General features: G+C 35.3%; 10 protein-coding genes across 27 annotated transcripts in view; 7 read left to right on the forward strand and 3 right to left on the reverse strand.

The window, feature by feature from the left end:
- Positions 1-3,254: 3,254 nt before the first annotated feature.
- LOC142623731 (uncharacterized) lies at positions 3,255-7,506 on the forward strand. 14 transcript variants are annotated; one of them, XR_012842205.1, is made up of 6 exons: positions 3,256-3,429; positions 3,529-3,661; positions 3,824-3,888; positions 4,452-4,500; positions 4,905-4,977; positions 7,200-7,506. XR_012842205.1 is itself a non-coding variant. In XM_075797183.1 (5 exons), the coding sequence occupies exons 1-4, from the start codon at positions 3,308-3,310 to the stop codon at positions 4,963-4,965; spliced, it is 348 nt and encodes a 115-aa protein (XP_075653298.1). In that variant the 5' UTR covers positions 3,255-3,307; the 3' UTR covers positions 4,966-4,978; positions 6,919-7,506. The 14 variants fall into 14 exon arrangements, 6 of the variants coding, with proteins under 6 accessions (XP_075653298.1, XP_075653299.1, XP_075653300.1 ...); XR_012842208.1 differs by lacking the exon at positions 4,452-4,500 and having other exon boundaries at positions 3,255-3,429; positions 3,549-3,661; XM_075797183.1 differs by lacking the exon at positions 3,824-3,888 and having other exon boundaries at positions 3,255-3,429; positions 3,549-3,661; positions 4,449-4,500; positions 4,905-4,978; positions 6,919-7,506.
- Positions 7,507-11,253: 3,747 nt separating this feature from the next.
- On the forward strand, positions 11,254-13,510 carry LOC142623733 (large ribosomal subunit protein eL19y). Its single transcript, XM_075797189.1, has 5 exons — positions 11,254-11,494; positions 12,125-12,247; positions 12,391-12,704; positions 12,950-13,005; positions 13,238-13,510. Exons 1-5 carry the CDS (start codon positions 11,383-11,385, stop codon positions 13,260-13,262), a joined length of 630 nt encoding a protein of 209 aa, XP_075653304.1. The 5' UTR covers positions 11,254-11,382; the 3' UTR covers positions 13,263-13,510.
- Positions 13,511-16,094: 2,584 nt separating this feature from the next.
- Positions 16,095-30,340, forward strand: LOC142624705 (phospholipase D zeta 1). 2 transcript variants are annotated; one of them, XM_075798417.1, is made up of 20 exons: positions 16,095-16,627; positions 16,970-17,071; positions 17,189-17,304; positions 17,428-17,569; positions 18,362-18,535; positions 19,794-19,967; positions 21,031-21,273; positions 21,374-21,490; positions 21,656-21,795; positions 21,934-22,083; positions 22,531-22,687; positions 22,772-23,305; positions 23,749-23,859; positions 25,289-25,435; positions 25,515-25,712; positions 25,866-25,967; positions 29,229-29,360; positions 29,466-29,531; positions 29,718-29,779; positions 29,862-30,340. In XM_075798417.1, exons 1-20 carry the CDS (start codon positions 16,364-16,366, stop codon positions 30,109-30,111), a joined length of 3,381 nt encoding a protein of 1,126 aa, XP_075654532.1. In that variant the 5' UTR covers positions 16,095-16,363; the 3' UTR covers positions 30,112-30,340. The 2 variants fall into 2 exon arrangements, with proteins under 2 accessions (XP_075654532.1, XP_075654533.1); XM_075798418.1 differs by lacking the exon at positions 16,095-16,627 and having other exon boundaries at positions 17,214-17,304.
- A 1,494-nt stretch (positions 30,341-31,834) lies between these two features.
- Positions 31,835-32,849, forward strand: LOC142625984 (uncharacterized). Its single transcript, XM_075799741.1, has one exon. It carries the CDS (start codon positions 31,863-31,865, stop codon positions 32,679-32,681), a length of 819 nt encoding a protein of 272 aa, XP_075655856.1. The 5' UTR covers positions 31,835-31,862; the 3' UTR covers positions 32,682-32,849.
- A 1,954-nt stretch (positions 32,850-34,803) lies between these two features.
- On the forward strand, positions 34,804-38,376 carry LOC142625914 (putative protein phosphatase 2C 73). Of its 2 annotated transcripts, XM_075799667.1 has the most exons (6): positions 34,804-34,934; positions 35,735-36,010; positions 36,158-36,466; positions 36,948-37,065; positions 37,156-37,379; positions 37,848-38,376. In XM_075799667.1, exons 2-6 carry the CDS (start codon positions 35,768-35,770, stop codon positions 38,064-38,066), a joined length of 1,113 nt encoding a protein of 370 aa, XP_075655782.1. In that variant the 5' UTR covers positions 34,804-34,934; positions 35,735-35,767; the 3' UTR covers positions 38,067-38,376. The 2 variants fall into 2 exon arrangements, with proteins under 2 accessions (XP_075655782.1, XP_075655783.1); XM_075799668.1 differs by lacking the exon at positions 34,804-34,934 and having other exon boundaries at positions 35,875-36,010; positions 36,141-36,466; positions 37,848-38,248.
- A 453-nt stretch (positions 38,377-38,829) lies between these two features.
- LOC142624882 (antimicrobial ginkbilobin-2-like protein) lies at positions 38,830-40,806 on the reverse strand. Its single transcript, XM_075798614.1, has 3 exons — positions 40,425-40,806; positions 39,055-39,417; positions 38,830-38,906 (listed from the first exon to the last, which is right to left on the reverse strand). The coding sequence occupies exons 1-3, from the start codon at positions 40,804-40,806 to the stop codon at positions 38,830-38,832; spliced, it is 822 nt and encodes a 273-aa protein (XP_075654729.1).
- Positions 40,807-42,373: 1,567 nt separating this feature from the next.
- Positions 42,374-45,857, forward strand: LOC142623794 (uncharacterized). 2 transcript variants are annotated; one of them, XM_075797251.1, is made up of 9 exons: positions 42,374-42,679; positions 42,779-42,909; positions 43,664-43,741; positions 43,865-43,909; positions 44,007-44,051; positions 44,196-44,247; positions 44,867-44,963; positions 45,404-45,574; positions 45,607-45,857. In XM_075797251.1, exons 1-8 carry the CDS (start codon positions 42,388-42,390, stop codon positions 45,567-45,569), a joined length of 906 nt encoding a protein of 301 aa, XP_075653366.1. In that variant the 5' UTR covers positions 42,374-42,387; the 3' UTR covers positions 45,570-45,574; positions 45,607-45,857. The 2 variants fall into 2 exon arrangements, with proteins under 2 accessions (XP_075653366.1, XP_075653365.1); XM_075797250.1 differs by having other exon boundaries at positions 45,404-45,857.
- Positions 45,858-48,454: 2,597 nt separating this feature from the next.
- On the reverse strand, positions 48,455-54,988 carry LOC142625607 (uncharacterized). Its single transcript, XM_075799261.1, has 7 exons — positions 54,500-54,988; positions 53,098-53,295; positions 52,170-52,442; positions 51,118-51,220; positions 49,955-50,073; positions 49,661-49,837; positions 48,455-49,273 (listed from the first exon to the last, which is right to left on the reverse strand). Exons 1-7 carry the CDS (start codon positions 54,809-54,811, stop codon positions 48,524-48,526), a joined length of 1,932 nt encoding a protein of 643 aa, XP_075655376.1. The 5' UTR covers positions 54,812-54,988; the 3' UTR covers positions 48,455-48,523.
- An 8,232-nt stretch (positions 54,989-63,220) lies between these two features.
- LOC142625845 (uncharacterized) lies at positions 63,221-65,292 on the forward strand. The gene is made up of 4 exons (XM_075799580.1): positions 63,221-63,491; positions 63,616-63,667; positions 63,753-63,820; positions 64,559-65,292. Exons 1-4 carry the CDS (start codon positions 63,345-63,347, stop codon positions 65,087-65,089), a joined length of 798 nt encoding a protein of 265 aa, XP_075655695.1. The 5' UTR covers positions 63,221-63,344; the 3' UTR covers positions 65,090-65,292.
- The window catches only part of LOC142625844 (pumilio homolog 24), a 7,186-nt gene continuing 4,649 nt past the window's right edge, over positions 65,286-67,822 (reverse strand). The window contains exons 11-17 of one of the 2 annotated variants that reach the window (XM_075799578.1): positions 67,650-67,700; positions 67,505-67,555; positions 67,041-67,148; positions 66,753-66,947; positions 66,427-66,501; positions 65,891-66,135; positions 65,286-65,793 (exon numbers count right to left, since the gene is read on the reverse strand). In XM_075799578.1, the coding sequence (XP_075655693.1) occupies positions 65,658-65,793; positions 65,891-66,135; positions 66,427-66,501; positions 66,753-66,947; positions 67,041-67,148; positions 67,505-67,555; positions 67,650-67,700 (861 nt within the window). In that variant the 3' untranslated portion in view covers positions 65,286-65,657. Of the gene's footprint in view, positions 65,794-65,890; positions 66,321-66,426; positions 66,502-66,752; positions 66,948-67,040; positions 67,149-67,504; positions 67,556-67,649; positions 67,701-67,822 lie in introns of those variants that run through there. The other variant, XM_075799579.1, reaches the window with a different exon arrangement.

The raw sequence follows: 67,822 nt of genomic DNA on the forward strand, positions 1-67,822 counted from the left end.
ATTACAGTTAGAGGATCTCACCTTAACCGGAACATGAATCTCCTGCTCTGTGCTGGCCAAATTGGAAATTTCCACCACATTAGAATCCTAGAGAAGCCAAAGACCTCCAGCATAGCCTATGGTGTCTGTGTGGATCGCTCCTTGGAAGGGGAGCTTGTCAGTAATTTCCCTAGCTTTGTCACCTCCAATACGGGTTTCCATGACCACGAAAATGGTTGGGTCATGCACTGCAATCAAATCTCGAACATGACTTTGCAAGGAAGGCTTTAGAGCTCCCCTCAGTTCCAAATGATGATATTTATGATGATAGATTGTTGAGAGGACGGGCACTCTTCAATGCACAGGGAAAGTCTCTCCTCCTCTCTCAAATTCCATCTGGTAAGGGTACCTGTTAACATGACCCATAAATAATATACTTGTTTTTCCTCTCCCAGAGATCTTGTCTAAAACTCTACAAAATTAATTAAACATTATTACACAGTTTATTAAAATTACCACTTGAGTAAACACCCTTTAACCTTTTTTTTTAGTATATGAGAAAACGTTGGTCTACTCTAGAATGATTATAATTTATAAAATACAACTCAACCTAATAAACATTCAATAATGTAGGACTTAGCACGTGTCTGTGCAACATATATAGAGGTAGCTATGCGTACCTAAAATATGGTTGTTGGGCTTAACATCTACTTAGGCTCACAATCTATTTGTATTGTAGGCCTCAGATTTCATACTATGGATGGTTATGTGCTCGGTAACCCAATATTCTTCTGTTTTTGCAATCCCTTCTTTCGTAAAGTTGTTCTCCTTTTTCTCTTAGTTTTATCGCTCTTTTCTATCGGTTCCCTCTCCAGAGTTTTCCAACCCCCTCACTTCTCATCCTAGTCTCTTATTTATAGTGTAAGGTCAATGGGAATGCCATGATTATTCCTGATTACAAGTGGAGATAGGGGTCTAATTCCATTGTTTTGAAGTGGATGTTTCGTTGGGAGTGGTAGTAGTGGTATTGGAACTGGTTCCCACCTCCTATAGGCTGTTCGACAGCAATATTCCCCAAGGCCCTACAGCCAAGACGTGTACCCCCGAGCAATCACGTTCCCATCTAAGACGCAGTTGACCGTGATCACAAGCCTAATGTGCCTTGGGCCAAGCATCATGGCACGGGGCTCGAGCCCACGGCTTTGTGGGCCTGGGGCCTTACCCCGTTCAAGGGGTTGAGTCAGAGACCGCACCATTGGGCGCCAGAGTCAAAGGCCCAAAGGGCTCTGGGATCCCACACCGTACATTAGCCCCCACTTGATTAGTTCCCGGCTACTGAGAACGAATCAAGGATGCCAAGAGCCAAAAACTCCTTGGGGATTTTAATAGTCAATCGCTGAACGGATGGGACGTTCATTAATGTGCTCTTAAAAGGCGCATTGTGTCAGACCGTCAGTTCCAGATAACCTAACGGTTCGTGAACTGAGGCGGCGCACGTGGCAGTTACCAAAAGAATTTGTAAAGTTTTTCCACCCTCCGTTTTTATTAATTGCTCTTAACCCCCTCTAAACCCTCTAAATAGCTTCCTCTAATTTTGCCCATCACTTTTTACATCCTCTCTTCCTCAGATTCCTTCTCTGCCGAGCATACTTCTCCCATGAACATATTCTCCAGCCTAAATCATTGTTTTCTAGAGCCCCTAGTAAGTTTTCTTTACTCTTGCCTATTCTTTCAGTTTTTCCTCACTTCATAGTTTAGGAATGAGTTATTCTCATCTTCTTGCACCTGGGGTTGCCCTTCTTCTTCATACTCCCTATCTTCGCATCCCTTCTGCCTTCTTTCCAGCCAGGTGGATCCCCGAGAAGACCTCTCAAAGCCACTCTCAACATAACTCCCAGATTGACCTCCAGACATTTTCCTGTTCACGTCCTGGTAGAACCACAACTTTGTAGGAGGGCCCCATGGTGGCGCCAATTGTGCGTACCTAAAATATGGTTGTTGGGCTCAACCTCTACTTAGGCTCACAATCTATTTGTATTGTGGGCCTAGGATTTTCTACTATGGGTGGTCCCGTGCTCGGTGACCTAAATATTCTTCTATTTCTACAATCCCTTCTTTCACAAAGTTGCTCCCCTTTTTCTCTTAGTTTTGTCGCTTTTTTCTATCGGTTCACTCTCTAGAGTTTTCCAACCCCCTCACTTCTCATCCTAGTCTCTTATTTATAGTGTAAGGTCAGTGGGAATGTCATGATTATTCCTAATTACAAGTGGAGATGGGGGTCCAATTCCATTGTTTCGAAATGGATGTTTCATTGGGAGTTGTAGTAGTGGCATTGGTACTGGTTCCCACCTCTTATAGGCTGTTCGACAGCGATATTCCCCAAGGCCCGACCGGACAGCCAAGACGTGCACCCCCGAGTAATCACGTTCCCATCTGAGACGCATTTGACTGTGATCACAGGCCCAATGTGTCTTGGGCCAAGCACCGTGGCACAGGGCTCAGGCCCACGGCTTTGTGGGCCTGGGGCCTTACCCCATACAAGGGGTTGAGCTAGGGACCGCACCATAGGGCTAGAGTTAAAGGCCCAAAGGGCTTTGGGATCCCATACCGTACAGTAACAATTCATATTCAAACTCATTAATATCTGTTAGGGTACTTTTTTTTTTTTTTTGTTCACCTAATTTTATTTGAGTACCACCTATTTATTTTCAAATACCACTAATAAGTCATTAGGTTTTTCCAAATATTTTTTGCTCTATTATTATGTTAATCACAAATGTTTTATATCTCATTATCTAAATTGGGTCATGATATAAACTATCACAAAAGCCCAAAAACTCATATTTTATCCAATTTTATTATCATTATTTAGCTAAACCTAGAACCGGCCCTATGAACCCAAAACACACATCATATTCTATTTAAAGCCCAAGAATACTTATTCTTGGCAATATTTGAAAAGCCTATGATTCAAGTCCAAGACAAAACAATCTATATATATATAATAGACGAAGCTGAGAGAAAGTTGGTTCCTACATTTAAGGACGTGTTAACAAATAGGATAACTGCCTATTTAAAATTCAGACACGTGTACAATTTTTTTAAAAATAATCGTACGTTACAATGCTTGACTTTTTAGACTTCAGACACGTCTTACTTTAAAAAGTGATATATTACATTTTTTGGTAATGCTACAGCACCGTTTAAAAGCTACAAATTATAATTTTTCGCTGCGTTAAAACACTTTTTGGGAGCCCGGTATAAAAGGAAACTAACCGCTTAAAAAAAAAAAACAAATTTGCTCTACGGTGATAGAAATAGAGAGGCGATGAGACCTGGAGAAAGAAATAGAGAAAGAGGCAGAGTTAGAGACCTCTCAGGCCAGTACCACCGTCGGACTTTGACCACCAAAATTCTTGCTTCCCTCGACTGGCGATGCACTGTTACAGAGTGAGTTTTCTTTTTTTGCTTTCTTTGTTTTTCGATTTTTTTTATAAATTTTTATAAGTAAAAACCTAAATCTGCGATAACTATAATCTATGTTTACAGCAATTTGGGTCGCTCACCAGACTTAGACCGCCGGAACTGCAAGCACACAGAAAGAAACCGTTAAGCCATACATCCGCCACCCAGATCGTCGAAACCGGCTCCGGTCTTTTTTCTTTCCATTTTTTAGATTTGGGTATGAAATGTTACTTTAATTGATTTTTTTTTTTTGTTGAATGGGTTTAGATTTGATTCGTTTTTGTTTTGGGATTTTGGGTATGAAATGTTATCAAAATGTTTGTTTCCTCAATTTTAGATATTTGCTTTTGTTTTGTTTTTTGTTTTCTGTTTCATTGAGACTACTGAAACTCTTCCCTTGTTCTTTCTCTGGCCGTTTCGTTTCTGCAACTCCATACACACAAGGTCAGTATAGCTTTGTTAATTTTACTGTTTTGGATACTAAATCTGTGTAGTTTACCAAATTTGGCCCACTTTAGTTCCATTTGTGTTTTCCGTTTCAAAACAACAGACATAGGGAATAGAAAATCCAAAATCGCAAACCAATTTTGCCTCTTCAAAAATTGAAAAGAACCCTTTTCTTTTATCAAGGAACAATAGCATCTCTTACAATCTGACCCATTTTGTAACTGTCAAATTCTCCCATTTGATCAGACACACATGGATAAACCCTTTTCTCCATCAAATTCCTTACGCATATTTATTCCTTATTAATTGTTGTTGCTCTCTATCAATTGGTAAGCCCTATATCTTCTCTAAATTTCATTGACTTCCTATGCATTTCATGCATCAAAGTAAGGTATTTCCATGCTCATGCATAATGATTAATTTAGCATTAGTCGAAAACTTGGGTTAGCAGATTTTCATATGAATGTTAGGATTGTGAAAGGGAAGTTTGTCCTACCCATTGCATTTGGGTGTAAAAATTTGACAGAATCACAATATGCTGTTGTTTTTTGCAATAGCAGGTTTAATTATGCACTTGAAGTGTTCGATAAAATGCCTAAAAGATGCAAGGTTGGTTTTTATTGGGATGCTTTGGTCTCAAATTAACGTCTCTACTTTTTTGTTTTGAGAATTTTTCCAAAGTGAAATTTTGAGTAGAAACAAACAAATAAATAGTAAATAGTTTGTTAAATAAATGTGTTACTGCATATTAAGGGATTATTTACTTAATATGGTTGTGTGATTATTTACTTTTTGATAGTTTGTTTGGCGTGTTTCTATCTTTCATCTCTCCTGTCATTTTAAAAAACCTTCTTACCCTTTCATTTTTTGTTGCAATTCAGATTCGCTGAGTTTTTCCTGTCAAGTACTAATAATTCATTAATATGCCAAATTTTCGAGGGCCTCAATTACATTTTCACTTATCAGTAATTTTGTATATTCAATGACATTTTTTTCCTCACGTGCTAATGTAGATCTATCATCTCAGCTCTGGCTTATAAGACAGTTGGTAGCTATTCAAGAAGAGCTACTTGATTAAATAGAAAGGTCAGGCCAACCTAATTTTCCTTCGTTGCTTTCATTTAAATTTGTATCTCTTTATCATTTGTTAATATTTGATTAAAAAAAACTTTAAACAAAAGCAGTTTAAAAAAGATGGGTTTAGTATTTTTCTTTGAATTCTTTGGTCTCAAAATATCATCATTAGTATTTTTTTTTTTTTTTTTAAAGCACTGGGAGTATCGTCCTATTGAAAATAGATGTGTTTAGGAAAGGCCTAGGAGAAGATAGAACTATGAGAAATTTAGAAAATACAGCTACTGATGGAAGAGAAAACTAATTGCCATTAACACGTTACCATCAAATCGTCGGAACTACCATCGGTAAAGGTTTTCTTTTCTTTCTTTCTTAGATCTGGGTATGAGATTGGTTGGATTGAAATTATTTAGGTATTTGGATTACACTAGGTTTTGTTTTGTTTTTTTTTGTTTTTTTTTGTTTTTTCACCGTAAAGAAATAGGATTTTTTTTTTTTAGATTACAGAAATCACTAAAAAATATTGGTTTTAGTTTGGGTACTTCTGTTTCTAATCTTAACCAAATCGTTGGGATTAAATAACTATAGGAAAGGCCTACAATTGATGTTTTTTGTTTTCCTTTTTTGATTTCCCAAAAATTGATCAACAACTTGCTGAGATGGGGGAGACTCCAGTGTAATTTGTTCATGTAATCGTGTATAGTGAATTGTGGATATAAATCGAACTTTTACTTCCTATATTAAATTTTAATTGAAATAGCTTTATAGTCTCAATAAGGATCAAGAACGCCCTGACTCTCTTGAGGCTCAAATATCCACACATTTCCTTTTTCTTGATTTTATCAATTTGAGTACTCATTGACCAACTAAAAACCTTAATAATTTAAGTATATGAATTGTGGCATTAAACCATGTGCTATCTTTGTCATATCCTGGAAAAGAAACCAAGCATACCCAATCTTCAATGACCTGTGAAGCTTAATCCTGTGTTTTCCTGCCAAGTAGAAGCAAGTTAAGGTGGAAAATTAAATTTTATGATGCATACATTGATGTAAACATTTTTGTTATTGTCAACCCTTTAATTTCCTGGACCTGTTTGGGCTTATAGTTGTCAATCGGACTCAAATTAGAGTTGTGAATGGGATTTACACTACTTTGATTCAAAAGAACAAAATCAAGCCCTCTCTCAAAACTCTTTTTAAAAAACGAGACTGCCAAGAAGAAACCTGCACTTGACCATAAATTAGTACTCAAAATAGCTAAATTGAAATTCGGTGACTGATAGAAGTCGGTTCTTTACATGGCGGGGAAGAAAAAGAGATAGAAAGTCATGCTGTCGGACATCCAATTTATCTACTTTTTTCCTTTCTCTCGCATTTTACAAATCCTTTGGAGATTGGTACCCCTCTCCCGGCTTATCGAGATATTTCTTCGAATAACCTTTCACGGTGAGCTGAAGAAAGCATATTGGAACGCCAAATGTTTGTTGAAAATGAGTGATAAATGAGTGATAGAAAATCTAATAGCCTATGTGCAAATAAATATTAGCTACAACACATTGCCAAACCATTTAGACCAACTTTATAGCAATTCATTATTATTGTCTCTTTTACTTTCCACAAAGTTTTATGCTTAGAGCTTTAACATAATATGTAATTCATATCTATGAGAAATACCTAATTCGAGGCAACTGGCCTCCAAGAATGAGAAATAAGATTTAGAGAGAATAGAGAAGATTAGGAGAGAACCGTTGCTTATTTCATTCAATGGTCCTTACAATCACCACTCAAGCAAACCACTAATATCCAGTTTTCTTGAGTATTCAAAGCTATTCCAAGTAAAGCCATATATGTTGCATTCTAACAACCTATATATCTAACTAATCGCAAGCAACTTACGGACGTTAACGGCTTTTATGGTAAAAGACTAACAACTCCCTAACTCTAATGCGGCGGCTTAGGACAAGTGTACATTAGGCAACATCAACAATAACGGCTATAGCGGCAAGTCAACTTTAGCGGCAACATCACAGGTGTTGCTTGATGACTCTTAACATATACTATATTGTTAAGTAATAAAATAGTTTACTATATTTTAATATACAAGTTACAAGGAAAGTTTTGATGCATCGGTTAAATATGATCTGTCATGATTTATTATTGCATATTATTTTCCTTGAGTTTGGCAATGATTTGATTTGATGCAATGATTTTCTATGTTTGGGTTTTTACCAGAATGAGACTGATTTTCAGAATTTATGATGGCTGAACCAATGCTCATGATTGGTGGCAATAATGCTCAACATAAGTTGCTGCATAACTCATGTTGGTGGTGCTGCTGGAGGTTTAAAGTAGCTGCATAATTGTTGGTGGTGTTGTTGCTTAAAGTCAAATTCCTTTTTTAGACACCATATGCTTAAATATATAACATTATTTAAGTTTGAATGTATGCCGTGGAAGTATCATAACTAAGTTTATGTAGGATGCAAAGCTCATAATTAAAATGTAAAATGTTCCTGCGCATTGCGCGGGTTAAACACTAGTTTCATTAATAAAATTCAAATCCATAATCAAAGCCCATGATTTAAACCCATGACAATTTATTTATCCAAAACTCAATTCACATTAACAAGATCAAAGCCCAATTCTCATTGGCAACATCAAAACCCAATTCTCATTGGCAATATCAAAAGCCTAACTTACGTTGGCACTATTAAAAACCCAAGCTAACTACTTGACATTATTTTATCAAAAGTCCAAGTTTATTAATACTTGGCAAAATACTATATCATAATTATTTCACTTAAAAGTCCAATAATGAACAATAATTTAGATTCTTAAACCTATTACTATAATATTACAAGCTCATGGAATTTATGAATTATCTATTCAAAAAAAAAAAAAAACTATTCTCAAAACCCATGGCAATCATCTTATAAAAGCTCATAGAAAGTTATGATTATTTATTTTAGACCCATGACATTTATTTATTTCATATCATATTATAAACTCATGTTCACTCTCTATCTTACATCACAGCATTCATAATATTTATTTCCAAAACTCATGGTAATTATTCATCCTACATGCCCATTATGATTATCTATAGAAAAACTTATGAGAATATCACATTATTCCATTATAGTGGATATTGCCTCTATTTAAAATCCATGGTAAATATTATTCTCAAGAAAATATTGGAGGTCTTTATTTAAAAAGCCAAAAAAAAAAATCATTTACAAAGTAATCCGTAGCAAAAATTATGAGAAACTATACAAGTTGTTATTTAAAGCCCATGGAAATTAATACCCAAAACCTATCATGAATATATATTAAAGCTCATGGATTCATTTTATTTCTACTTACAACTAAAGCCCATGTGGAATAAAAATCCATGACAATATATGGTAGCTTTGTCTATTTTGTAGGGCTCACAATGAGAAAGCAAAAGGATAGGCCAAAGTAAAGAGAACCACCAAGTTAGAGGCCCACCAAAATACTCAGCCCTCATGGCCAAGCCAAACATGAAATCTCAGCCAAAACAGTCCATGTGTGCAAACTGACCCTGCTAGAGAACTCCATTCAATTCTGCCTTCCGCTAAAGGTCACCTCAAGAAACAACTAAGCTCCCAAACCAAATTAGGAGCTGGCCATCTATCCCACTGCCAACTCTGACGTGAATAGTACCAGAGGCTGACACCTAAGGGCTAATGAGCAATAAATACCCTTCTTCCCCAAGTTTTGGTCACAACTGAAGGAAGGCATAACCAAAACCTTTAAACTCATGAAATCCTCAACCAAATAGTTTATTTTATTACTAAAAATGTATGTAATTGGTTCATGAACCAAGCCCATGAATCCTAAAGAGGAAAATTTGGGAACCTGTGGTTTGGAGAGCATAAAGGGATCTCCAACAGAACCCTCTAAAGTGGACTTAAACTTTGACACCTGGCTTGGGGTGTTGAATCCTACTTCTTAGGGTCCAAATCTCAATTGCAGCACTAGAATTCTTCTTTAATACTTGTCTTAATCCTATTGGTTGAACACAATCTCAGCAAGCTTAGCATTTAATGCAAGATTACCCCAAATACTACCCATGTGTGGCATTGCCCAAAGAAGCAAAACAACCCTAAAAGCAAATCTCCCATTTTTAGGCCAAATCCAAGTTATTAATTCAGTTGTCCTGCTCCCCTGAATGAGACCTGAGTTTTTTGGATTCTTGTTAATTAATGCTTCTCTAAACTCCATTATAAAAGGATAAGCACCTCAGCCCACAAACACACAGCTACTCCCTCTATAACTTTCTGATTTGTTTGCCATTTTGCTTGTAATTCAGCTCTCCTCAAGCCCACAACTCATTCCCCTTAACCCACACTCACCTAGCCTCAAACATTCCTTTCCTCTTTTGCATAATCACAGCCCATAAATGCCACCCAATCAGTCACAAACAGCTCACTACTTACTAAAGCCTTAACCTCAGTATTAATTCTATCTCACGCACTCAAAATAGCCCACATTACCTCATTCATGCCTTATGCACACATACTCACCAAAATCTTAGTTTAATACTTGCTGCACTGAGTTAGGATCTCTCTTTCCCTTCATACCATGCCAAATAACTTCTTTTTCATCACTAGACAGCCACTAATATTTACTTATTGTTTTACTATGGGAGGCTATAATGTATTTGAGACTTTTTGGAATTTTTTCTTCATATTAGTGTAATGATGGCTAAGAGTACTGTAGACCCTATTGAAAAAATTACATAAGAATTTCCTGAAGTTAATACTTTATTAAATTTACTTAATACTTGAATATAAATTACCCTACCACTAGAGGACTGATTTGAACTATGATGCTGTAAAAGGACTAATAATATAACAAACTAACAACAGTAACGTGTTTATTGGGTTTTATTGTTGTCTTCTTGTCAAGGTGCAACCTCTATCTCTTGCTTGGGCAACTTACACAACACCGAAAGCCTTTGGGCTTTATTTCAAGAGCCCATCGTCGAGTTTTGGCTTGGCTACCCCATATTCTATTCGGGAACATCAAAATTTTCCACTCAACAATATCTAAATACATTTATTTGTAATTCATCAAATTAACCTTGTTTCTGTTAGTTTTAAATACATCTATTTAATTAATATTTAAATACAAAGGCTCCATTTGAAATTTTCGCCCTAGACCTCCTAACTATATCAAGCCAACCTTAATGGTTTGGAGGGTAGGATTGGGGGCTTTAATGGGCCTAGAGCTTAGATTTTGTTAAGTGAATTGAGGCCACTTGCAAATCTAAGGATTCATGAAAAACAATTCACATGTTAGCCTCTCTTTGTCATGCATAAGTCACATTATCTACTATGCTCTACGTGACTGAAAATCCTACTTAACACTTTCAAGTCAAGAAAAAGCATTTGATTTCATTGAAAACTCTTTGATGTGGTTGGGCACATTTAGCATGTTCCCTAGCACCATTTTAGCTTAAAGGGTTCAAAAAATTGAGTTTGGTCAACAAAATTTCTAAATCGTAACTAAACTAGGTCATCCAATATCTAAACAAAAGCAAAATCAAAGTTTGCCTTCTTTTTAGCAATGTAACATTTAAAATGGTTTAATCCTTATTCAAAATCGAATCTTAGGGATGCCCTAAACCTAATATAAAGCCTTGCCAACAAGCCTTGCATTAACAACACATTCCTCTACCTCACATACAAATTTATCTTATGAGTCACATAAAAGTAGCACATTATTAACGATTGTTGCATACGTAATAACTCAATACTGTCATCTCTCTCCCTTATCACGTCTCTTGTTCTGTTGTATTTATGGCTTAGTAAAAGGTTAGAGCTATTTAGTATTTTCATGCATTTCCCCCCTTGTAAGCTATTACCTTTGGGTATATATTTTTGATGTATCACTGGGCTTTACACGGAAGTATTATGACCCAATACAACATTTCAACCGACCATGAGGCAGGTACGAGTTGAACCATTTTCCCTCTAGGTCAACAAATGTATGGCTCAAACTTGTTTTTTTTTTTTTTTTTTATAAGTTGGGCCAGGTTAGTGGGTTCAAGTCCAATTTTGCTAAGTCTACCAATAACCCATAGAAAACCAATATGAGATGTCGGGTCGGGTTTATGGGGGAATGACCACCCGTATGGTATGTCTTAACATTATCAAATCATAGAGATCCGAAAATGATATCCAGGTGGACCCTTACCCACATTGACTAACAAGTAACTCGCCAAGTAAACCGCTCCGGACTCAGTGACTCGGCCAAAACCCTAACCCTAAAAAAAAAAACCTTATCGTGGGTACTATATAAAATCCCCTTTGATTTTTCATACGCGAAAAACCCTCCTCCACTCGCACCCAGGGAGAGAAGAGGCAGAGAGAGAAAAGCAGCAACAGCAATGGTGTCGCTCAAGCTCCAGAAGCGGCTCGCCTCCAGCGTCCTCAAGTGCGGGAAAGGCAAGGTTTGGCTTGACCCCAATGAAGTCAGCGAAATCTCCATGGCCAATTCCAGTAAGCTCTCTCTCTCTCTCTCTTCATTTTCAGCTCAGGATCCACATCTTATCTCCGTTAATCTATCATATCTGTGAATTTCGGATCCATATCTGTTTGAATCGGATTAATAATCCAATACTGTATGCCTTTTCATTTTCGTTTTATATGCTAATCTAATTAGAAATTTTGGATTGTCAAATTTCTGGGTACAGTACTAGGGACATTCATCCTCATGTGGGTATATGGATTTCAAGACCAGTAATGTTGGTGCAGTTGTGTTGTATGATAATATGGTTGTAATGGGTCATATTGTTAAAATCTCAATTGAGAATTTGCTTGTAAATATTATCAATATAAGTTTGGTACTGAAATTGGTCATTTCTGACTTGATTGTTTGTTATGTTATTTGTGGTGTAACATGGTTCTTATAAGGTGTAGTTTGGCTTGCTTGTTTTTGGTGCATTTGTTCCTGTTTTGACTGCAAATGTTATTGGCATTTGCTTAATATGTGGTTTGTTTCATGTTGTTGGTTTTGTTTAATGCCGATGAGCTCATCTGGGTGCGTGTGCAAACGTGCCTGTCAAAAATTGTTGCTGGTTTTCTGTTTAGTAATTCGATCTGATGATGTTACATGATTAATTTGTGCAGGGCAGAACATCAGGAAACTGGTCAAGGATGGTTTCATCATCAGGAAACCAACAAAGATCCACTCTCGCTCCCGTGCGCGCAGAATGAAGGAGGCCAAGAGGAAGGGTCGTCACTCTGGATATGGTGCAGCTTTATAGAAAACTTGTTGTGTCTTGTTTCTGTTGATGCATGTCATGTTATGTTGTATTGCAACTGTTTGATTGTCATACTTTGGTTTCTAATTCTTTGAGGTTCATAAACTTAGTATAATCCCTAAATGTGTTAAGGTAAGCGCAAGGGTACTAGAGAGGCAAGGCTGCCAACCAAGGTCCTTTGGATGAGGAGAATGCGTGTACTAAGGCGTTTGCTCCGTAAGTACCGGGAAGCAAAGAAAATTGACAAGCATATGTACCACGACATGTACATGAAGGTGAAAGGTAATGTCTTTAAGAACAAGAGGGTGCTCATGGAGAGTATTCACAAGTCAAAGGCTGAGAAGGCAAGAGAGAAGACACTGTCTGATCAGTTTGAGGCTAAGCGTGCTAAAAACAAGGCCAGCAGAGAGAGAAAGCATGCCAGAAGGGAAGAGCGTTTAGCACAGGTATGATTGATCTTCCAAGATAATTCCAATGTTTTTTTTTTTGAATTGGAATCGCACTATGTTATTTTTGGAATTGGACAAGAATGTTATGGAAAATTATTACTTGTGATCTGTATACTGAAGTTAGTTTTTGCTTCTGGAGGAAAGCAAAATTGTCATACTATTTGTAGAAAATACATTATTATAACTTGGTGTTTGCTGTATCTATTTTGGCAATGTGAGTTAATTGTGCCTTGAAATAACAGGGACCTGTTGAGAGGGCACCAGCAGCAGCTGCACCACCTGCACCACAACAAACTGAGTAAGAGACTTGATGTTCGTTTATAAAATCATCTGTGTGTGAAAAATCTCAGATACCAATGTTGAAGATATGAATTTAGGGTGTTCCACCCTCTATATTGTATACTTTATAAATTGTTGCTGGACTGGCACATTCAAGTCACAATAATAATATTATCATACATCCAATCCATAGCAGTAAATGTATTGTCTGAATTTGACACAGTTCTATTTGATGTTTTTCTTCCTTGCAGGGGAGCTAAAAAATCTAAGAAGTGAGAAGTGTAACATCTCTGATGAACACATAGCAAGAGCTCAAATACGCGAATACTCTTTTGTTTCCTCTGAAGGACTTCGTTCATCTTAGCTATTTTAATATGTTTAATGAATTTTGCATTTTCATTACAAAGATTTAAATCTTTGAACTCTCAACTGTTCTTTTTTCTTCTTTCCCCGAATGTTGGATAATGTGTCTATTTGTGACCGTATGGATGCATGTCTTTTTGGGACATGGGAATTTTGATTCACATTACTGTCAGTAGATGTAAGTACAGCTTTGCTTTTATTTTTGTGAGTTCTGTGATTGTTGTAGCCTGCATTCCTCTTGTTGGTGGCAGTTGCTCTCCTCTCTCTCTCTCTCTCAAAATTGGGATGGGGTTATTGGGATAAGGAGGGAAAAGGGTTGATCGAGTACTCAAGGCTGGCCAGCATTACCTTTGCAGCTTTGTTATACTTATTTATTACAGATGGATGTTGTTTATGGAAGTTGTTTACAGGAGCACAGCTATGGCTAGGATCACAACAAAAATTCACAACAATTTTATAACCCCATTCTCTAATTTGCATACCACCTAATACCTGGATTTACCACAATCTACAATTTTTTTTTTTAAACGACCCAATTGTGACGAAGGTTGTCAAAATTGGGATTTTACGTAGAATCGTAGGAGTCGTAGGAGGTAGGTGAGATTGTAGATTATAGATCATAAGGTCCTATTGAGAAAAAAATTAAAAATTATACACTGGTATGTTAAATAATTACATAAATTATACATTCATTGATATAATTACAATACATCACTATATCCATTTGTAAGCATTATTTAGAGATGCCAAAAATTTTAAAACATGGCACTATTGGAATATTTTTTATTCGGGTCTAATTGACATACTTTTTACATTAGAGTGAAAAAACTTAGTTTATAGGAATTTTATTTTTCATTTAAGTTCAACTGAGTTTTTTGTCAAGTTTAAAATGTTACAATAAATAAAGGTCATTTGGGATCGTTAGAATCGTGTGATTGTACCGATCTTAAATTATAGCAAAGATCCTTAAAAGATTCGGATCGTTTTAGGCAGGTGAGATCGTAAAATCGTAGGATCTAGATCGGGATTTTAATAACTATGATTGTGACCCTAGAAGGACACATTTGATCACATTGTTCATCCGCTTTCCTGCCCCATATACTGTTGGCCTCACTCTGTCAATTAAACAAAGGATGCTTTCGAGCGCATTGTTCATGCGCTCTCCTGTAAATGATTGGGCTCTCTTTGTCAATTAAACAAATGACGCCTCATTATCCTTATGTACTATTTTGTTAATGCACCTATTCTATTGTAGCTCTCTTTGGTAAACAGTTTTTTTTTTTTTTTTTTTGGTAAATTAAAATAGGGGTTTGCTAGGTTACGCTAGCCCCCAAGCAGGGCGCTAAGGTTAAAGCCCTTGGGCCAACTCGTATGGATGTCTACCAACGGACTCCTACTGGCAGCGGGACTCAAACCTAGGTGAGTTAGACGAAGTATCTAAGCCTTACCAGCTGAGTCAAGCCCCCCTGTTAGCAAATTTGGCAAACAGTTTAGCTGTTTATCTTTTACACCATCAAGAGAAAGGAGGAAAAGTGCTTCAAACACGCTTTTGACCAAATTCTGCTTGGATCATTCTAATCGAAGTCCAATAATTTACATCATCAAGGGAAAGAAGGAAAAGTCCACTTAAAAGGAGGGGGGATGTTCAATGTTCATTTGATTAACCGTTGTGATGCTGTTGACTGATATTAATTCCATTTCAATATTGTTATCCAATCATAGTGAGTCACTTGTCTTTTAAAGACAAGGCATGGATGTTGCTTGGTACTCGATCTTTCCATTTGCCAACTGAGGTGTGCTAGGCTGCTAGCAGCCAAAGGTAGAATATTTGTGACACTTCTATTGGGTGAGCACATGATCCTATGTTCATGGTATTCCATTGATTTCTCAATTTGCATGAAACATGCACTGGGTAAATTTTAAGGGTTGTCTAAAAATTGGTCATGTGTCAGTCTTATGACGTGTCTGTTGATGCTCCAATGCACTTGACAAAAGCCATATCCAAATTCCACCCAATATCCTCGTCAGTCTTAATTGTGTGGGTTGTGGTTTTCTAACAACAACTGCTAACTAATAAGGTTATAATTCTAAAAAGAATGGAGTATACTTGTGCTTTTTACCTACAAATGTGTACACAAAAAAATAACAAATTGAAAGGTGGATAAAACTCACGTCAGTTTTCTTTTATCATTAAAAAGTGGTTCTGTTCCATTGAAGTGCCGGATTTGGGACAAAATCAATATTAGGGTCCGTTTGAATACAATTAAAAACTAAAAATATTATAGCAAAATAATTTTTAAATGTGTGAATAATATTATGAGACACATTTTTAATATATATTTTTAAATAAAGTTCGTGAACTGAACAGTGCACTCAGCTAAAAAAAAAAAAAAAAAAAAAAGTTGAAACGTGAAACTCAGCAGCAAACAAGACGCAATCCTCCGAATCCAAACAGATACTCCAAAGTACAAAGGAAAGCCAAAAATAGTTGGCCTGCCATATTCATAAATTAAACCGGCAACATCTACTTTCTTTGTTTGTTATCACCTCTTTACCCATCCTGATTGATTTAATTGACCATACCAAAGACTCGTTAAAAAAAAAAAAAAACCAATGTGATGATGCATACATTTATATTATAGGTCACATTTTTTTACCATTTACCAACATTGAAAGGTTGTTTCACTTTTCTTGCTTTAGATGCGGACTTTAAAGCAGAACACCATATAAGAATTGTGAAAATCAAACTTTCCCAGATTTGACTCTCTCCTCCCTGTATTTAAGTTTTTCTGGCCAACAATAATAACCAGTTCCGTCTTACAAGTCATTCAAAAAAAAAAAAGCCTCTCCAATCATTTCATTTCCTCTTCTTCTATTCAATACCCAATTATTTACGACACTTTTTATTTTAATTATTTTTTTTCTCTCTTGGATCAAACAAAAACCTTGGATTGAAATATAAAAGAGTCTCTTAAATTCTTGGAAATCAAAAGAATATTTATATATAAAAAAAAATGGCATGTTCAGAACAGTTAGTGGTGTCGGGTTCGGGTTCGGGTTCAGGTTCAGGTTCAGGGTCAGGGTCAATGCCCCGGTACGTCCAAATGCAAACGGAGCCGTCCGGTTCCATAGCGACGTCGTTAATCTCTCCACGCGCCGACGCAACTCCGATTTTCGACGAGTTGCCGGAGGCCACTATCGTCTCCGTCTCTCGCCCCGACCCGGGCGATTTCAGCCCCATGCTTCTCACTTACACCATCGAATTCCAATACAAACAAGTTCGATCTCTCTCGCTCGCTCTCTAACTTTCTTTTTCTTCAATGCTTCAAAATTTCATTCAGCTATATATAAGTTTATAGATCATAGTTAAAGAATTTGGTGTGTTTGTACAGAGATTTCTGAGTTTTTTTTTTTTTTTTTTGTAATAAATGATGAAAATTTTCAAATTTTCAATTTGGCATGTGTTTGGTTGCTGAGAAAACGCCCAAGAAAACGAAAGAAATTTTTTAATTACAGATCAATTAAGCTGTGCGTGGTTTGCTTACCACTAATTTTATCAATTATATACTTTAATAATATGCCTGAGAATATTTTGTGATTCTTAGCTTTTTGTATACTAGTTCAAGTGGCGCTTGGTGAAGAAAGCTTCACATTTATTCTATTTGCATTTCAATTTGAAGAAGCGTGCAATTATTGAGGAGATTCAAGAAAAACAGGAGCAGGTGTGTTGTGAACTTATGTTAGCTTGTATTCGATGTTGTTCGATTGTTAATTTGGTTATTTGGGAAGGTTTGGGGGTTTGATGTAGTTTTTGTTTTCATTGGAACACTATATTAAAGGTTAAAGATTGGCTTCAAAATCTAGGAATCGGTGAAAATACAGCTGTGGAGCAAGACGATGATGAGCATGATGATGAGACTGTTCCTTTGCATCATGAAGATAGTTTTAAAAATAGGTGACGACTAATCACTACATGTTTTTAGTAAATTGTGTGTGTGTTTTTTTTTTGGTTGTTGTGTGGATCATAATTGTTTTAGCTCTTATGGGTGTGTTTTTGTTTTTTGTTTTTCTTATTCAGAGATGTTCCGTCTAGTGCTGCACTGCCGATTATTCGGCCAGCCTTGGGAAGGCAACATTCCATTTCAGATAGAGCAAAGGTTGCAATGCAAGGGTATTTGAATCACTTTCTTGGGAACCTGGATATTGTGAACTCCAGAGAGGTATGTTAGGTGCACGTGCTCTTTTAGGAACATTGATATGTTGAATGTACAGTCGGTGTCTATGATTCTTTAACGATGTGTTTCTTCAGTTTCAAACCTTGCCCCTGCTATCTAGTCAAGTCTCTTATGTTTGCGGGTCAATAAAAGGATAGTATCAAATCTAGCAATTGTTCAACTAGTTATATGAAGTGTTTCTTTTTCCTTGCTTCCATTTTAGATTTTATTAATTGTAAAATCCAAGGGTAAATGTGGTGCTCATGACTTTTGAAAGGTAGGGTTAGTGATAAGTGATAACTTTCAAGGGAAAATTCTGGGTATTCTAGATGATTAATTATGAAGAGGGAATTAAGCGTTTTTGTTCACTGAAACACTCTTAGGATAATGCAATAGTTGAGTCAAAGACATAGATACGAGGCTGTGCAGGTTACTCCTTAGCTGTGGGGATGCCTTGACCTATTTTACTGGGTAATAATTGTTTAATTGTCATTTTAAAATCTTTTTTTAGTTGATATATCCATAGAAGGGGTTTGCATGATCCTGAACTGGATGTGGTGGGTGAATGTTTAGCTAAGTTGCTCAACATTTAGTTTATGTATGAATTTATGTACGAACCTTTAAAATTTTTGACAATCCTAAACCATCCTGTTGTCCTATTCCCTGAATATGAATGTGTTGTCTATTAGATGGTTAAAATCTTTAACACTTGTTAATTGTGGTCCATTGCTACAATGTTAATTCTTGTACACCTTCTACTGTTACCATATTATGATTCCCTATTCTTTGATACTGTAGGTTTGCAAGTTTTTGGAGGTTTCAAAATTATCATTCTTACCAGAGTATGGTCCTAAACTGAAGGAAGATTATGTGATGGTGAAGCATCTACCAAAAATTTTGAAGGATGATGATAATTCGAGAAAATGTTGTCCATGCTGTTGTTTCAATTGTTGTAATGACAATTGGCAAAAGGTAGTGGAATTATATCCTGAAAGTTAATTTTGTTCATGCTGTTGCACTCTGATTGACATACACATTGACCAGTGATACTTATAAAAAGCATACACATGCATTAGTGGTCAGTTGCATGTTGTTGGTTGAGTGGTGTTTGGATGTGTTCCATGTATCTGGTGTTATTCTATTAAAATCTTGTGTGGTGATAACAGCTTCTAGTAAATCATGGTGGAAAATGATTGTTCATCTGAAAAACATATGAAATAGTGTGTATAAAGAACAAAGAATATGAATGATTCATATTGCCTTAGTTATTATGTGTTCTATCTAAATTGAAGAGGGGAACAAAGAGAAGAATTTTATTGAGTAGAAGAAAAGCTCTGATGTAATGGTGTGCTATTATATGTAGTAGCATTTAGCTCACATATCATGGGTGCCACTTGGCAGGTATCCCAAGGAAATGCAATCTGGTTGTTATTAGGACAACGTGATCTTGCATCCACCTGCTTTTGGACAAAAAGCATGCAGTGAAAAAGTTATAGACAGAACACTTACAGGCATCTAAGGGTTTGTGCATGAAACTGGCAGTTTCCTTAATGGGACTTTCCTCAAAGGGACCTTTTTAATGTTAGGTATACATAGGAGATTTTTGAATTCTTCTGACGTGGTTGTTTGTTGGTGGAACAGCGTAACATGGATGCAAAAGCTTGCTCTTTACTCTTAAGGGAACAAATTTCGTGCTTCCTTATCCTCCTGTTATAGCTCTTGCTTTGTGCTTTGATTTCTTTGGATTTCCCAAATTGAACTAGGTCAATACATAAGATTGAGAGTTTTGAAGCCTTTTTTAGGGGCTGTATTGGCTTTATGTACATCATTGTCAGCTCTGTCTTGTGTTTCTTAGTTCTAGCTGCATCAGGCTACCACATTCTTATTATGGTAGTACCATTGTTGGAATCTTCTTGGTTCTCGTTTATTCCTTCCTCTCAGTTCATCTCTTATTTGGTTCTCAACATATCATTTGAATGGCTTGAAAATGACAAAATTTGGCCCTTATATTCTTTTCACTTGTTATTGATAGATCGTTTGGCATTATTATTCATTATTTAGCATATTTTTAATTGAAACTTCTACCTGACTGACTTTTTGGAATATAGGAGATATTTCGTGGCATGGAGCATAAGTTGTGTTATACTTTGTGATCATTCTTGAAGTATTTACATTATATATTCTCTACTTCACCACATTTTTACTTCTATTCTTTATATATTGTGTGCAGGTTTGGGCTGTATTGAAACCTGGATTCTTGGCCTTGCTGGAGGATCCTTTTCATACCCAACCTCTAGATATAATTGTTTTTGATGTACTGCCTGCCTCAGATGGGAATGGAGAGGGTCGAGTATTGCTAGCAAAAGAAATAAAGGAACGGAATCCTTTACGCCATGCTTTTAAGGTAAGCATCATCTTGTCTTACTGGTCCTTTATATTTTTTTCTGGATCAAAGTCTTAAAATTTTGTTACTTGGTAGTATAACTTATGAAAATAGTTAAGCAAATAGTAGTAATAGAAGTTTAGGATCTACTAAGATGCTACATAATACTAATGCAGGGAGGCTATGCATAATGCTTCATGTTGTCAAAACTGAAATTAAGGGTGTCTAAAGACCATAATAATTAACCCTCACTTGGTAGGCTGAATTGCTCTTTTAGCTTGAGGAGGAAACTGTAAATTCCGTAGGTTATTCAGATTAATGTCTGTTTATAGAAATTTAACTTTGTTGTTTAAGCTAAAAAGCTATGGTAGGCAACAATTTTGACTCCAAGTACACAAATACTTTTGATTCTCTCTTTTGCTCTATTTTTTAAACTTTTAACAACCTTATTTTGTGTAGAGTTGGTATTTTTCTTGGACTCAAAGTGCTCAAAGCAAATAATCTTCTTTTTATGAACTCTGCCAAAGCTGTTAAAATTTCACCCCTCTAGAATTACACATTCAATTTGGGCATTATACTGAGCTGCACCATTAAAGAAATGTGACACAAAGTGCTGGTGGTTGGGTATATTTTGTTGCATCAGTGAGGACTCTTTCCTTTTTTCTTGTGATAAGTAAAATAAGTTCATTCAAAAGACAATATAGCTCAACTACACATTGTGATTATCAAACTACCACTAAAGAATTACAATCTCAATTTCAAAAGATCTAAAAATTCTAAAAAGAAGATGGCGGGATGCCACTTATGGTAGTCATCCTATAAAACAAAAGTCTCAACATGTGCTGTTTGATAGCGTCATTAGGGTGTTCAACACCATTTAAAAGTTCTACAACTCCTCTCTCTTCAAACTGTCCACATTACTCACAAGGGAAATATTAGAATTCCTGTGACCATGAAATGTTTTACATTTTTAATCTTACATTTTTCTTCACTGCTTTATTGTGATAATTAATCGGTAGATGATTATCTTTCTGGTGGAAAAATCTAGATAATATCTACTCTAACAAATAGTTTGTAACTTAAGGTGACTTGTGGAATCCGGATCGTTAGGATTAGAGGCAAGAACGGTGCTAAAGTTAAAGACTGGGTCGCTGCAATCAACGATGCTGGACTAAAGCCTCCTGAAGGCTGGTGTCATCCTCACCGCTTTGGCTCTTTTGCTCCTCCAAGGGGTTTGGCTGAAGATGGTAGTCAGGCTCAGTGGTTTGTAGATGGTCGAGCTGCATTTGAAGCTATAGCTTCTTCTATTGAAGATGCAAAATCTGAGGTCTTTTCCTTCCAGTTTCAGCACACAGTTTTCAGTTGTAGTCCACATTGATTAATGTTTGGTGTTAAGTTTCTGTTGGTTGATTGGGAGTATCTTGCAGATATTTATTTGTGACTGGTGGCTGTGCCCAGAACTGTATCTACGCCGTCCCTTTCATGCTCATGCTTCATCCAGGCTTGACGCTTTGCTGGAGGCAAAGGCTAAGCAAGGGGTTCAGGTACTAATAAAGTTGTAAACTATTTTATAATAGTTATACTTGGGTTTTTTTTTTTTTGGTAGTAATAGTGGGAGGGTCAACTGGATCATATGAAACCACTGTTATGGAATTGCTCATATCATTTTTTTGAATAAGTGTTAATTGTAATATATTGTACAAATGCAGATTTATATTCTTCTCTACAAAGAGGTTGCCATTGCTTTGAAAATCAACAGCGTCTATAGCAAGAGAAAGCTTCTTAGTATTCATGAGAATGTGAGGGTACTGCGTTATCCTGACCACTTTTCTAGTGGTGTTTATTTATGGTATGCAATTTAAATGAAAATTCTACTGGAGTTTGTAGATTTTAATGTTTCAATTAAAATTTCCAACTATAATTAATGGTAAATAATCATTATTAGACTCTTTTGCGGTTTCTGATATTTATTTCTGGTTGTATTCAGGTCCCATCATGAGAAGCTTGTCATTGTAGATTACCAGATATGTTTTATTGGAGGACTGGATCTATGCTTTGGTCGTTATGATACATCTGAGCACAAAGTGGGGGATTGTCCTCCATTGATATGGCCTGGAAAGGACTACTATAACCCAAGGTAAGTCTCTTCTGTACATTCAACCTGATCTTATGTTGGCTTGTTCAATGGACAATTTTAGAAGATAGAGAATGAATAGATTTCCTGTTATGTATGTAGTGACTCAAGAACTCTCATTGAAGATTTGTACTTGTGTAGTTGATAATAGACCATGTTCTTCTAATTCTACTAAAAGGATTATTAATGTTTATATATTGATTTTTGGAGGGAGATCTATTGTGGTTCTAAGCCATAGTAAACTAGATACTCTAGGTCAAATTTTCATTTAATACATATTTTCTTGTGGTAGTCGCTGGCTGGCTTCTGCTTTAAAATTCACCCAGTAGGAGGTTTTAGTTGCTATGCGGTGAGAACAGTTCTTTTATTTAACTAATTGCAAGTTGGTTGGATTATACTCTTACTTTGTTAGATCTGTTTTTAATGTATTTCCTTTTTTCATTTTGTCAGGGAATCTGAGCCAAATTCATGGGAAGATACAATGAAAGACGAATTGGATCGTGAAAAATATCCTCGTATGCCATGGCATGATGTTCATTGTGCTCTTTGGGGACCACCGTGTCGTGACATAGCTAGGCACTTTGTTCAGCGCTGGAACTATGCAAAGGTAGTGCTTCCTTAACAATTGTTACAATCATATAGTCAACTTATAATAACATTACGACCTAAATTTGCTTATTCCTTCCTTCAGAGAAATAAAGCTCCAAATGAACAGGCAATCCCATTACTTATGCCTCAGCACCACATGGTTATTCCACATTACATGAGAAAAAACAGAGAGGGGGAGATTGGGGGTAAGAATTTTCAAAATTATAATGACCATAGAAGACAGGATTCCTTTTCTGCAAGATCATCATTACAAGATATCCCACTTCTCTTGCCACAAGAAACTGATGGGCTCGACGCTCCTAATGGAGAACCGAAATTATACGGTTCAGACTTTACTACTAATCTCCTTGATCAGCCAAGCAAGATTACCAGTGGTCTGCCTTTCTCTTTTCGGAAGTCCAAAATTGAACCAGTAGGTCCAGATACACCGTTGAAGGGATTTGTAGATGACTTTATATCCGTAGATCATCATGGGAAAGCACTTTCAGATAGGGTGGCACAGCCTCACATGAAAAGTTCAGATCCAGAGTGGTGGGAAACTCAAGAACGGGGTGATCAAGGTGGATTTGCTGATGAATCTGGTCAAGTTGGTCCTCGTGCTTCGTGCCGTTGTCAGGTGAGCTGTAATTCTTAATAAGCTTCTAGAATTATTAGATTATCTACCAGATATCAGCCACCTACCCTGTTGCCTAGTCAATGAATTTCTGACTTTTCTGTAAATTTCTGGTAGACTCTTTTTTGACAATTAATCAATTCATCAAAGTTTCAAAATGATTGTCCCTCATTGTATTGTGAAAAATGAAGACATTTATGATTAAATTTTGAGAGAGCAGCCGCCAGGGAATAAATTTTATTGGTAAGTTACACACACACATTTGGTAGGTTTTGAACCCACAACCTCACCCTTCACCTTGCTTTTACAAGAGGAGGAGATGTCAATTGAGCTAGAGCTCATTGGCTAAATCTCTATCTAATTCCTTTCTTACTGTTGCTGTTCTGTATTTTGATCATGATATTGGACTTTGTATCATATTATTTTTAGTTACCTTTAATTTTCAGGTAATTAGAAGTGTCAGTCAGTGGTCTGCCGGAACAAGCCAAACTGAAGAGAGCATTCACAATGCTTATTGCTCTCTTATCGAGAAAGCAGAACACTTCATCTACATTGAGGTATATTCATTCCCATGTGTTGTATAACTTTCATTATATTTTATTTCACTCCCCGTAGGAGTTTATGTATTAGAATATCTTGTACGATATTTTTCACTTTGAAAACTAGGAAGATGTCTTGAATAGAAAAGTATGTGTTGATTAGAATAATTGTTATATTTTCATAGAAATTAATGCACAAGTCCAACACTACGAACTGATAAATTCAAGTACCATGACCCTCATCATAAAGGTATTTGAAGCAAGGACATTTCGGGACTTCAGTTAGTAAATCAGATGCCATAGAGTATAATTATGGCCATTCAGTTCCATGGGACAACCTAACAGGCCCTCCCTCAGATGGGCCTTAGTTTATTGTATTAAAATACATGCGTTATTGGTCCAAAGGGCGTAGAGGACTTTATGGCCGTCTTGGCTTGGTTCAGGATCATTTTAGCCATACCTTTTGTATCTAGTCTCGGGCTAGATCATAAATAGATTTAAAAAATAAGCGAATACTCTCTATTAACTACTTGGGAGTGGCCACCTGGATCCTTTTTCATTAATTTGCCCTCTGTTTATTGTTGTCATTGCTGTTGTTCTCTCTCTCTCTCTCTTGGGATGGGGGGTGAATGTTCACTTTTGAGTAATAGGTATGTTTCTTTTCCTTATTCTGCACCCTTCTCAAGGGGTTGGATGGGTTGTCATGTTGGCCTGAGGGTGTCTGGGCATTAGGTGTTCTAACTGGTTTTTTATGCTCAAGTTCATGACCATCTCAGTTTACTTCTTGTTGCCGGTTGCCTACCCTGCACATGTTCAAACAATCTCAATGCATTCCCGTTCCTGTCTGTACACAAATTCATGTTCTCTCAGAACTTCTTCCTCTTCTCTCTCTCTCTCTCTCTCTCTCTCTCTCTCTCTCTCAGATAAAGCCATTCTATTAGCATTATCTTCCTGATTACCCAACTGCCCCATTGCCCATGTATGCATTTAAGAGAGATGATAGTTTAAAATGCTTCCTTTAATATACTTTTGAGCAAAGTACGGTATAAACATACTAAAATGGATGAGAGTCAGAAAGAAACTGAAAATTGAAACAATTCATGAACCTGTGTAAATTTTTTAAGTTTTAGATAAAAAGGAAGCGAGGCTGTTTTGCAAATAAACCAACTGATGCCATTAATAGCATAATAAACAAAGTGCGTTCTTAGTCAGAAGGTTGGGCTTCTATCAAGGGAGAAATGGAAAGATGATGTTAATGCTAATGAGTTATGGGCCAAATTGTTGGTCAGGTTCATGTTCTTATCCATCGGTGTGTTGGATACCCTATATGATAGACATTCTTTTGAGTTTATTTTCATTATAGTGTGCTGGGTCTCATTGTCCTACTTAGTATTCTGTGTCTTATTTTCATGATCTTTTGAATTAATTCTTGGCAACTTTTTCCCAGAATCAATTTTTCATATCAGGTCTGTCGGGAGATGAGATAATACGTAATCGTGTGTTGGAAGCATTATACCTGCGTATTATGCGAGCATACAATGATAAGAAGTGTTTTAGGGTTATAATTGTCATACCACTTCTACCGGGTTTCCAGGTTTAATTTCATTGTCAAAATCCTTCAAATCTGAAATTTGATCAATCTGTTAGATTTTCATACCGAATTGTTTTAACAGGGGGGTGTCGATGACGGGGGTGCAGCATCTGTGAGAGCCATAATGCATTGGCAGTATCGAACCATTTGCAGAGGAAATAATTCGATATTTCATAATCTCTATGATCTTCTTGGTGCTAAAACACACGATTACATTTCTTTCTATGGCCTCAGAGCTTATGGCAAACTCTTTGACGGTGGTCCTGTAGCCTCCAGTCAGGTATTGTCTTGCACCAATTCTTGCATCAATGCACCCTAACCACTTATTAATATACTTTCATCATTTATCTTTCCTCTCATTTGCAACAGCTGCTACATGCATCTCTTTCCTTCAATTATCATTATTCCAATCATACTTATTTTGTTACTGCAGGTGTATGTGCACAGTAAAATTATGATAGTTGATGATTGTATTACATTGATTGGATCGGCTAATATTAATGATAGGAGTTTGCTTGGCTCAAGAGATTCTGAGGTACCACTCCTGCTTTACGTCTTTTCATATTTTTTGTTCATGTTTCTCCTGTCATTGTTGAGTCCAAAAAGTGAAAACAACTCAAAGCTAGAGCCTTTCACCCTAATCAAGAATTCATCCTTTCAGCCTCAATTTGAAAAATGCCTTATATTGGAATTATGTATGAGGAAATGGTTAACTATCTTGTTATAAGATACTAGCCTCATTGCACGCGTGAAAGCTTTTATTTATTTTTGGTTTAGTGTTATTATTTTCCATTCATCTCAATTTGGGGTGCTATATTTTCCAATCACAAAATTGATTCCCTTATTTTTACTAATGTTCAAAGGTTAGCAATTACGCAATTATTGAATTAAGAATTTGAAATTAGCTTGAGTGATAAATCTAATCAAAGTAGCAGTGGCATAATCAAGAAAGCAATTTCCATAGTGTTAAATAATTAAATAGTATAATCGCTGATGGACAGGGAGGGTAAAGTACTTGTGCCTTTTTATTAAATCTAATCGATGACATTCAAATGAAATATATAAGAGAAAAAAAATGAAAATGCCTTCAAGCAAAAGAATGGAACCATGAAATAATCAAGAATATCAACTTAAAAAATCAGAATAAAGGAAAATATAATTCTGAAAACAATTAAACTAAAATTTTATCTAAGCAAATACATCGAAGTACTAAAAAATGGCCAGTGAAGTACTAAAAAAACAATGGATCTTTGAAAAGTAATATGAACAAATTTTGATAAAGACGGAATACTAAAATCCATCCTGTGAGTCTCATTAATAGAAAGAAATGTTTTATTAAATACCTTGGAACTCCGTTTGAGTTGTTGCCTCAACTCATGCTTCTCACAACTCTAAAGTCTTAATGCTTATGTGGCGTTTGGTACGGAGAATCCACATTACTCCTGACATCTAGATTCCTAGGAATCACATTCCTAGGAATGTAGCTACTTCTATGTTTGGTTTCATTGGGAGATTCCCATGAATGTGAGATGATAATGTTTGGTGTATTCTTAAGAATCTTAAATGAATTATTTGTTTTTCCAATTTTATCCTTAGATTTGAATGTGAAGTACCAAGCCCTTCAAAAAAAAATCTTCCTTTAAATAAATAAAAAATATATATAAACTATTAATTAGTCCTTTAAAAAAATATCTTACTCTAAATAGATAGATAAAAAACATTATATAAACTATTAATTAGCAACACATTCATTAAAACTGTGATCTAACATTTCAAAATGACAAGACTAATACAAAAATAACAATTAGCAGAGTTATTTATCCTGTTTATGTTGTTTTGGCGGGAAAAGATAAAGACAAGAGAGAAGATATTGATAATTTGTTTTATAGTTTATCTTAATTGCTTAAATGATAAGAAAAAAGGGTTAAAATTGTCAATTTATAAAAAATACAATTTCTTTTAAGCTTGGGAATCTGGATTCACACCTGTTTTAAAGGGAATTCACATTCCTACTGAGAGGGGTTTAAGGATTCCTCTGACATCTGATTCCCTAGCGTAATTTGTAACCAAACATGAGAATTTTTAAACATTCCTGAGAATCCTAAAACATTACCCCGTACCAAACGCCACCTTAGAGTAACGTAGGAAGATTGGCTTCTTGTGTGTGTATTTTTCGGAATTTGCAGGAGACTTGAGGATAGATATTGGACAACATTGTAACTTCTTGATGATAACAGGAAATTTGAAATTGTTAATGAATGGAAGACTGAATGTTTAAATTTCAATTTGTAAACTAATGGGAGAGTGCAATAGTTTTATTAGGCATTTTTTTAGGGGGTGTTAATAGATGTATTTTTCCTGCTTCGTCCAGTTGTCCTCAATTGTTTTCACTTATTAAACATTGGATGCGGGGGTATTTTTGAACCACATAAAAGTTTAATTCAAAGAGGGGAATCCTATTATCGATAGTATAGATAGTGCATCTTAAACATGTTTTTCATAATCTGTACTAAGTGGTACCTCCCCAAGTACTAAGTTTTTGGATCTTTAGAGTCAATTCTCTTTTCAATTCTAGTTCTTGTTTACTAGCTGCCAACAATAATTTGAAGCTGGTTTCTTTCTGCAAAGAACTATAAATCTGAGCCCTCATTCTTCAGGATTCTCAAAGATTGGGAAAGAACAATTATATTTTGCATTAACACTCTCAAAAAAAAAAAGGTCCTTTCATCAATTTTCAACAAATTTGCCACTTTGCCCATTATTAGAACATTTTAAAAAATGTGGGATATTATCATTGGTTTTTTTTTTTTTTTTGGCAGCAGATAGGGTTTTGAAGTTTCCTTGTATGTGGGAGAATGGAACTAAAACAGAAAAACTAACCAATTCAAAGAAATAAGGCTAAAGTGCAAAACACACCCCTAAAGTTTAGGGGTCTTAGAATTTTATATCCTAAAGTTTCGGAATTTGGATTATACCCGCTAAAATTATATATTGTTTGCATCAGTAGCCCTTCTATTTGTATTTTCTGTTAAGCGCCACATAAGCTTATCATGTGTATTTAGTTCATCCAATAAAATGATGTCACGTGGCATAATGAAAGGACATGGCATCATTTTATTGAACGAACTTAACACACGTGGCAAACAAAATATATAACTCTTGAAGGTAAAATCTAAATTCTGAAACTTTAGGATGTAAAATCTAAAAACTCTCAAACTTTGGGGGGTAGTTTGCAGTTTGAATAGGTTTGCCTAGAATTTGAAAAAGTATTGATTGTTTATATGAGATGTTAGTGAGATCTCTAGATATCAAGGACTTATTTGTTTAGTCTGTATTTCAAATATTCTTACAAATTTAATGTACTTATGTCATGCTGGTTGAATAAGCTAGACGTTGGATTTTGTGAATTTTGTACAGGTTGTTAAGTTACTTTTTAACTCTGATCAATATAATAAATTAACTAGTGCAATTTATTAATACCCAAATTACTAAAATTTATATCATTGCTGTATAATATTGTTGCTAAAAGTTCATTTTTTTAATTTTCCAGATAATTTATCTCAATTTCCTGATTGATTTCAGCATCTAGATCTGTAACTGTTCCAAGTATGAACTTTTGATATTTTGATGGTCAAAATAAGTGTTTAGTTGCATTGGCTTTGGAGTATCTTCTTATTTAAGTCTTACAAAAATTTATTTCAGATTGTTGTACTTATCGAGTAGCTTCTTTTCTATATGCTTAGTTGCATTGGCTTTGGAGCAGCTTCCTATTAAGTGTCACAAAAATTTATTGCAGATTGGTGTACTTATCGAGGACAAAGAGCCAGTTAATTCATATATGGGAGGCAAACCATGGAAAGCTGGAAGATTTTCTCTTTCTCTTCGTATGTCACTGTGGTCTGAACACCTTGGTCTTCGCTCAGGAGAGGTAGATGAATCTAATTATCTTCATTCTTTTCCGTTCATGGTGAATAAACATGCTCTCATCTTTGGTAATTTAGCTGATCTTGGTTCTTTTTATTTCTTTTCTCAGAATGATCAAATAACTGATCCTGTTGTTGATTCCACTTACAAGGGTATTTGGATGGCCACTGCAAAGGTGAGAAAAAGTCACCGGAAAAATGTTTGAGAAACAGAAAAACATGTACAGAAATTAAACATGAACATCACATTATATTGTTGAAAATTGACAAGCAATAAGAATTTGAAAATTTTAGGCTTTTGGGATTTATCTGCTGCTTGTGTTCTTGAAGTAATAACCATTTATCTCTGATCTGTTTTACAGACAAATACCGCAATTTACCAAGATGTATTTTCTTGCATACCTAGTGATCTTATACATACAAGGTATAATGCAGCTCTTAATCTTTCTATAATCCCTTCTCTTCCTGTGCTAACAACTATTTTTGCCAAATTTGATGCCATGCAGAGCTGCACTCAGACAAAGCACAGCCTCCTGGAAAGAGAAACTTGGCCATACTACTATTGATTTAGGAATAGCACCTGAGAAGTTAGAATCCTATCAAAATGGAGATGTTAAGAAAACTGATCCCATGGAGAGGTTAGAGGCAGTGAGGGGTCATCTTGTGTCTTACCCCCTGGATTTCATGTGCAAAGAAGATTTAAGACCTGTGTTCAATGAGAGTGAGTATTACGCATCTTCTCAAGTTTTTCATTAGGTATATAGTCACACCCTTTTTTTTGTGGGTTGCGGGGGCTCAATGTTGTATATCAATTTTTTTGATTCATTCATATAGCAACTTTGTACAACAAATATGAGAGAGAGAGAGAGAGAGAGAGAGGGCTCTAATCGTGGAAGCCTATTACCGATTGTATTTTTGACTAATACTTGTTGTACAGAATTTTATAAGTTATAGTGTTGTATTTTGTAACTTTTGTTAACCAGTATTTATGTTTTGTTGAGGGGTTATTTTTGCAAACTAATGTTTCTTTTTAAATATTTGTTTGTCAAAAGTTAAAACAACAATATTAAAAAAAAAAAATGGGGGTAGTACTTGTTAAACACAATTGTTTTACATTATTGAAAATTATGATTTCAAGTCACAGTTTCAATTGTTTTTTGGGCTGTGTAAAATTGTGTAAATTATTGTGCAATAAATATAGCCCTTAATACATCATGTTTTCAAATTCGTTTTACATTTTCTTGTTGACTTAGTGAAATTAATGAGGGCAATTTGTGCACGTTGATATCATGTTTTAAAGGCCAATAATTTTATATGTTAACATTTCGAAGGAAATATATATATATATATATATATATATATATGTAGTAACCTTGCTAAAGGAAAGTAACAAACACTAAATTATATATAAATATGTGTGTGTGTGAAAATGGTATTTCCAAAACTCGTTTTAGAGGCAAAAAGAAAAAGAAAAACTCACATCACTCATATCTCAGTACTCATAACTCAACTTATTCTTATATCTCATATCTAATTCCTTATTTCCTCTTAACTCACTTCACATCGTGTTAGACATTAGAACTTGGCTTAGTTTTCAATTTAGAAAAAGCAACTTTAACTCAATTTTATGGAGCCCATTAGTTAGAAAACTTAGAACGACTATTAGATTTTCTCTTAAAAACGTACGTGATACTTTATCAGACATTTCCCTCTCTCCACACAAATCACAAGTTAGATTGATCACTTGAGAGAGATTTGTTGGATTAAGAGAGATGAGAGACCGAGAGAGTTGTGAGGCCGAGAGAAATATAATGTTGAGAGAGCTTTGATGTGAGAGAGCTAACTGAGGTCAAAAGTTCCAAAGAGAACCACATGAAGTGTGTGCTGTGTCCAGGTTGAAGAAGAAAGAAAGAACAGTTGAGAGAAAGAGACTTGAAGAAGAAAGAGAGAAAGCCATTGGTGGACAATGTGTTGTCTAACTCGAGTGTGACAACACTTACCTGTGTGTCTCACAAGTTTGTGTTTTATTACAATTAAGTCACTTAACTCAGTTTCTATAAGGCTAAAAACTCTCAAATTTTATTTTCAAAACTCACTACTCATTCTCATAATTTTAAGTTATGAGTTATGAAAATTGAAAACAAAAATTAAACCAAACAAACCAATTATTGGTAAGGCTCACAAATTTTGAGGGATGAATGACGAAAATTGAGTAAACCAAAGTTACTAAACATAGCCTAAATTCCCATTTTTCCTTTGTTTGTTTGTTTTTTTTTAAATTTTTAAATTTTAATTTTAAAGTTTTTCTTTTCCTTCTCTTGCTGTCGGTTCAAGTTGGGTTTTAAAGAGCCCAAAAACCCATTTTGGACCTGGTCTTGCTCTGGCTCAGCCCATTCATATTGAAAGTTCAAACCGACTTAGATTTGCTTGAAATACAAGCAAAATCTCAGATTTATTTATGATAGAAACTTTATAGGATTTGGAATACCGCAAAGCAAAACGGTTGGATGGGAGAGAGAAAGGTGGTGAACAAGTACATCCCTCCGGACTTCGACCCCTCGAAACTTGCAAGGGTTCAGAAGCCCAAGAATGATCAGATCAAGGTCCGCATGATGCTCCCAATGAGCATTCGCTGCAAAACCTGCGGCAACTACATCTACAAAGGCACCAAGTTCAATTCCCGCAAAGAAAACGTGATGGGTGAGACTTATCTGGGTATGCAAATATTCAGGTTCTACTTCAAATGCACCACGTGCTCTTCTGAGATTACTATGAAAACAGACCCACAAAATAGTGACTACGTTGTTGATTCTGGCGCTACGAGGAACTTTGAGCCTTGGCGTGAAGAGGATCATGACTTTGTTGAGACTGAGAAAAGGAAAAGGGAAGCTGAGGAGATGGGTGATGCAATGAAGGGTTTGGAGAATAAGGCTTTGGGTTCAAAGAGAGAGATGGAGATTGATGCTGGTCTGTGTGAGATGAAATCCATGAAGTCTAGACGTGAAAATGTGAGTTTTGATGCAATGCTTGGGGCCTTGAACAGTAGAGAAGAGGAGAAGAAGAAGAAGAAGATGGAAGATGAAGAGGATGAAGCGCTTATAAAGTCAATATTTTGTAATCTAAAGAATGAAGATTGTGTGAAAAGGATTCATGATGATGATGTGAAGTGGCAACATGTTTCTTTGAACAAGAAAGAAAAAGAAAACCCAGGTGGGAAAGGGGTTCCTGGTGATGCTCATAAGTTTGTATTCAAGTCCTCCACTGTTGGGAGTAGGATTTCTGTTGTAAAGAAACCAGCTCGTGATGATAGCAATTCAAAGAAATAGGAAATGGCTGAATTGGGTTTGTTTCGAATTTGAAAAAGATTTAATTTTTGTATGGGATTTCTTTGTTTTCAAACTTACTGTCATATTGGTTTGGCTGTATAAGCTAGATGTTGGATTTTGTGAATATTGTGAATGAGTACTTTAAATCTAATACCCAGATTGCTACCATTTGTTGCATTAGAAAAGTGCAGAATATTCTTTTCTTTTTTCCTTCAATTTTTTTTATATATTATTTATGTCAAAATTCTTGATTGATTTAGATTTGTTCATGTTTTTGTTGGGAAATTGCCTTAAATTTTAATTGTGACTTGGAAAGTCAATTAGGTTTCCTAGAAGGAAAAATTAATTTGGGTTTCCTTTGTGTGGATGGAATGACTATTTTTTGGTGTAGAAGGAAATTTTATTCCCTTGTGTAAAAGAAAAGACAATTTCTTGGTGTGAAATGAAAGTTTATTCCTAATTAAAGAAATAATGTATTCTTAGTTTAAAAGTGAATAGGAATAGAGTCTTATAAATAAACAATGCTACAAAGAATTTGTTGGCTTTGTCTTTGGCTTTGGCCCAAGGGTCCTCCCTTTAGGGAGAGGAAAAATAGAGTGTGAAACCAAAAGAGAATAAAATGAATTTTTGCTTGGGAGGAACGCAAGAGGAAGGAGAGAGCAAAGGGCTCCCGCTTTCAACAAGACACAAAGAGGGTATGTGCAAGAGCAAAGAAAGAGGAAGCTGCACAAGAAAAGAGAGAGAGAGAGAGCAGCCAAGAGTGAGTCACTCAGAAAAAAGAAGACAACGAAGAGAGAGCTATGCATGGAGAAGAAAATTAAAAAGAGAGAGCAAAGTGTTGTCGCCTTTAAGAAAAATAATTGGTATACCTGAGAGCAAAGGAAAAAAAAAAGATTTTTCTTTAGCCGTGAGATATACACAAGAAATATTGTAATTAATTTAATAAATAGTTGTCCCATGGTTTTTCCCTTCAAAGATAAATGGTTTCCACATAAATATTTGTGTTCTTATATGTGATTGTTATTTTGAATCGATAGTTTTTGTGATAATATTATTTGGGACCATCAATTTTACTTTGAACATTTTATACTATGGTCTGACTGTATGTTTAGTTGCATTGCCTTTGGAGTAGCTTCCTACTAAGTATCACAATTTTTTTTTCAGATTGCTGTACTTATTGAGGACAAAGAGCTGATTCATTTATTTTGATTTATTGATCTTGGTTCTATATTTCTTTTTATCTCACACTAGTTGAATGAATACTTCTTTTTAGTGATTTGGTTGATCTTGGTTCTTTATATTTTTTTTCTCAGATTAGTCAAATAATTGAGACTGCTGGTAATGATGACTTGGAATCCACTAGTAGCAATTTGCAACCCAATGGCCTCACGTATGATGTATCTAAATCTATATCTTCACTCTTTTCTCTCTACTTTATATTTCTTGCTCCAAGCCTTGCTATTGTCTTCATGTCTCTTCAATCTACAACTAAATCCATTTCTTGCGCATATCTGGTCCCTCTTACATTTTCACCTTAAAAAGCTCTATGGTTTTCAAACAAGTCCATAACATGCACTTATCAACAACAAAAAGAAGGTCACAACTAACAACTATCTTATATTTTTTTGACATTTGACATCCATGGTCCACCTAAACAGCTGGCTAACTAATAGCCATTTATTTGGTTCCTTGGATTTATTTACAATCCATTCGTCCTTGAACTCTTCTTTGACAAAGCATTAGTAATTAACTATTCAAGAAGATATACAATTTTAATCACAACCTATTTCATCCATGAAAATGTCTTATTTAATTGCATGCAATGTACTACTTTTCTATTTGTATATGTTTAATACCGACCTCATTTAGGATATTCTGATTAGTTCATTATAACCCCTGATGATGCTTCCAAATGCATTATTCATTTGGTTTTTTAAACTAAACTTTTTACTAGAAGCACGTCAAAAGTAGGCGGGGATGATGCAACTCCCAACCTGAATCACCTCCATAATGTCCAGAATGCCCTCGCTATTTGTATCACAGGTAGCCAAACCATGGCATTTATAGTAATATCACACCAACTTACATTTGCTATAAAGGTATCCGTTATGTAGGTACACTTGTGTTTGCAAGTGGAAGAAAACAAGAATGCAGTGTAAGCCACACTAAAACCTATCGGTCTCTAAGGCTTGGTTAGAAGGAACTTTTCTGGCAGAAGTATCAGATTTCAGGCATATAACTGATTGTTTTCTCGTATGTAATTGGTTATTCTTCTTCTTTTTCTTTTTGGGTGAATCTAGTGTATGTAGTTGACGTGTGTGTTTGTTATTTATTGGATACCAAAACTATGCAAAAATTGTCTAAGCTTGTTTTATTTTATTGGGTTAGTTTTCTTAGCAACCACAAATTGACGGGTTCTTTTAACTTCTAAGTCTTCTGTCTTTGTTAGGTAGCTAAGAAAATTTTGGCATACGTGTAAAAAAAATGTTGTTGAGTTGGTTTTAAGTAATCCTATATATGCTTTGTTTAGATGGTTAAAAAATGTATAACAGAAGAAATTTTGAGATCACTTCCACTTTGGATATTGTTAGTTTCACTTTGGGGTATAAGAAAACAAAAGTTCGTTAGGCTTAATAAAGCTATTTAGTTTAGTTTCTTATGGCTTGTTTGCTGGGGCTTTGAAATTTAAATTGAAAGAGCATTGTTATTGTAATTGCATGTCTAATGACTATTCAATTATATAAAATGTTCTTCTTTCATCTGAATACATTAGGTTTGAAATACTTCCTTGGAATATTGAATATTTAATTTTGGTTTAGGTAGTTTCCATTTGGTTGCTGAAGCAAAAAATGAGAAAGAAGCTGACTTTATAATCTTAAATTTACAAGTTCTGGGGGATATATTGTATGTTAGATAAAATTTCAAATTCCAAAGTTATTTTTGAGGAAAATTTTACATATATGTTAAATTTTGTTTTTGTCATTTTATTGGCAATTAAATGGACTTGTAATTTGGAACTTCATCAAATAATTAACTAAGTTATTGTAAAGCAGTTGAGTTACAGTTAAGATCGGGCTGTAGAGGTGATGGTGATTTTTCCCTCCTTTCTTGATGGATTCACAAGAAGTGTACCAATCAAGAAAGAGAGGAATAATAAGAATGATGTTGGAAGGGAAACTGCAGAAAAGTTGGCAAAGGAGGCGAAGAAGAATGAGCTAATATTGAGTTCTTCTGGCACTGTGAAGGCCAACAAGTCAAACAACTTGGTGTCAGTGTGCTCAAAGAGAGGGATGAAAGGAATTAATCAGGATTGCTTAATTGTTTGGGAGGTATATCACTACATATTTAATGTTGATATCTAGCTGTTTTAACATAAACCATTAAAGACGTGTGAAAATTTGAACTTACGTAGCAGATCTAACTTCTATTAATTTTTTTTCCATCTGATCAATTTATCAGCGTGGTTTGGTTTTTAGGAGTTTGGATGCCAAGAAGACATGCTTTTTTGTGGGATTTTTGATGGACATGGCCCATGGGGACACCTTGTAGCCAAAAGGGTCAGAAAATCAGTGCCTGCTTCTTTGCTGTGCAATTGGCAAGAGACTCTAGCCTCAACCTCACTTGATCTGGATTTTGAAATTGAAGTGGATAGAAACCTTCATCGGTTTGATATATGGAAGAAATCCTACTTAAAAACTTACGCGGCTGTTGACCAAGAGCTTAAGCATCATCCTGGAATTAATTCTTTTCATAGCGGTACTACAGCTCTGACACTTGTTAAACAGGTGATTAGATATCTTCCATATGATAATTTGGTTTATCAGTCATTAGGCTGTCAATTTACAGAAAAACCATGTGGACATAGGTCTTATTACAAGGTACTCATTCAAGAGTCTGTCAGGCTAGCTCAGAAAAGCAGTTGTACTTGTCCTACTGTTTGCAATGGTGTATGTTACTATCATATTCACATATTTTTCTAACTTGGTGGCATGTTCAAAGTTCATTTCCAATTCTGTCACAGTATGTGCCGTCTGCTATTTATTATCATCTAGTATGAATAAGTAAATGTTTCCTTTCCTAGCTAGTAATCAGGTTAACTATAGGAAAAATTGGATTTCTGAGATTATTTTGAGTAATATGACTAGTATTGTAGTTGCCCAATGCAAGTTTTGTTTGTTTTGGGTACTATTTATGGGCCTGTTATGGATCTTTGAATTGTTAAAGATCATAAGTAGCTTGAACTATTTACTCATCAATTGTCTTCAGGGTGAACATCTTGTCATAGCAAATGTTGGTGACTCCCGAGCTGTATTGGCAACAACATCTGATGATGGCCATTTGGTACCACTTCAGCTTAGCATTGACTTCAAGCCCAATTTACCTCGTTAGCCTCTCTCTCTCTCTCTCTCTCTCTCTCTGTATGCACGTGTATCTATTACCTAAGAATTTACAGTCCTTTCTATTTTGGGTGCAGAGGAGGCTGAGCGAATAGCACAATCCAAAGGGCGAGTCTTTTGTTTAGATGATGAACCTGGGGTGCACAGGATCTGGAGGCCTAATGGTGAGACACCAGGACTAGCACTATCAAGAGCCATGGGTGACTACTGCCTGAAGGAATTTGGGCTTATTTCTGTGCCAGATGTGACACAAAGGAACATAACTAGCAGAGACAAATTTGTCATATTGGCAACGGATGGAGTATGTATTTTCTTAATGATGGTTCCAACTCTCTCTTTTCCTCTCTTTTAGCTAGGACCTTCGGACTTTCTCTTAATCACACAATTACTCTCTTTTTTCCACCTCTTAATCACAATTCATTATAATTTCCATTGTTATTGTGAGTAGATATTTTAGAATGACAAATACACAGTTGTCAGATGCAGAACTCTTGAGTAGTGGATATGACCTGAAGCAAGTTCTTGAATGAAATCACTCTCCCATAAGATAATATCATCTAGTGTACAGAAATTGTGGAATGAATATAAATAACAAGAACATTATTCGTGATGTTTTTTGAAATTTCATCGCATAGTATAAGGTAAGGTAAACATGTTTTGAGAACTCAAGTATAATGGTGATGGCATAAGTTTGAGCACATTTATCTAGCCTTTATGAATAATATAGTTACTTTACATTGTATGTGGTACTCATTTCTTTTCTTTTCAGCTATGGGATGTTATTTCCAACCAAGAAGCTGTACAGATTGTTTCTTCAGCACCTGTTAGAGAAAAGTCAGCTAAAAGGTTGGTGGAGCATGCTGTTCATGCATGGAAACATAAGAAGCGAGGCATTGCAAAGGATGACATCTCAGCTGTTTGCCTCTTCTTTCACACTTCAACCTCTCAACCAATCAACCCTATTCAAGTCTTGAAACAGGTTGCATGAGAAAAGCTAGGTGACTGCCTATTGCCATTGCCTTCCAGTTATCATCAAAATTGTTGTATATAAGTAAACCTTTATTGGACTAATTGATTATGAGTAAGAATTTAACAGAATATGCATAAGGTTAACATGTCCTTCAAATTTACTCCATCATGGAATACACAGTTCAACTTGTCATTGTAAAATCTGAAATATACTTTGACCACTGGATATGTAGCATAGCAAGGTTGAAATGACATTTGTAATAAGTTTGAATATGCCATAATTGTGAAGCATTTTGTTAAATGTATGATTTGAAAGGCATTGACCAATCTCCTTAGATGCAGTTATTGAAATCTGTGGATGATTATACTTGTGAATAGAGAAAACTCTACAATGGCAACAGCTGACCCTTGCATATTGCACACAACACTACAGAGCACTAAACAAATTTGAGAAACAAGAAACAGGAAGCTCAAGTAGATTAATAGCATATTAAATGTTTTGGTGGATCTATAATTCTCTATGTTAAAAAATGTTTACACTTAGAGCCCTTAGAGATGCAGGGTTTCAAGTGTTAGGAAAGGTAAAGAAGCCAAAAGTTGGTGGAAAAATAAAATTAATGGAGATGGATTCTAAAAGGCAGATCTGAATCAGAAGTAAAATCAAACTTTGATGCTAAGATACAAAATCTATTGTAGGGTCAATCGTATCATTTGTTTAATATTGAGCATCCATGTTTGGCCAAACAACCATCAGAAGTCACATAGAATGGTGAAAAAAACAGCTACAAAAGTGTCAGAAGTGATAACACCACAATGATTGTGCCAACTCCAACTCCATAGGAAGAGAGTCTTCTAGCACCTGTAGTGAAATACATCAATTTCACTTCATCAAAAAAAGCAACAAAAACTATATCAAAATTTTCTGATTTTGATGTTATGATTAATAAAAATAATATAAGTTTTTCTTATAAGAAAAGCCAACAAACTAACATAACCACAGAACTCACTTGCAGTGATTGAAACGTTCAAATAGAACTGGAAATCATGGTACCACATAAAACAACTGGACCCATAGATCTCCCATCCTCTTTTACTTCCAAAAATTGTCCTTAAAGTCACCAATTGAGCATCCAAGCACTTGCCACATTCAATACTACTGATATCTCTAGTGCACTGAGCCATGCCATACCTCTTCCCACTTTTTCCAACATCCATCACTGCAGTCTGGAACATCAAAGGCTGTTTTGGAGCAGTAGATGCAAGTCCACTCATGAAGGAGAGTCCATTTGAAATCACTGCTATATCATCATAATTAGTTTCATTCCTCAATGCCACTGAATTATCTACCATAACCCCAAAAAAATCATCATGATAGGCCAAAAACGTATTGACCCTTGTGATGGATTAATTAATTAATTAATTAGTCAAGTTTAATTAATTAATTAAATTAACATACAAAATACGTGACAGTACAAACAAATCACCAAATAACTAAATATGCAGCGGAAATTAGATGACACGGTGATTTGTTTACAAATGGGGAAAACCTACATGGCAAAAACCCCACTAGGTGATTTTAAGGTCATCACTCTCGAGAATCCACTATTATCAAAACAAGCGGTTACAAGTAAAGGAATCTCAGTACCTTATACCAACCTACAGTTGAACTCTTACCCAATACCCAATTGGACTTGTTCTGTAGTGACAATCTCTCCTTGTATTACACGGCTCCCAGTACGTGACTTACTAAAAGATGCGCAGATCCCAGTACGCGACTTGATCACCAACTTGAGAAGGATGTTGGCTGCAAAGTTCTTCAGTTCATCACACGATAAAGATCATAAAGTTGCTTGGTCACAAAACCTTACAATGTACAAAACATAGCATCTTCTTGAAGATGAACTAGGGCAACTAGGTTTTTGGTCACACTTTTCTTCGCACTTGTGCAATTGTGTTCTTATGCAACTATGCAACCTGTGACGGCCCTTAAAATAATTCTTATATATGTTTAGGGTTGTGAGAAATGAAGGCCTAAACACATATTCACAGATTGGATGAAAAACAGCTCTAAAAAACTGAATTTCATAAACCTTGATAAATAGCCATCTATCGAGATAGCTGTTGAGTTACGAGCTTCAGCAGCTTTTAAATCTCGATAGATACTAGCTGTCGAGATTTAAAATCCAGCACTTCCTTACTTGATTCTTAGACAGACTTGCATGACTTTAATACTTGAATTTGAAACTTTACTCCTTAAAGTATTAAACACATCCTAGATCTACCCAATTACAAGTAAAGTGCGTTTTGTTAAAGGATTAGCCAATACATAAAATGTTGACATATGTTCTTAACATCAAATCTCATATGTCCTAACGAGTTGAATAGTGCAAAAAACACCATCTGAACCAAACCCAGACCTCTTTGCTCTTTGGGTAGTCGTGTAATGCAACTGTAATGGAGTTATTGGTGCAACCAGCACAACTATTGCCAGATATGTCACCTCTACATTGTATGAGGCCATAAACCTTGTTGGAGTTCTTTCCTGCTGTGGTCTTGTAGAAGCCCTTTTGAAGAGCCCCATTAACAAGTGAACTAAATAGATTGTTGAGATTGGTCTGGAAGCCATTCTCAGTTGCAGAATAATCATCTTTTGAGCACTGCAGACCGGTATATGCATTGACATCAGCATGGCAAGAGCTATTTGACAACATTAAAGATGTTACTATCAGAAACTTTACTGAGAAAGTGAATTTTTTCATTGGGACTAAAATACTTCACCGCCAACTTGTTTCTATCAAAAAATTTGAAGAGGAATAGAGGCTATGAATGTCATCTTCTATCACAGTATGACACAGTACTTGATCAAACTAATCAAATTTTAATAGCATTTGACACTCAGCAAAGAACAAGAAACTGGATTATCCAGCTTTGAATGTACAAAGTCAACTCTTGCATAAATGGATATATATTACATGACAACTTGTGTTGAAGTCTAGTGAAAGAAATAATACTTGAGCATCCACATTCATTTTTCCTAATTCTATCATATTTTACCATCTAAAAAGCTATTTTATCAATTATACAATACCATTTTTTACTACACCCAACATTCAATGGAGCTCTCTTTTGGGCCTCAGTGGTATACTACTTTAGAATTTGGCATTGAGAAGAGGTTTAGCCCATTCAATGCTGATGCTCTAGAGATGGAAGCTAATTGGAAGTTGGAAGATGCTTGTTACTGGTATGCCTCTTTAACATTGCTGGTAGTGATAAGTTACAAAAAGAAAAATAGTTTATTTGAGTATCTTAATTCACATGATTTATAAATTGAAGAACGTAATAGAAATAAACATGTTAATTTACGAATGTCATCTTGGCCGGCTTGATCAATTTATATATTATTTGCGTTTGACAAATTGATAAGGAATTTGAGAATTTCTTTTGGGATATTCTCAAGCCTGGCAAGGTGTCGGCATACCTTTTTACTTCTCTATAAACTGTAAACATGCTTGTATGTATTATGTACGTACAAGTAGCCAATTGAGGGAAAACAAAAATAAAAATAAAAAACACTTCATTTCAAAGCAAAATGAGAGGATTGTAATTTTTTGCTAAATAATAGCTTTTCTCAAACTATATAACTAAAAAGTCTCTTTAGCAAGTCATTTAGTTAATATAGTTTTTTTTTAAAACTCGATTTTACCAAAATCTAGTTCAAGTAAAATTCAATTTCACCAAAGTCAAGTTCTATACAGGTAACTATTGTCATGGCATGACCAATGTGGAACTAAGAACTCAAATTTTATGTTGTCACATAAGTAGTTACTGCATAGAACTTGATTTTGGCGAAATCAAGTCTTAGTTTAAACTTAATTTTGGTAAAATCAAGTTTTAAAAGAGACTATATAATTAAATAACTTGGAAACTATAATTTTTAGTGATATATAATTTGCAAAAACCAATCTTTTAGCAAAATAGGTGTGATTTGCAATTCCATTCCCATTTCGTTGGGTTGACCCAAACGAATTGTCTTCGACTCATACGGAAAATTCTTAGGTGCTCTTGGAGCATGGTGAAATGATGCTCCCCCTCTCACATTCATGGTGGGGTCCACCATGAATTTAATGAGTGGATTCCACCATAAATGTAAGAAAAAAGAGTATCATTCTCCGTACTCTGGAGTACCTAAGAATTCCTCGACTCATACTAATGTGTGTGTTGTTCTAATAACAACATGACCAAAACACCCCTAATAATTACTTAAAATCCCTAAAATACCCCTCAAAATCTCTATCACCCACCCATTACCTCTTTCTTCTTCTTTTTTTTCTCAAATTCTCATGTCCACTTCTCTTTCTCTCTCGTTCACTCCCCCACTCGCCACCACCCGCGCGTGGTTCCACCGCCCAACTCTCATTCTGACTCTCACTCGCCTCACTCCTCTACCTCACTCTCCTCTCCGAATCGATCTCCGGCGACGATCTCGATCTCCGATCTCCATGTCCTCCGATCACCGCCCTCAAGCTCTTTTATCGAAACCGAGTGAAGAACTCGCCGACGAGTCCGATTTCGAAAACGTCACCTCTTCCGACGGCCTCGTCTCCATCTGTGGCTTCGGTTCCCTCCTCTCCGGTACGATCGATCAAACTGCGTTTTCAATCACGATCTTCACCATCACGCTTTGTTTTTTTGAACTTTGATCGTACGGTCAATATTTCTTTGGCAAACCAGAGAGAAGCGCGAGGAGTACGTTTCCTGATCTGATCAACTTCAGAGTTGCGAAACTCAACGGTTTTCGGCGAGTGTTCGCTCACGTGGCTCCGATTTTCTTTGAGCGTGGAATAGCCAAGCTAGAAACCAAGGTTCTATTCAATCTTTATTTTAATCTCTTAATTTTATATTTTTCCATATTCTGTTTGTTTGCCGGGAAAATGCAGGAGGAAATTTTTTTTTTTGAAGTTATACACTAAGGAAAATGATCAATTTAATTAATCTTATACTTTGCCTGTACTATAGTCTGTTTGGTTTCCGGGAAAGCTTAGGAAATAGATGAGAAATTTGGAAGTGGAAAAAGCTTTTGGCCGTTAGCTTCCTAGAAAATATGAAAATGTGAGCTTACAAATAAAATTTATTTATTATTAATTTTACTTTAGTTAACTTTGCATCAGTGGCTAGTGTCATATATTTTGTTCATAGTCGGTCCCAAGTCCATTCAAAGGAGGGTTACATAAATTGCTTAGCCCGTCACGGTTGAATGCCGAATGATTAGCTAACAACTGGTTTTAGCAGGTGGGGTCAGTTACTTGCTAGAGTCGAGTTCATTAGAAAGATTCCCTTCGTTATCAAAACAAAAGGTTGTAAAATTTAGTCACTTTTTATGAATGGATCTTATACATATACAATTTGGGGTGTATACCTATGAATGACCCCAATAAGTATATAGCTGATTGACTCTATAGTTTTGCAACTAAGGTTTTATTGTTGTTGCTTTTACTTAGTTATGAATAATAATCTTGGATTAAAAGCTAATGACCTCATTAAATGTCTTAGTTTTGAATAATAATCTTGGATTAAAAGTTAATGACCTCATTAAATGTTGGTTGTGAAATTTTTCAGGAGATTTCTAGCTTGAGTGTAGAGCCTTGTGAAGGCGAAATGCTTATTGTTTCAGTTTTCGAGATTAAAAAGTCAGAGGTATAATGTATGATTTTAGTGCCTATATTTGAATCGAATATTGAATTGTGAAAATGAGTGAACTAAATTTAATAGCACATAAATTTTTGTGAAGCTTAACTCAATATGTTACTTTGTAATCAGATTCCAGCTTTTATGAAGAGGGAGCTTGAATTTCGGTTTCTAGGTGTAAGTTGCTAGATTGCTTACTCTACCTATCATTGTGTTTATTTTGATTGATTATTTTCACTAGTATTAATTATAGATTTGTTTTTTTCGCTTATAGGTTCTGCCTGAAACACTTGATGGGAAGGCATTTGATAATCTGGCGGTGTGTGGAAAATCGACCATTTAGTATGCAATTGCATTGTTTAATTTTTTATTAGGGTCTTGCTCCTTTATTTTTTGGGATATGATAGAAGTTACATATAAAGTCATCCAGAGGATAACTGCTAATTCAGTTATCAATATGCAGGTGCTTTGTGCTCGTTATAGTGATGAGGAATTTTTTCAAATTCGATGCAAAGGTAATCTATTAGAGGGTATTATTGATTTTAGAATGTTAGAATAACTTCTGGACATCAATATTTAGTTCCAAATGTCACTTCCTAGCATTTATATGGCTTATCGGGGTTCGCCATAATGCCCCTAGCCAGTAATTTTCCTTTTCAGGTTAAACGATGCATAACTGCATATAGAAAATCTAAGCAACAAGTTACTATAATGCTTTTTCCTTTTCTCTTTTTATTTCTTGTCTTGCTGTTTTTATTAACTCTACCTTTGACACAACAAGAACAAAGCCTTGGTGAGATTTTTTGTCATACGTGTGTGTTGCCATCTCTTACGTTTATTTATTCTCTCAATATTGAAAAGCTGGAAAGAGTTTTCTGATTGCAAATATTTAGTTTTCCATGGAGCTGTAGGTTTCAAATATAATATTCCATGAAAAATTGCCAGTTTTTGTTACAGTTTTTTCCTTTCATAATTACTAATCAACAAGCAGTAATGCCATGTACACTCACTAGGTTCCATAATGCATACTTTGGATCAATTGATAATTTTTCTCTTTTCATACATTTCTGCTTTATTTACCGTTATGTAAAGGGGGTATGTATGATACCATATATGCCAGCTATTTTCCTGTAGGAAGCAAGGAGATCTATTATCAGCACTATGGACGATACAACATCAATAAGATTTGGCGGGATGACATCTTACCTTGCCGTGTTTATCTTCGGCACTGGTAAGTATTGGACATATATAAGCTATGCATTCTTAAAATTTTGCTATCAAGGAATATTAGATGACAGACCAAGTTGTGTTTCTTAAATAAACTAGTGACCTCTTATCTGGTAGGCACATCTGCACTGATCTGTACATATGTCCCTTGCATATGAACAGAGACATGACACAGTAATATATCTGTCGTAACCTGTATTTTGTATCTTTATTGCCTTGGAAAGTTGTCCATGGTTTGATTGGATGTCCATGATTATATATGGCACATGCACAGGAAGCTTAATGCCTTAATGCAGCACGAAATTCTGCTTAATATCCACCTGTTTTGACTGTTCACTGGCATCATAAGATGATTTCCAGTTCCTGAACAGATATGCATTTCTTTTAACCTGTTTGTTTTGCCAACTTCTGTACATAAACTGAAGGTGATGAAATATTCTGTAGTGTGTTAGCAGCAAAGAATCTCAGTGAGGCAGCCTACAACAACTTTCTGGATCACACTTTCCTTGCAGACCGAAAAACAACCATTCGTGAATACTTGGCCACAGGAGGTTCGGGCATCATGGAAGAGGAGCCTCCAGAATCCCTCAAGACCCGTTATGGTGGTTGACTGATTATATATATATATATATATATATATATATATATATATATATATATATGACAGACCATGTACCTGCAATAAAGTTTCCTCAAGAAAAAGGGAAGGCACCAGAGACAACACATTCTTCAACCTTATTTTTTCTGTTGGCCAAGGTGGTCAGAACAGCTGTAGGGAAGATAGATTATAAGATCTTGTTATGGAACAGTAATTTATATTCCAAGAAGCAAACAGGATGGATACCTATATCCATTGTTGGTATTGAAATTAAGCAATTTTATGCCCTTTTCAGATTTGTTTTACTCTTCTCAAAATGATTTTTATGCGGTATTACCTGTCTTATATACAACCATGACACCGTTATTCTTAGATCATTTTGGGGCTTGAGGAAGATTGAAGCGCCAAGTCCAAAATGAATTTATTTATTACTACTGTGGGAAACAGTTGTTCACTTCACCGTGATAGCCCAAACATGCTTTTGTGATGGCTGAAAGGAAACAGGTTATGGCAAAGCTAAGCTTTGAAATACCATGCTGACCTCCAGCATGCAACCTCGAAATTATGCTTGCCTACGCATAATAGTGATTTGGCATTTCATTTGAGAAAGTTAAAGACAAAACTTACGTGGTGGATCCAAGTGAAAGTAGTTGTCCATAACTCACAGTCAGTCATTGGAGCAGGTAAGGGCAGAAATTGTCTTGTACAAGTAGAACCCATTTCATTTTATGCGTCTAATGCGGGGCTAAGGAAAAAAAAAATGTATTTTGTGTCTTACCCAATCGCTAGTGAAGTAGCAAGTCTGATATTTTCCTCAACTCTTCCAGGATTTAGCTCGTAAAGAATATAAAGACCCATCCTTTGTGCTTTCTAATTATCCCATCTCATTCACAACAAGTTCTCGTCTGATAGCTAATGTTCTGAATGTTTCCAAAGTTCGTCTTTACAAATGATCTGAACAAGGAAGATATTAAGACCACAAAGCCAACAATATATTCATATAGAAAAGTCATTAGATATAGTTTGTATCTAACAGTATGAGCCACTTTCAATATAAATTTGAAGAGTCCACGTAGAGTAGAAGTGGTTAAGCATAACATAAAGGGGTACTGAAGTCCCACATCGCCAAAGTTAAGAAGCACAAGGATCAGACTTTTCTATAAGTAAACAAGAGAAACATAAATAAAACCGACTCGTCCTGTCAGGGGTGAAAGGCGACTCGTCTATGATCGTATAGAGACGACGGGTCGTGCCAACACCTAGCATAACGAACACACACCTCTTTTGAGGCGAGCGAGTTCCACCCTACTTAGGTGGGCTTGCCCGTCAATTTTTGGAAGCCCTAGCCCTTGTGGCTGGGCTCACAAACCCATTTCAATTACTCAAATTTACAAGAAATTTACAACATCTTATTTAAATATTTACGGACAAATTTGTCATTCCCCTAATTAGAATTTGTGAAATCGATTAATTATTCGATACTCTACTATAAAAGGGCATTTAGAAAATCTCTTTGAGCTGAGTAAGATATTCAAAAGAATTATCATTCTAATAATTAAAACTCAACTAATAAATCCCCATTATTTATTATAATCATCTATCAGAATTCTTGTTTTAATAATTAAATTTCTAACAATTTTTGAAGTTTCAAGAAATTTAAACTATTGTTATGGTTAAGCTTAGGGATCAAAACTTTGGATTTGAAATGGACTTGCTTCTTGTAAATTTACAACATCTGGGGAGGGTCCTTATAAAGTGTTCAAATCAATTTTACATAATGGACTTGCACCACTTTATATTACATCAGGTAATGGACAAATTACTAGTTTTACTAAAACTTGCATAAAAAGACAATTTTGATCATTTCCATGGAGTGGGATTATGAATTTTCTCAACCATCAGAAATCAAAAAAATGTTATCAGAAAAATTATTAAGCAAATTGAATTGGAACGTGTTTCAAAAGATCAGCATCAATTTAAAGGCCTGGATCAAGTTAAGTTTGCCGATTATAATAAGAAGCAATGACTAGAAGCAACTGTACAGTAGTCTAAAGATAAAGAAGATTGCTCAAAAAAAAAAAAAAAAAAAGATGAAGAAGAGAAAGCCTCCAAAGTGACTCTTCCCTTCCACATTATTTTCAAAATTTTTAGGACTCATTTAAAGGTTACCAATTCAGCTAAATTATTGACGTATCAGAATATTTCTCATACAGCATATGAAGTATCAGTTTTTAAGATAAGGCACATGGAACTTGGATGTATCTTCAAGAATCTAAATTATTTGGTTGGTCACATGGAGCATTAGGAATTATTTAAGTTTCACTATTTTAAGCTTTCCATTGTTTCTTTGGCGGTAACAGAAATTATTGAAGATTTGTAATTTTTAAGAAACTTTATTGTTTATCTTTTACTGTAATTTGAATTATTATATATATATATACACACATACATACACTATTGATTTGAACACTTAATAAGGACCCTCCCCAGATGTATCAGTCATTACTAATTCCAGCTCTAAGTGTTCAGTAATCTCTAAAAGATCTCAATCACCCTTGCACTTAAAATTCATCCTCCTTTCTAATCTTTTAGAATTTCCTATCATTTTTAGTCCATTTTATTATTTAATTTCAATTATATCATTAATTTATATATTTGATTTTTTTTAATTGAACTGTACCTCTAAAGTTTTAGGGGGAAAAAAAGACTTCAGATCAGAGTTTTCAATCATCAATCCTGTTTGTGTAAATCGTAAGTATTTAACATCATCATAGCAAATGCACCAAACAGTATTTTGGTAAAAGATCCAACGGAGAGAAAGGAACAGCATACTCTGTTTAATTAACTTCATTTCATCCAACACAGTACGACCACCCGATCAAACAAGAACAATATCATCCAGAAGAAATCAATAGTATATTAATAAAAGGGATATGTACAATATATATTCTTTTAGTTTATTCATTTCACATTTCACAATCACAAGGTTCTTCATTTTCTAGTTCCTTGATTAACATTTCCATCATCTTCTTATACATAGGCATATAATGATCATTTATCATTGTTTTTGAAAGCCGGAGTTTACTATAAAGTTCTCTAGGTGTCTCAAATATACCAACACGTTCTTCCATGTGCCTGTCATGATCTCCATTAGGAGTATCGGATGAAGGTACAGAAACAATATGCATAATTCTGCCAGGGGGATAGAAGTGGTGGCTCTCTGATACTTCTGATGATGATATTGGCTTACTGCTTTCCACAGCATCAGCTAGCATACTCTCCTCTTCAATGATTTCTTTAGCTGCAGCTGCTTCTGCCTCCTGGGCTCTGATGTTTGTTTCATTATTTTGCCGTTGGAGTTCTTTCTCAAGTTCATACCATAACTCACCTTCAGTGAATTCTTCCACAGTGGACACAGTAATGACATTATCATCTGGAAGGAGTGGCTCTTCTTCATCTGTATCATCATGTCCTGATCCAGTGCTAGAAGAATTAGATTCCACTTTAATCACAATAGGGTTTCTTGTTATCACTTCGGTTGCAACAGATTCAGAATTTCTTTCAGATTCTAGAGCTACTTCAGGAAAATTCTCGACCTTAGAATCCAATAGGGGGCCCACATGACGGCGACGTGCACCCATGCAAGACCACGACGACAGAGATGAGCGTGTTCTGACAACAGCTTCAGCAACATTCTTTGCACGCTTCATCACAACCTAAAATTTACCAAGCAAAACTGCATCATCATACAATTACATAGGAGCAGGGGATGAAAGCTTTGAATTTGTACCCAGGCTCTCCCCATGAGGGAGATTCGGATATGCCACTGGGCTACAAAGCCCTAAGCAAAAGAAAAGATACAAGGTTTTATTACAGCATATATAAGCAGATGACTCTATCAGTACTCGTGCACTCAACCTAGTGTCAAAACCTTTTTTGTCATGAAGATTGACAGGATAATTTTTCATTACCTAATAGATTTAAAAAATCATTACTTGTGAGAATTTCACTGTTGATACCTAGCTTAAATCTAGGTCTTCAGAAGGGGATGCAGGAGCAAACAATACTAGAAGAGATTAACCAACAACAGAGATAAATTTTACCTGAGTGCTGCTGGAAACTGGCCGCAGAAGTGCACCTGCACCAGCAACCCTGGCTTTGGCACTAGCTATAGATGGTAGATGAGACCCCAGAGCAGTTGCAGAGCGATAAACAACATTTATGACCCTTGTACGCTCAATCTGATCCCGCAAATCATTTAACCATGATGATGCTGTCACCTGAAAATAACAATTTAAGGATTCCCAAAGTTTGTAATGGACAACAGATTTGAAAATTAGGAATTTCAACTACGAATTTTCTATACATCCACTTCAGTCAGAAGAAAGGTACAGCACCTCAGAGCGAAGGTCATCAATAGAAGCTGTTGAAAATGTTGGCACCAGGTCAGAACCATTTATGACAGTAGTAATGAAGTGTTTGCCTGATTCTGCTAATTCCAATGTCATACAGGCAGCTGCAGAATGACAATTATAAAACAAGCACTTAAGAAATCACATTTTACTAATTTATCCCTTCCCCCAAAAAAAAAAACACAAACACACATTGTATTAAATCAAAGGCATAAATTTCTGTTGACTAACAATTGCTGATAAGCACACTCCCTAAAATTGTAGTACAAAGATAAAAGCACCTTAAGCCATGGGAAAAGAGGGGGGAGGGGAGCACCATTACAAATTCAAAAGACAATTTCTTTCTACACTCCATTGTCTATATCTTTTCCTCCATTGTACTAATATGTTGATGCAATGATTCTGACAACTTCAATGGATTTTGATCACTAATGTCCTCTAGTTTTTTGTGTTTTCATTGGTAAAATGCACAAACACCTTTTGGGTTTTGAACCTGTGACAAAGATGCCTTTTGAGCTACAGCTCATTTGCATAATCAAGGTCCTCCACATGACAATCTTTTGCAGTTAGGGGAGCAAATGAAGCTATTCATCATGTGAGCTTGAGAAAATATCTTGATAAAGAAAAGGAAATTGATATATGATAAATAAAGGAGATTTTCATATTACCACCACGCCATGCAAGTAAACTTTATCCGGTGTCCTTAGTTATGTCATCTCTTGTATTCCTAATGTTATAGAGCATCTTCTTCACCCTTAAGTGTTCACTTGATAATTAGATAAATTAGCCATCATATCTATTAGAGCCTTTTCTGTTTCTCTATAGAAATAATTCACAAATTCCACTGCCATATGAAACCTAACTGATAGAAGGAACATACAATGGAAACAAAAGCTGCAAACTAGGGGATACAGTCATTTTTAATTTGGAAGTCCACATCATTCTGACTTCACTGAAGAAAATCAAGATGCCACAAATTGAGGAAAAAAGGCAGGTGCACACATCGATAATCCTTTGTCCCACCTTCTTAATCTTCTATAGGTAAATCTAGTTATAAAAGTTTATGAGGACTTCGCAAAGCAACTAAAAACAAAGCTATCAGTAGAAATAGAAAGCAAACATAAGCAATAGGCTTGATCAGTACATACCTGGGGCAAATGTGACACAAGTCGTCGAGGATAATTCTTTTTGTTCTCGTAGAATATATGTCAACAGCGCAGCAGTACCACCACCAAGTGAATGCCCAACAATCTGAAAATGACAAAATGAAAAACTAAGGCAAAATAAATTTATATATATGAAAACATATATTGCATGAACTAATTCAGTACAGTACTTTATATTTCAAAATTGACTGGATGATGACATGACATGGTAGAGAGTATCAAAGAATTAGAGATTTATATCTTAGGGAAAGGATCCTCTCCCATTTAAATCCTCCAATTTTTTTCCAATTTTAATCTAAATGCAAGACACATAGCATTTAAAAAAACCAATGGTCTTAAAAACCCATGTAAACTACTCAAAATCAAATACGTACCACGTGTCTCACATCTAGCTAAAAATTGGAAGGAATTGGAGGATATAAATGGAGTGGATCTTATCCCTATATGTTACAAAGAAGATCCTAGCAAAGCAAAGTACCTGCAGATATCATATTTCACTAAAAGAAAATCCTCTTCCAGTTGTGGTAAAATTTACATCAAGGGCCATATTGAAATCAATTAAGTTATATGAAAGGCTATGCTAATAACTGACCAAAATGTTTTTTTTTTATAAGTTGCAAGATTAAATAAGAACTATAAAAAGATGCTTGGTAACACGAGATTCCTTGATAGGTTGAACTAGAACAGATAATATTGAGTGTAGTATTCACAGAAATACAAGCAGAAACATAAAAAATAAAAATAAATAAATAATTTAATAGGAAAACATCAAGAAAATTAATTTATGCTTTTTATCCTTTTATTATCCATCCAAAAAGAAAAGGTTAAGATCTACCACAGGATGCCATTTTATTTTCTTTTATTTTTTGATAAGTAAGAAAAAACAGTATAAATAAAGCTTCTTTATGCAAAGGAGCACAAAGAAGTCAAAAAGTATGCCATTTTAATTTGTTTGACAGAAAAAAAAGTTATCAGCAGAATTAACGCAATTAAATAGTGATTTATAATATCAAATTAGAACTAATAGCCCGTACCTTAACTTTGTAGTCAGGATATTTATCAAGAGCTTTGAGCAGGAAAGGAGTGCTAAGCTTTGCAATCCAACGAGCAGCAGCAACCATTCCACAATGAGCATATCCTAAAACTAAATTGCTTATTCCACCATCATGTAAAACCGAGTGGTGAAAAGGGACCACCGCTCCAGTTGCTGCTGTTAGTGTATCTTTAATGCTATGAGTACCACGAATCAATAGAAGGAAACATTTTGAGTCTTTATCTCGTATAATTGTGAAAGCAGGCTTCAAAAGCTGCAATCATTGTTCTGGTAATTAAAACAATACTCAATTATGATTTTAATTTAAACACAAAACACATAGCAAACTAGCAATACATGCTTGATCCCATATATCATGATTAGTATGAAGACAAAAGGTTCAACAACCACCAAAGGAGAAAGCCAAAACCTAAAAGTTGAAATTTGTCAAGTAGCCCACATCAGAAGTCTCATAAGTTTACAGGAAAAGTACGCAAAATTTTAAAAGGCTATTTTTCTCAAGTTTTAAACTCCTTTCTGTTATTTAGCTCAAGGGTTTCTTGTTATAGTCTACTATTTTTTATCTCCACAGATATGCCTCATAAATGTGGAGCCTGGCATCAACTTATGGCATCCACTCAGTCCTGTGGGTAATTGTTTCCCATGTGAAGAGCGCTCTGACACAGTAGCATTCATATGGGAAATAACTAGTCTCAGATGCACAAGTGCTATGGATGATGGAATGGAGAGAATTCCAAGAAACAATTGAACTAAAACCCAAATAAGAGACTAAACCAGATCGCTGCATGCAATACGGCTCTCATGCAGAACAAAGATGACCACTCCGTATGCATGTACGTGCAACATGATCTACATTGTGTAAGTTTTGAGTTGAAATAAAATAACGCATACTCTTTACTGTAACATACCGCTGCCTTGGGCTTCTGAAATAGGACATCTTCATGAGAGTAGCCGGCAGACTCTAAAAACACCGGAAAAGGCTTCTTTGAGAAGTACATACAAAGGGTCAACAACCTCAGAAATTTATTCAACTCCGCAACAATTTCTGGACCTTTAAGTTGAATACAATTACTACCAGCATATACACTTGCGACTTGTAAGTTACCCTGCAAGCACATCACACTTGGTAACATTTCAATTAACAACACATACAACAATTCACCACCAAACCACAACTTCCAAAATGCAATTAATGGTTAGCTGTGGAGATTTACTTCCAATAGGTTAGAGTACTGATTTTCGAATTACTTTTCAAAGATATGAATTACAAAATAGTAATGTTATTTTATTAAGTTGAGTTTCTTTTCTTTTTTTTAATATTTTCTATTATTAATAATTTTCTAATCAACCCCACTAGAGGAAATTTCTAGACACCAGACAGCTCATTTCTCAGACTAAAGTCATTGCCTGAATGAGTCTTGCATTCTAAGTTGTTAAACCTTCCCACCCTGATATAAACCATTTAAAAATAAAATAAGAAAGAGAAAGAAGAAGAAAAAATCGACTATAGCTCCTGGGCAACAGACCAATATCATAATAACTAATCTACTGAATGACCTACTGCCTCTCAGTTTCAAATGCACAAACAACACCAATCTACCATTGTGAAAGCTAACAGGCAATGCTGCACAAACAACACCAATCTACTATTGATACAAAAATTTAACCCCAAAAATGTCTGGTTTTCCAATTGCATCTGTCCCAATCCACCCTCCTTTTTTTTTTTCTTTTTTAATTCAATAGTGATGCGGGGGGAGGGATTTGAACTCTAGATGTCTCTGTTTGAAACACCAAGAAGTGTCAATTAAGCTCCAAGAATCTCAGCTCATCCCAATCCATCCTCCTCAAACTCATGGAACTTTACAAAGTATAATAAAAGGCAAGAAAATCAGCAACCAACTTGATCTGCCAGTTGCGAATAGCTCAAATAAAGTAATAAATCCTAGCTCAGAACTTTCCTCTACTCTAAACAATTAACTAATTCTTACTGTTGGAAATACAACTTTCTCATTCAACAAATTTTAAATAATAAACAAATAAAATAACTAAATCACACAGCATTACTAATATATATATATATATCTTATAAAGTTCACGAGCACTGTGACACTTTTTAGTGCTAGAGAAACTAAAAAAATTGCAAGAAAGTCAAAAATTAACAATTACAATACGAAAAAATAAGCTCAATTAAATGGAAGAGACTCATAAAGAAACAAAATTTAGCTAGCAGACAGTTCTAACCAAGCAAAATGTACAAAATTACGATAAAAACCACTGCAATGAAAACAGAAAAAAACCCTAAGAACACACCTGCCTCCGCAAGTAATAGTTAATGCCAAACGCCAAATCGCCGATCGGCCACTTGCCTAAGGTCTCCGAGTACGTGAACCGGAGCGTCTCCGACAACGTCGTGATCGACTCGAAGAGCGTCGCCGGAGCCTGAGCTGGCCTCCGAGCGATTCTCTTTCTACTCGATCTCGACAAATCTCCGCCGCTGCTCCTCCTATCACCCCCGTCTTCGTCGTCTACCTTCGGCGCCGACGACGACGCCAGCCTCCGGCTCAGCACGTAATAGAGAAGCACCGCAGCTCCGGCGGCGGTCGCCATTGTCCCCGCCGCCATGGGAACTCAACGGCGGAGATCGGAAAAGAGAGGGAAAAACCTCAAGCCAAAAGCATCAAATTACTCAGAAAATAAAAATTTCTGAGTTATGAAAAAGTGAAAAAGAGAAATCTTGAGGAAGAATTTAGGGTTTCAAAAGAGTCTTGAGAGAGATTTGGTTGGGGGTTGAGCGACTCTGATTTGTTGCAGAGAGATGATGTGGAAACTTGTAAGAAGTCAGGAGGTGAAATTACCTAAAATGTCCTTTGGTTTCAAAAAATTGACGGGGATATTGCGTGATGACCAAGGAAATAGAGAGGGTAGTTTCGTCAATTTTGGGAGACGCACACGTCGGGTTGGGTTGGGTTGGGTTGGGTTGGATTGGAGGTGGTAATAGAGGAGAGAGAGAGGTCACTGTCGTCACGGAAGAATAAGGTATGAATTGAAAGAGTGCGCACGTTAAGGATCTACTATGACTATTGTAGTTGATGTGACATTATTTCTTTTCTTTTCTTTTTTTCTCTTTAAGTGACGGTGAAAATTGAAAAAAATGTATTTTCAATTCATAACTATTAAATTTTTAAAAAAGAAATTGTAATAAGTTTAAATTTTATTGTATTTATAAAAAGAATACATGAAAGAGTTTTTAAGAAGTCTCAAAATTAAAAAATTAAAAAAGAGTATTGGTTTAAGAGATATTCTCAAAAAAAATTTTACCATAAAATATATAATTAATATTTTTTATATCTTTTTATATTTCTCATTAAAATTGTATAACTTATTCATTAAATTTATTAAATTTGGGCACCTACTAACTATACTCAAAAATAATATTTTTAAAAAGTCTTGTAGTTTAATTAATATAATTAATGTTTTTAAAGAGATTTTAATTGAGGGGGGAGTGGAGAGAGTAGAATAGAGTTGAGTTGAGTGAAAATATGCTAATTTTGGGCCAATTCTACTTTTCTCCCCTTCCCTCCCTTCAATCCAAATGGACTATAAAGTTTTAAATTTCTCTCTCCCAACTATTAAATTAAAAAACAAATTAAAGTAATATTTGAACCTTAGCAATACTATATAGCATCAAAGTATAATAAAGAATATTAATATCAAGTGGTATAGAAGTTAAGTCTTGGGTCAACAATACCTTGGTCTTTAATTTGAATTCTTCTTTTCTTTACTTGTGAGTGCATGAATATCCATTCCCTTTCATGCTGTCTTGAGCATATAATGCTTGCCACTCTAATTTTTTTTCTCCAAAATAATAATAATAACAATAAAGTTAAGTTGACAAGATGAATTAAATCCAAATTAAAAATATATATTAATACAATGAACCATAAAATAAAATAATAATAATAATCTTTTACAAGTTAGGTTGACAAGACAAGATGAAGTAAATCCAAATGGCATGCAGGTAATTAGATAATATATTTTATTTATATTATTTTAAAATTCATGCGGTGGTAATGTGCTTTGGGGGGGGGGGGGGGGGGGATTGTGGAAGAAAAGGACAAGGAGAGAGAGAGAGAGAGAGAGAGAGAGAGAGAGAGGGCGCGTTGCTTGCTGGATCCAACCCCTGGAGTCCAGTACCATATAATATAGTATGTAGGCATTGGAGATTTTAGACAAAGTTATAATAGAGTGGGCCCTGGTGGTTCAACTATGAAATTAGAATGATTGGACTGACTATAACTTTGTTGGGTCTGGCCACCCAATTTCTCCAGGTTGGTTCATTTTGTGTGGTAGCATCTAGGGAATGGTCCTACACAACTTTCATGTACCCCATCTCTAAATTAAAGATCAAATATAGTGGTCCATTATCTTTATCTCTCTCTCTCTTTTGTTGTGAGCAGGTGGTCCATTATGTTGTACATTGCAATTATGGATAAGCTATAAGTAATTTGTAAACAAGTTGATCACACAAGCTTTTGAGAAAATTAGGATGCTGTATAGAGATTCTTGCACATCAAAAATCTTATAAAGTGCTAATCATTAGGCTTTCTTTGTCAAAATTGTATTTTGATTTGACACATGTCATGATGAACTTATCTTATTACTATTTTGATACATTTTAGGTAGGATGGGAATCTTTGAGTACTTGATTTCTCAATAAAAACACAAGAGATTCCGTTTTAGCAAGGTAGGCTTTAAGACCTAAGCCACTTAGGCCTTTAACTAAGCTCCCGTGAATAATGTCCTAATTTATGGTATACTTTTTTTAAAATTAAAATAAATGGTTGGGTTGTAGACGCTTTTTATTTTTAAGAAAACTCTCATAATTGTAACTTAAACAACTATTTTTAATATTTCCAACGGAGAAATTCAATGCTTAAATCTTCCCTCTCTATTGTAATCATCAATTTATCAACCAAAAAAAAAAAAAAAACTCCCTATTAATATAGGCCAATTGAAATCTAACCATTAAACCCTAAACTATTTCACTCAAAAAATGCTACGAGTATACCGAATCAATCATTATGATCAATTTCCACATGGTACATTATTAATATTAACTTAAAGCATCTATATCGGTGGAGCTGTATTTGCTGTGTATTCAAAAGTTAGACCCTTTTAAATATACACCACAATTAATTTCTTTAAAACTTTATCTCATCTCCCCTTGCTTGTATGTGTGTTAAAATACTTATGGTCTGTTTGGAAGTTTAGAGAATGAGGAGAGTAGTGGAGAGGAAAGTAGAGAGGAATGGTTATCCTCCACCTTGTTTGGATATTTTTAAAATTAGTAAAGGAGAAGAGAGTAATTAGTCCTTCCTCTTGTTTGAATATTTTAAAATTTAGGATGGAAAAGAGATGAAATGATTTAAATAGACAATTCTACCCCTATTTGAAAATGGACTTGCAACATTGGTCTATAATTAATTTGTTAGATTAAATAATTATTTAGTCAACATTCTCATTCCATCAAATACCACTAATAAAAGTATAAAACTACTCAACTATTATGAAATAATTTTTATTACCTCAAAAAAAAATTATAATAAGCATTCTGATTAATTAGCTAGGCCGAGAAAGTGAAAATTTCAGAATTAACATTAATAGAAACGTGAATAAACATTAAGTTCCTTTTCCCTTTCTTTCTCAGCTAATTTTCTCGAGAACCAAACGGAATATTAACAAAATATACCAAGAAACGGAACCTATTTCTGGAGACCCTCTTCGGAGATGATGGCAAAAGTTGTTCCCTAACCCTAACTGGGAGTTCTAGCTATCCTCAAAGTGTTGGGCGCTGATTTCTTCTTTTGAAGAAAATGAAGCTCATCGATCGTCTAAGCTCTCACCAGCGGCGTACTGTCATCGTGGCACACCACCTCCGTCTTCGCCGCCGACTTCCTCTACGTTTCGATCCTCAGCCCTACACTTCCTTTGCTCGCCAACCTAGCCTCTCTGTTTTTGGCCTCCATGATTTCTAACTTTTCCTTATATAAATTCAGAGGTGCAGCAAAGAGAGTGTTCAGTGAAGAAGTTCCAGCACCGAACCTCTGGCAAGTCCTTTGGCTTCGTCATTAGCAACTCGTACTCGTCCTCGTCCTCGTCCTCATTAGCAACAAAGGTAAATAGCATGGCTACATATACTCTGTTTGGTTGCCTAGAAAGTTGGAGCAATAAAATTCAAAAATTTCAAGTTATTAGTTGATTTTTTATTATTTATTTTTTCATTTTCGTGGTCTTACAATGGTTTTTAGCGAAAATGACATGGTTAAGAGTGTAAAAAAAAGGGGGTTGTTTAGCTTCAGTGTCAGTGAAATAGTGAGATTCAATTTTTTTTTCATTCACCTTAAATCTTCTCAAGAAACAAACAAAGATTATTTATACAATCGGTTTGTAATTTTGTTAATTTAGAAATGGTAAATTGGAGAATTCATTTGGTCAATAATTTATCTACTCTACTCTCTCTCCAAATATCTCCAATTTGGGAGAATTAAAAATAAAGGGTTAGAGGTAGTTGAAACCCCTTCAAACCTCTCCCATTCCTTCCTTAAAAAACTTCCAAACAAGGTAATTAAATTACTCTCCCTCTCTTTATACTACTCCACCTCCTTTTTTAAACTTCCAAATAGGCCATTAGTATTTGCAAAAAAAAAACATTGGTAAAGCCATAAATTTAGCAATATGGCTATACAGAAAGTTATTTTATCTATTTTACTTTCTCACATTATGGCAATACACTCAACATCAATAGATCTATATTTTTAACTATTTGACTAAAATAATATAAAAAAATTCATTAAAAAGTAGTGTGAATACAAATCAATTTTTTTACTTATTAAAAAACAGTGTGAACACAACAACTTAATAATTTTTTTTTTTTTTTACATATAAGATATCATGCACAGCCAAAAAAATATAAGCCGTAGATGTGGAGCCAAAAAAATATGGTTTTGGTTCCACCAATATAGCAACATTTTTATATTTAGTGGTGCTAAAAATAATAATATAACTTTTTAGCACAACTAATACTACTGCTCTAATCTTTCTTAGGGCCACACACCAAAACAACTCTATCTCTCAACACCGTGATCAAAATTAAATAGTAGGTCTAATATTTTCTTCATCATGCATCACTCTACTCAAGATAAAGTAAAACTCTTTTATTATATATATATATATATATAGACACACAGAACAAATTTTCATCTATTTTTATTAAAGTTTACACTTGAATATTAATATTACTATTTTGGTACTCGAAGCGAAAATGGGTGGGGGTGAATTGAGCAACGTGAATGCCTTGAATTATACTGTATACTGCTCCAGCACAATCATTTTTCACAGTAATTGCAATGCTCTTTGCTTCAACATGAATGCGTTGAATATACCACCCAGAAACAAATTTCATGCCATGGATCTTATAAATGTAGCACACAATAAAGTGTATCTTCTCGAGTCTTTTGGGTAAATATTGGTAAAAATGAAGTTTTTTGGGGTTATAGTCACTGTTCGAAGTTATTTGGGAAAATGAGGAGAGAGAGTGAATTTCGGCAACAGTGTTGCCGAAATTCGAAGAAAAGTATGAGAGAGAAAATCCAAACTGAGGAGAGAGAAATTTTGAGAATTTCGGCAACAGTGTTGCCGAAATTCTTCGCCCAAACTGCCCGCTTCACTGAGTGCCCATGCGGTGAGTGCGAAAAGGAAAAAATAAAAAAGGTTTGTGGCAATCCCATTGCCGAAAATGGAGGGAAAAGAAAAAAAAAAAAAAAAAAGAGAATTACAGCAATGGGATTGCCGAAATAGGGGGGAAAGGAAAAAAAAAAAAAAAAAAAAAAAAAAAGGAAAATTGGCAATGGGGTTGCCGAAATAGTGGGGAAAGAAAAGAAAAAAAAAAAAAAATTGGCAATGGGGTTGCCGAAATAGGGGGGAATCCAAAAAAAAAAAAAAAAAAAAAAAAAAAAGGAAAATTGGCAATGGGGTTGCCGAAATAGGGGCGACAAAAAAAAAAAAAAAAGGTGGCTATGTAGTGTCACATTTGTTTTTTTTTCTTTCCCCCTATTTCGGCAATCCCATTGTCACATTTCCTATTTTTTATTTTTTTTTTTTCCTATTTTGGCACTACATGGCCACTTTTTTTTTTTCCCCCTATTTCGGCAACCCATTGCGAATTTTCCTTTTTTTTTTTTCCTATTTCGGCACTACATGGCCATTTTTTTTTTTTTTTTTTTCTTTCCCCCTATTTCGGCAATCCCATTGCTGTAATTCTCTCTTTTTTTTTTTTTTTTTTTCTTTTCCCTCCATTTTCGGCAATGGGATTGCCACAAACGTTTTTTTATTTTTTGCTTTTGGCCCTCACGCGCATGGGCACTCAGTGAAGCGGCGGTTTGGAAGGAATTTCGGCAACACTGTTGCCGAAATTCTCAAAATTTCTCTCTCCTCAGTTTGGATTTTCTCTCTCATACTTTTCTTCGAATTTCGGCAACACTGTTGCCGAAATTCACTCTCTCTCCTCATTTTCCCAAATAACTTCGAACAGTGACTATAACCCCAAAAAACTTCATTTTTACCAATATTTACCCAAAAGACTCGTATCTTCTCAGCAAAAAAAGAAAAAGAAAAAAGCACACAATAAAGTGTAGCCTAGGCCTTGGTAGTCGAGCCCTTCTACCTATTCCGCAAAACCTGCATTGGATTTTGAATTCCAACTACTTCAATTTGACCATTTCATATAATTGAACATTATAAAAATGTGAATTTCCCTAGTCCCATAGGAACTTGTCCCTCTACAAACAAAAGCTACATTGATGCAAAACAAGCCCCTGCCAATCTCGAAAACAAGTTCAAATATCCAATGGCAATGCCTTGCCAATGTCATTTTCTCAAGGGCCAAGGCCTAGATTGTCAACTTGATGATTGGAGAAAGTGGAAAACATTGGGTTAGGAGGAGACACAAGTTTGCTCAATAATAGTAACAAACAAAGGTTTAAAATTAGTAAAAAATTAAGCCCTATCTAGTAGATGCTGTACATTAGATTTGTCTAAGTGAATAGAATTGTGTGATCTTGAAAGTTGTTATTTTTTGTAACTTTACAAAAAGACAATGCTAACCAATAAATTATATGATTGTGCTGCTCTTACCTATTTTTTGGTAAGTCGTAAGTGACAATAATCAATATATATGCTCAACAAAATACTTCATTGTCATGTGAATTTTTGCACATGCAGTACTTCCCTATAGGCTATAGTCACAGTTAGCAGTCAGATACAAAAACTAAAGACAATCACAGAGCCCAATTCCGTGACTGGAACACAATTTATGTATTCATTTTGTACAAAATGTTGCCAATGCAAGTCATTTAAGAAGTCTTGAGTAGGGGCCAATATTCAATTCAGCGATGGCGAATTGAATTTTCAACTTCAACTTCAAGTTCTTCTTCTGTTACATGAAAAGGTACTAATCAATTAGGCAATAAAAGCTTTCCAAAAGAGGACCCATGGTAGGGGCCAATTTGATTACTTTCACCTACTCTGAATCACTTTTTCAGGCTTGGGTTTCAACTAGGCATTATATGCGTGGGACACACCTGCCATAGGCTCCAAATTCACGTGTAATTTCACTTCTAGATTCAATATGGTACCTGCTGAAATTAGAGAGAACCTACCAAAAAATTTAATTCTTGCTGGTTGGTTGGTCCTCAGCCCCACTCTTTCAAGTCTTCAATCACCCACACCACACCACCCTCACTTCAGTTTTCATTTGGATGAGCAGTAAGGTTAAAGAAATTAGGCTGCTTTTTCACCTTATTTAATTCATGTCCAACCTTTTAAAAAAAAATTCCTAGTGAGCTTTTCTAGCCTTATATATATATATATATATATCCAATGAATCAATGAAATTCTAGAGGGAGTACAGATGGATTTGTTAGGAGATACAAAGAGTTCCACAATTTTTTTCACAACCGATAACGTGATTTGTTGTGATTGATGCATAATATAAGTTGTGTTGGCAATGAAAGAGATGCTTTTTAAATCACAACTCGTTATCTTAAACAAGTTCTGAAAAAAGAATTGTAAAACCAAGAGTCTTATATCTTAATTAGTTGATATCTTATGGTTTTATAATGAGACATTCAGGATTCGAATCATCCCCTCTTTATTGTAACTATCGAATTATCCACACAAAAAAAAAAGTGAAAAATGTTGTCTCCTTAATATTGATCTTTTTTTAAAATTAATAATTCGATAGTTCTTGTGACTTATGAAAATGAAGATTTGAACATTGGATGTCTCTATTAAAAAAATCAAGATGGCTAATTTTGCCAAATAGCATAATTTTAGGAAAAAAATTAGAAGAAATGCATCAAACTAAACTTATTTAGTTATGTAGAACTTTTTGGAACTTGAGTTTGTTAAACTCGAGTTCCAAGTGAAACTTAAGTTTACCAAACTCAAGTTCAAAAAAAGTGTTACATTACAAAATAAACTTGATCGGATGCATTCTCTTAAATTTTTCTTCAAATTATACTATTCGGCAAAAAAGGCCTACCAAGAGTTGCCAATACAGCTACAAGAGTCTCGTACTCATCATTACTCAACAAATAACAGCAATCACATTTGTCAATCATGAATGATGATTATTTTCAAGCAAAACAAGAATGGAAGCACACATTCATGACCTTTATGACAAATTGACAATTCTGATTTTAATAATACATTTTTGAAGTTTCGGTTAAAATTTAATTAAGGTTTTTAATTTAAACTTTAAACCATTTGAGGTTAAATCAAAACGGAAAGACCAAATGCTCCTATACCTTCTCATGTAGCGCCACGTGGCAAGATTAACGTTAACTTCTCCTAAGAGCTTTTCACTTGCTCTCTCTTCTTCATTCCCACCAACTGATCCACTTTCAAAAACTCTATCCCGCAAAGGTTGCTCTTTTTTCTTAACCGCTCCACCTTCTATTCACTGCATATCTCTCTCTCTTAAGACCAACAAAAAGGCTCTGCCACACACAAATACAAAGCCACTCTTCAATCATTGCGACCCATTTCATATTTTCTCATTCTCTTCCAATATTTTCTCTCACATTGTTCTCTTCCAATGGCTAGAGTGGGACAAGAATCTGATTTCAAAGCCTGTTTAGTCACACAAATTTGCTCCATTTCAACACGTTCCATTGCTTGTACTCATAGACAAGGTTGCAGCCTTGTTAAATCACATTTCATCGATTGGTATCACATTCTTGGAGTATGTTTTTCTTTTTTGTTTGTCAGCTTTCTTGATGTAATTCTTTAAGCAGTCTCTTCTTTTTTATTGAGGCTCTTGTATTTGATGATGTAGCAACTTTTTTGTTCATGGATTTTATGAATAGGTGGAAGAAAATGCTGGAACAGAAGTTTTGCGCAAGCAATACCATAAGCTTGGTGGGTTGGTTCCATTGATGGAAAGTATTTTTTTTCCCATCTGCATTTTGCTTTTCCTGTTTTGTGAGGATTGCTTTTTGTGCAGCTTTGCAACTTCATCCAGATAAGAACAAGCACCCCAAGGCTGAAACTGCTTTCAAGCTTGTCTCAGAGGTTAGATTGGTTCTTTTCCATATCTTTGTCAATCTTGCTAAATTTTTACATGCTTAAAGATTGAAAAAGATTGCTAAACTAGTCGAAATCAAACTACTTAGAATTAGGATATTGAGTTAAAGTTAGAACCAGTTTGAACCAGATACAATCATTCATTCATTGTAGCAATTTTTAGACATAAGTCGACAGAGCTAAAATACTCTCTTCTTCTTCTTCTTTCTCTTTTTATGCTAACGCGGGCGTCTAAGACTCTTGACATCTTATTGAAATACCGGCATCCCATAAAACCTCCCTAACCACAATAATGAAAATGGACATTTTAACACATGTGCCTTGTAATTTTATTAACAAGGGTTGTTGACTTTCTTGTGAGAATCATTATTAGGCTAGTTTATAGATAGTGAACACATGCAATATGGATGAACCACTAGGATACACGGAATTATATCCGGTTGCCCCCACCTGACAGAGTCATAAATAGGAATTATACACCATTCAGTTTGGCAACAGAATTTGTCATGAAAGATCCCACATTGCACCAACAGCATCTGCATGTTAGGTATGATGACTGATGAGTTGATTGTCTTCGTTTGCAATGCATTCTTGGTGTCGTATCATCACACTAAAGCCAGCAAAGTTTCTTTTTCATTTTTTGTCTTTTGTTAATCAGTATTTTCCTTTAGAACTCTCATATCAAACATTAAAAAAAAAAAAAAAAAAACTATCTGCACTCTGCAGGCATATACATGTCTCTCTGACGGTGCAAAGAAAAGAGCCTTTGATTTAGAGAGATGGAAATACTTCTGCCTTGAGTGCAATACAATTCCCTATACGGCTAGAAATTCCAGTGCTTCAAAACCCAAGGGGCGGACTCATACAAGCCAGTCAAGGTCTCACAAAATTCTGAGAGTTCTGAAAGACATTAGAGAAAGATTCAGAGAGGAGGCCAAGGTGATAGAGAACTGTTTGAAGACTACTGCAACATCAAGGAAAGAATCCCCTCTCTTCAATCCACCCAACCATTTATTCCAAAGCAACCAAAAAACCCAAAACGAATCCCCAGTTTTCAATCCATCAGACTACTCATTCCAAGGAGGCTATCCTCATCTTCGGACCCAACTTTGCAAGAAACTGGGGAACCATTGGTACTTGCAGACAGGGAATGTGATGAATTGTGAAAAAGGAAGCTGGAGGTATGACACCCCAATTTTTGAAGTAAGATCAGAAGCTGCAATGTTTAGAAGCAAATCTGCTTGTGTGCGTTCCTAGACTTAGGAAAATAGGTGCAATATTGCCTCCGCAAAATACAATGTATTGTCTAATAATGCTCTTTCAAGCATCCGGTTTTGAATTTTCAAAGTGCCAAAATTTTGACTGACAATATACTTGTTGTAAATTACTTTGTATGTAATTTAAACAACAGAATCCAACACATCTTTCAATATCAAGAGGATAGACAGAAAACTTTGCAAGGAAAAGTGTCAACCATCAGTAGCTTTTCTTTACATTGTCAATGTACAGGCATTTTCGCTGCTTTTTAGATTGTTATCTGAGATTCTTTCATCATCAAAACCATAAAGATAATATATGAAAGGACACCCTGTATTCAAAATTTAACTCTCCCTTAAGATACCTTTATCTGTCAAAAATTCTTCCAGGTACTCTTTATATTACATTAAACCATTTCTTTTTGCTAGATAAATAAAAGGGAAGGGGTTTGGTGGGGTTCGAACCCAGTGCCCAACCACCACAAGAGGTGCTGGAACCAACCAGCAATGCCCAAGAATTCATTTCTACTCCATCAAGTAACAACCTCTTTCATCCACCACAGATGACTTTAACCTTCATTTGCTGAATGCTTGGTCTCAGGGATCTTGATAATGCCACCATCTATCAAGGGCTGCAGCTCTTTTTTTGCCAGTCCACGTACCTTAGAATCAGAGGATTCCAAGAATGCACAAATTACCTTACAGCTGCAATCAAAAGAATAGGACCAAAAAATTAACATGAGAAGTCATCTCTTTTTATGCTAGGTTAATAAATGAGATTTGAAAGCATGTGTAGCCTAACCTGTGATCTTTGGCCCACAACTCACACATTCCTTTCAGAGCTTTCTTCCATAAAGTACAAGCAAATGTGGGGCAATCCAAGACAAGTTTTCTAATTGCCCGACTGGAATGGAAATTTTTGAGGACGTGCTCCTCCTCTGATTCTTCTGATGACTTTGCTGCCAGAGATGCTATTTTTGCATGAAGGGTATTCAGCTTGTCATCCAAAGTTGGGCGGAGAATGTTATCAGAACCTCCAGTTGCAACCTGCATAAATGAATTGGTCCCAGGCAAAGATGGGATGGTTAAGTTTTAGAAAGGGCGGCTATATCAAGAATCCACATGTGATTTTTGAAGAAAGTGATGCTCCCAACATATTAATTTATTGTGCCTAATTTTCATAATATATATATATATATACAGCCAAGGAAAGAACGATTGTCCAATAGGTCCTGTACAAGTTATCAAACACGTATTAAAGACAAGTAAGATTGAGGAAGCTTAAACAAAAGTAGAACTCCAATGACATAATAAATCAATAGAAAACAAATTTAGTACCTCGTATATGACTTCTTTGCCAAAATTTGATCTAAGTAGTTCTCCTGCACTCTCGATACATATATCAATTAGACCCTGCAAGCATTCCAGCATTGAAGTTACCCACTAACGTTAGTGTTTATCAAGTAGTTAAGCTAACTTTAGATCTACATCATTAGAGGTTAAAAATCTCATCAATAATGACTAAGATATATGAAGCATTACATGCAATATGTCTTAAGTAATTAACAAAATGATTAGAGAAGTAACAATGACACATATTTAAACCAAAAAAGTCAAATAAAAACGAAATGCAAGTAAGGATTCCAGAAAGTAAAGTAACAAACCTCAGCAAGACCACTATTGACCAAAAGCTCCTGCCTCCTTAAGAAAGGATCTTTTTTTCCTCCCTCAACTAGGTGAAGTTCATCACCAGAAGTATTTTCATTGCCCTCCACTTCAGTCACTTCTGTGTCTGTGTCATTTTTGGAATCTGTCTTATTGGATTCTTCATTCTTTGATGATTTTGCTTCTGACTCACCCTACCAGTGGACAATAAAATAGAGTTAAATCCAATATAGCTGCATAATCATTCACAGATGGTTCTACAATAAGGAAAACAGTTTCAAAATCACCTTGGCACTGAGAGAAGGAATAGATAAATTGAGAGAAGTCAGATCATCAGGACTGAAATAGCGTGAACAATTTGGATGAAGTAGCTGCAGTAACGGAAGCCTTCCGTTCTAATTACAAATGATCAAGAATCACTTAGTGATACAAACATATAGAGTAAGGTTAAAACCAAACAACCATATAAATAGTCGAAAAACATAAGTCAAGTTTGTAGATAAATCTCTAAGTACATTCTACAATTATTTCCAAAAGAAAATTAACATATCCACAAACTACCCGATCCAGGATAAATAAGAGTCCTGTTCCACTTCAAGAATCACTATAATTTTTTAACACAAGAAATGGCTATGGGCCACATTTAAATAAAGGCTCATTAGACCATCCATATTAGTCGAGAATACCATGTTAGACTATATTTGAAATCATTATATCAAAACAATTAAAAAAGAGCGAGAAGGGTTTAAACCTTATCAAAAACAAGCTCCTTCAAAATCTTTCGAATCTCGCGAATCACAACCTGTAATCAGGACAGTTTGGTGTTGAATTTCCATTAGAAAATTATATTGCATTAGACATGCACAATTTATGAAAAATTTGAAATAAGACCCAACCTTTGTTATTAGCTTCGTGTCATCAACAGTTGAAACAATGCAGACAAGCACCTGAAATCAATGGGAGAGAGTGAAACTTCCAATAAAAATCTAGCATATATTTGATTAAATATAATGTAAAGAAATTATCACAAACATATAAAAGGATAGAAATTTCATGGAAATACTTGCTG

The sequence above is a fragment of the Castanea sativa genome, chromosome 2 (genome assembly GCF_040712315.1).
Source record: "Castanea sativa cultivar Marrone di Chiusa Pesio chromosome 2, ASM4071231v1".
Lineage (NCBI taxonomy): Eukaryota > Viridiplantae > Streptophyta > Magnoliopsida > Fagales > Fagaceae > Castanea > Castanea sativa.

Bases quoted from the DNA above. Each gene is read 5' to 3' on its own strand.
- LOC142623731 (XM_075797183.1), top strand. From the start codon at position 3,308: ATGAGACCTGGAGAAAGAAATAGAGAAAGAGGCAGAGTTAGAGACCTC. The intron at 3,430-3,548 runs GTGAGTTTTCTT...GTCGCTCACCAG, and splicing joins TGGCGATGCACTGTTACAGA to ACTTAGACCGCCGGAACTGC. The intron at 4,501-4,904 runs GTTGGTTTTTAT...GTGCTAATGTAG, and splicing joins AAATGCCTAAAAGATGCAAG to ATCTATCATCTCAGCTCTGG.
- LOC142623733 (XM_075797189.1), top strand. From the start codon at position 11,383: ATGGTGTCGCTCAAGCTCCAGAAGCGGCTCGCCTCCAGCGTCCTCAAG. The intron at 11,495-12,124 runs GTAAGCTCTCTC...TAATTTGTGCAG, and splicing joins AATCTCCATGGCCAATTCCA to GGCAGAACATCAGGAAACTG. The intron at 13,006-13,237 runs GTAAGAGACTTG...TCTTCCTTGCAG, and splicing joins CCTGCACCACAACAAACTGA to GGGAGCTAAAAAATCTAAGA.
- LOC142624705 (XM_075798417.1), top strand. From the start codon at position 16,364: ATGGCATGTTCAGAACAGTTAGTGGTGTCGGGTTCGGGTTCGGGTTCA. The intron at 23,860-25,288 runs GTATATTCATTC...ACTTTTTCCCAG, and splicing joins AACACTTCATCTACATTGAG to AATCAATTTTTCATATCAGG. The intron at 25,436-25,514 runs GTTTAATTTCAT...TTGTTTTAACAG, and splicing joins CACTTCTACCGGGTTTCCAG to GGGGGTGTCGATGACGGGGG.
- LOC142625984 (XM_075799741.1), top strand. From the start codon at position 31,863: ATGGGAGAGAGAAAGGTGGTGAACAAGTACATCCCTCCGGACTTCGAC.
- LOC142625914 (XM_075799667.1), top strand. From the start codon at position 35,768: ATGGTGATTTTTCCCTCCTTTCTTGATGGATTCACAAGAAGTGTACCA. The intron at 36,467-36,947 runs GTGATTAGATAT...AATTGTCTTCAG, and splicing joins CTCTGACACTTGTTAAACAG to GGTGAACATCTTGTCATAGC. The intron at 37,066-37,155 runs GTTAGCCTCTCT...TTTTGGGTGCAG, and splicing joins CTTCAAGCCCAATTTACCTC to AGGAGGCTGAGCGAATAGCA.
- LOC142624882 (XM_075798614.1), bottom strand. From the start codon at position 40,806: ATGAAAAAATTCACTTTCTCAGTAAAGTTTCTGATAGTAACATCTTTA. The intron at 39,418-40,424 runs CTCGTTAGGACA...TTTTGGCCTATC, and splicing joins GTGTTTTTTGCACTATTCAA to ATGATGATTTTTTTGGGGTT. The intron at 38,907-39,054 runs GTGAGTTCTGTG...ATTTCACTACAG, and splicing joins GAACGTTTCAATCACTGCAA to GTGCTAGAAGACTCTCTTCC.
- LOC142623794 (XM_075797250.1), top strand. From the start codon at position 42,388: ATGTCCACTTCTCTTTCTCTCTCGTTCACTCCCCCACTCGCCACCACC. The intron at 42,910-43,663 runs GTTCTATTCAAT...GAAATTTTTCAG, and splicing joins TAGCCAAGCTAGAAACCAAG to GAGATTTCTAGCTTGAGTGT. The intron at 44,964-45,403 runs GTAAGTATTGGA...AATATTCTGTAG, and splicing joins CGTGTTTATCTTCGGCACTG to TGTGTTAGCAGCAAAGAATC.
- LOC142625607 (XM_075799261.1), bottom strand. From the start codon at position 54,811: ATGGCGGCGGGGACAATGGCGACCGCCGCCGGAGCTGCGGTGCTTCTC. The intron at 49,838-49,954 runs GTGCTGTACCTT...TGTTATTTTCAG, and splicing joins TTGATGACCTTCGCTCTGAG to GTGACAGCATCATCATGGTT. The intron at 49,274-49,660 runs GTAAAATTTATC...GGTAAATTTTAG, and splicing joins CAGTTTCCAGCAGCACTCAG to GTTGTGATGAAGCGTGCAAA.
- LOC142625845 (XM_075799580.1), top strand. From the start codon at position 63,345: ATGGCTAGAGTGGGACAAGAATCTGATTTCAAAGCCTGTTTAGTCACA. The intron at 63,492-63,615 runs GTATGTTTTTCT...TTTTATGAATAG, and splicing joins ATTGGTATCACATTCTTGGA to GTGGAAGAAAATGCTGGAAC. The intron at 63,821-64,558 runs GTTAGATTGGTT...TGCACTCTGCAG, and splicing joins CTTTCAAGCTTGTCTCAGAG to GCATATACATGTCTCTCTGA.